The following is a 72,089-nucleotide window of genomic DNA, read 5'->3' as shown; positions in this document are numbered from 1 at the left end:
ATATCCTAGGTAAAAATATAATTATTTTAAGGATTAGTAAAGATATAATGTGTTAGTTAAAAGACACTTAGCATTCGGGATAGTCTAGCAATTATTAACTTCATCAGTTTTGCGAAAAGATTTGATCTTGGGTTTGGATAGACAATAATAATGTTCAGTTTTAGGAAAGTTTTGATATGGACGTTTGTGTCTACTGTTAGACATTACTTGGCCACATTGGCAAAAGATTCTTGTTTTGGTTTTTTGACATTTTTCAGTTAGTTTTAAATTTTCACCCCTGCAGAACTATATAAGTTGTATCCAGTCCCTTGGTTACTTATGTAATCAGCGCTACAGAATTAGATAAGTTGTAATGTTGGATCATATTATATCATCCCTAAGTATGTTTGTCATGCTCTTTGAAAAACACGTCTCGACTCCCTATTCCTCGACCAATATATGCAAAGTTACATTCTATCCAATCACACCAAAACGGCTCAACATTCAATTCTCTTGACAAGTTTTTAATTTAATCAAAACATTAAAAGCTCTATATATATTGACTATATATCATTGGACTTTTGATATAAATAATATCAAAATAAAGCTCATTTGAAAGCTTGAACATTCCTTTGGTTTTCGATAAAAAGGTTTATGATTTCTCGAATGACAATGGTTGTTTATTTTCCGTATTTTAGAAAGGTCTAAGAAATTGGAGAAGTCAATATATACATATACATTTGGCATGTAATAATCTCTCTCATTTACAAAACACATAGTGAACATTAACATAAAAAAAAAACTTATACAAATGTCGGCATTCTAGATTAAACATAAAAAAAAACTTATACAAATGGGCATTGGAAAGGGATGAGAATTCCCGCTTTTTTCATGGTCTCATCAATAATAGGAGGAAAAGCAATTCTATACCAGGTTTGATGAATGGAGATGAGTGGGTTACGAAGCCAAAACTTGTGAAAAAACAGATTTTTGAATTTTACAGGGAACGATTCCGTGAAGATTGGAAAGTTAGGCCAAGTCTTGACTGCCAGTTTGACAAGAGACTTTCTGATCAAGAGGCGGCTGATTTGATTTCCCCGTTCACCAAAGAAGAGATTAAGAGAACAGTTTTTTCATGCAGCGAAGACAAATCCCCGGGCCCAGACGGACTTACATTCGAATTTATTAAGAAGTTCTGGTCCAGGTTTGAGGATGATTTTTTTCTAATCCTTCGGGATTTCCATGACAGGGGCACGATAAATAGAGGTTGCGGGTCGGATTTTATCACACTGATCCCAAAGGTCAGGGACCCAAGCCAATTAAACGATTACAGGCCCATCACGCTTATCGGGGTCATTAGTAAGGTTATCTCAAAAGTTCTTGCAAATAGAATCAGATTCGTGTTGGGCTCTCTTATATGCTGCAATCAGACGGCGTTTCTGGAGGATAGACTCATCTCTGACGGACCTCTCATCCTTAATGAGGTCATTTCTTGGATCAGAAAAAACAAAAAGAAAGCGTTTATCTTCAAGGTGGACTTCAATAAAGCGTATGATAACGTTAATTGGTGTTTTTTAATCAATATTTTGTCACAGTTGGGGTTCCCTCGCAAATGGTGTGATTGGATTTATGCTGTGTTAGCCTCTGCAAGATCGGTCGTTCTGGTGAACGCGTCCCCTACCTTCGAATTCCAGTGCTCTAAAGGAATGAGGCAGGGGGATCCTATCTCACCGTTTCTGTTTATTGTTGTGATGGAGGCGTTGTCTGCAATGCTGAGAAAGGCTAGTTGCAACGGGTCGCTTAAATGGATCTCTTTACCTAACAATGGCCCGGTTATCTCTCACCTTCTTTACGCCGATGATTATGCCTTCTTGGGGGAGTGGTCAGTCGAGAATCTGAATATGGTAGCTAGGATCCTTCGGGTATTTCATATTTTTATTCCATTCATACACTTTGGTATTCGAATTGGCAGTAACATGAATAGAGTTGCAAATTGGGACTTTTTATTTGATATTTTTAAGAAGAGATTATTGAGTTGGAAGGCTTTTTGCCTTTCGATTAGGGGGCGGGTTACTCTTATCAAGTCGGTCCTTGAAAGCCTCCCTACCTACTATTTATCTCTTTTCAAGGCTCCATTAAAAGTTATTGAAGGTTTGGAAGGAATTATAAGGCGTTTTCTTTGGGGAGGGAACGAAAATTCAAAGAAAATTCATTGGGTGGCGTGGGATAGGGTTACTTCACCGATAGATAAGGGAGGCCTAGGGTTGTGTAAATTACATGATGCGAATATTGCATTATTAGCAAAGTGGTTTTGGCGATATCGAAAGGAACCGGATGGCTTGTGGAGACGAACCATTAAGGCGATTCACGAATCTAAAAGATGCTGGGCTGCAATCCCCTTCAATAAAAACGTCACTGGAGTTTGGTACAATATTGTTAGATCGATCTCGAAGGTGAAAGTGGCTGATGTGAGCCTCGGAAATCTTTTCAGAGGAGTATGTGGTGATGGCTCACAAATCAGGTTCTGGCTCGACCCTTGATTACGCGATGCTCCTCTTAAAGAGGAATTCCCTGTTTTGTTTAAAAAGGAGAAAGAAAAAAAATGTTTAGTTAAGGATAAGTATTGTTTTGACATTGGCGAATTTGTATTATTTGATAATAAGGAAGGGGGCGGGCTACTGAGTGGTGAAAACGAGGAACGTATCAGTCTGACTACATTATTAGAGGGGTGTCGGCTAAATGATAACAGGGATCGTTGGGAATGGACTGGTGGGTCAAAAAACGGGTTCAATGTGAAGGCAGTCAAGTGAGAGGAGATAGAGATTACAGGGATCGGTTTATTGTCAACTGGTCCAAGTGGGTTCCGATTAAGTGTAACATTTTAATGTGGAGGTTAGCTATGGACCGATTACCTACGCTTATGGCTCTCAAACAAAGGAACTGTTATTTCGATGCGGGCATGTGCAGCCTTTGTGACCAGCAAGAGGAAACTAATGAGCATCTATTTTGCTCATGCATAGTGTCGACACAGATTTGGCAAAGAATAAATAATTGGTGTAAAATCCCTCCCATCTATCTGTTTTTCAGTCAAGGACCTGTTTAATTTTTACCATCCTGGGAGTATGGGAAGGACGGAGAAAGAAACCATTAAGTGCATTGTCTTTGTAGCGTGTTGGTGTATTTGGAAGGCACGAAACGATAGGAGATTTAACAACGGCGGGGCCAATACGGAAAAGATTTTTCAAGATATACGTTCTTTAGGCTTCCTTTGGTATAGAAATAGGAAAAAACATTGTACAATTAGTTGGGAAAGCTGGTGTAGTTTCGTTTTGTAATAATGGTTGTATAGTTTGCCAAGCCACTTTGTTGGTGGTTTGGCTGTGTTAATAAAAGTTAAATTTTAAAAAAAAAAAGATGCCGTAATATTATTTCGTCAAAATAAATTTGAAATCCTAATTAATTAATATTAGTATTTTACTAACTATGAATTTCCGTGCAATTGATACATCCATCAATCACATAGTTTAGACGGCCGTATACTAAGCTACGAGTATATGCTAAAATCAACCAATGTTAACAGTTAAATATGCTACTGGGATTGCCTCGGCGTTAGGTTGGATTTCTGACACAAGTTTGCAATGAAACTGTATTAAATCAAATATTCAAATTTAGATAAAACGTACTTAAGTACAAAAGGTAATTAGTTTTTTTTTTTATTTTAAAAGTAATTAGCTTTTCTTCTAAATAGCACGATACTCACGCAATGCAGTGGTGATTGTGATGGCAAGGGTGTGGTGGTGGGGCGATTGTTGGTGGTGGAGGCGACGTCGAGTGGTGTTAGATAATTGATGTAAAGGTAATTGATGTAAAAGATTAATGGAGATATTTTAGATAAATGACTGATATTGTAATTTAATCATTAATGTTATTTTAGATAATACTTTCATAACTTTTAAATAGATGATTGTTTTATTTATTAAATATTATAAAAGTATAAATAAAGTGTATATGAGAATTAGGATTAAGAAATAAGAGTACTTTAGGTATAAAAAGTGTTAACTTTCATAAAATGGAAGAGGTCAATATGTTTTATAATGGGTTATAGATCTATTTTGAATAAAATATTTATAAAAAAAATACACTTATACTAGAAGACTTATTTGTGTAAATCTAGTTCCATAGCAGATAGCTCAATAGTATAAGATATCTCACACAATTAAATGTTCTGTAATTAGGCAGTTTAATTGAAGATTTTTTTCTCCTACAAAGTATTGGGGGTGAAAGGGCTATTTAATGCGGACTCGGTTAAAACAGCGTAAGCTAAATCTTTTCGTATGAGAAAAAATCCACATCTTTCCAAAAAAATATAATCTAACTAAAAAAAAGTAAATAAATATAAATATCGTCTTTAATGAGTTATATCTCTCAAACCGTTTATGATGATGTATAAAAAAAATATTAAAATTTAGACATCATTACTTTTACTCTAGAGGGGTTGTAACTATGTTTTAGTTAAGGTATAAAATGACATTTGGCTTTACAGATAGTAATTTCTATGAAATCTACCTAATCTAAGTTTTGTATATTTATCTAAACTGAAAAAAATATGTAATGTGATTTGGATATATTGTTTTTAAAGTATAACAAAATAAATCTAACATAAGCATATTTCATACACATTCAATTTTTAATTAAAATGATACAGTTTTTCATTCATACCGGCCATAAAAATAAAGGAATACATAATAAACAATTACTAAATCGATGTACAAGTCATGCTGGACGACCTTCAACTCATTAAAACGTATCATCATTAAAATACATGTTGAATATTCGAAGTAGAGAAGGTTGAAACAACATGAGGACAAAGTCTAAACAGTAGAAAATTTGAAAAAAATAAAAAATGGTGATTGATTTACAACACCAATTGAATCATCAACAGGAATCACTTACTTTTATAACATCAGACGACCCCTCTTTGACCACATTGTGATAACTTGGCATATGGACTTCAATTTACTATTTAGTGTATTTATTAAGCCCATTAACTTGGTGTTTTTATATATAGTTTGTACTTATTTGGATTTTAAACAGTGGACCATGCTAAATGTGTATGAAGTCTTTACTATGAGTACCTGAATCGAGTTTGTTAAACTAATAACAACTTTTTAAAGAAAATATATGAGATTTCTTCGGTGTCTCATTATTTATAAGAGCCAAGATATGTTTTGTTTGTAATATAACATCATTGTTTTGTATGATTTATTCAAAGAAGTATTTACATCATCAACATTTCTCATATTTATGTATATCGGATAATTAATTTTTTATTTTAATAAATATAAGTGTGGAAGGTTCAGTATCGTATAAACTTTTATAATTTTACTATTCTGTTTAAACATAATATTTAAAAAATTTTGATTGAAATTACCAATATATCTCTGCACCTTAAATATAATCAATAGTTTTTATATACATCAGAGTGAAATTTTCTCTTAAAGTCAACTTATTTGATTACCAACTTATTTTGTTTTTTTTTTATAAGTTTTAATTTCAATTATGAAAATTACATATAATCAGTTGACAGCCGTTCAAATGTTTAACCCATTTAAACCTCAATTCTTTATATATACTTAGATTATTCATAACCATTCATCTATTTTTTTCCGTCACAGTGTAAATTACTACAATACAATGTGACAAGAAAATTACAATAAACTTTTTCTTGTGACATTGTATTTCATTTTCACTTACAAATGTTAACAAACTATTGTTGTAATTCCTTTATATATACATTGTAAATTACAATACAATATGACACATTTTTTGTTCTTTACAACACTGGAAATTTCTTATCAGATGGTATCATGGACATGACAATATGTTTGTACAAGTAACAAAAAAGACACATAACTCCAATGCATGGTAGCTACATAGGTAGTAGGTCTATTCTACAAAAGCTTGGACAATATGTGGTACAGTACAATCAAGACCTGCACAGTCACGAGGGGGGCAAGAAAAGTGAAAGAAAGAAAGAAAGATTGATGGATGAGTAGTAGTAGTAGTAGTGGTGTAATGTATCCAAACACACACGAGAAGGATATTGTGGGTTAAAATATGCCATAAATGGATACTTAATTCAATAAACAAAATATAAAAAAAAGTAGGCATTCAGTGTTTTTCAAACTATTGTTCTGCCATCCTATAAACCTAGCTAGCTAGCTCTACCCAACAAGTACTAACCCAGTCAAATACGTAAACTACTCTTCAGAATATATTTAATGATTCTAAATCAGAAACATATATATATATATATATTGTATTTTTTATATAGTATGGACATGTCCAAACATGAATGAAGACATTGTGTGATGATTGTTTAAGTAGTTTTCCATTAAATAACAACATTAACTAATTAATAAACTCTTTAAATGACACTAATTAGTAGATAAAGTCGTGTATATATATATATGTATTTTGCATTTGTTAAGAACCATTATTTTAGTCCAACAAATTATTCTCATGCTCTTTACAAGCCCAATCTATAGAGATAAATTGTTGAGGTAGCTCATCATAAAGGATTGTTTATGTATTTAGTTAGAGTTATTGAGTGAGATATGGGTTGATACCAAATGTGTACGTGTAATTTATTTCACTGACAAAAGATTGGGTATAAGTTGAATTCATAAAATTAGAAACCTCCAAATGTTTAATGCTCTCGGGAAATGCAAGAACTGTTTCATGTCACTCAGCTCCATGGGTGGTCTATGAATTTTGGTGTATTTGTTCAATATTGGCAAAGTGTGTTTCCCAGATTCAAGCCCAAGTTGTCAAGTTTTGTACGTGTATAACTTTTTTATTTTATTTTTTTGTTGAAAGATTCTTGTGTATAACTTAATTTGATTTTCTTATTGGAGCAGCTTCAATGTGAATGTCAAATTCTTTCTCAAAACACACCGTTTTTTTTTGTGTATCCTATGTTTGAAAATGAAAAAACTAAATAAATACATATATGAATGATGTTGTACTAGCTATTAATGAACACCAAAGTTTTTATGAGTTATGACTTTAGCTAGTCAAGCAATGTATTATTTTTTTACCCATGTGTAACATTGACACACACCTGAACATTATGGTTTAGCTATTCTTGTGTTTGTTATGAGAGTTTGGTATGATATGTATAATTAACCACACAAGAACATTAGTACTACTTCCATCTAAAACCAAGGCTTTATAAACCTACTCAAACCTACTTTGGAATCTTTCATGAAAAATAACCTCACCTCCTCCCCGGCCCACATCGGACTAGCTTGTTGTATTCACAGACACACCAAAACCTACTAATTAAGAATCTTTCATTGAGAAATAACTTGTTATATTCACACTGGTTATTTTGCATGAAATTTATTGGAGATTTAATTTGGGAGCTTGAGTTAATTTATGGCGCGCGTTTATAAGCAAAAAATCATACGTTTGTTTTTGGCGCATAGAAGTTTCACAAGTTTTCAGAAATAACCTCTAAATCTAAAGTTGAGTGATCTTTTATTCCTTATAATACTACTTACCAGGCATAAAGACGGGTCAAAACCCAGTCCGACTCGTGCAAACCCAAAACCCGACAATGTGACCTGGCCCATTACCCCATCGGACGGGGTGGAGCGGTTCGGATTCTAACGGGTTCGGTTCTTGTGTTTAAGGGACATTTGTTCCTCACGTGTCAAAACTTGAATCGGCCAACCCGTGACCCGACAGTGCAATAAAATCGAACCCTTTACCCTATCGGGCGGGTCTTTCGGACAGCATTCGAGCAGACCTGAGACGTATCTCGAGTTATCAGCTCATATGCCCATCCCTAGTAGATAGAGCTTTTTGAAAACTATATATTACATATATACCTATATATATGATTTAACATTTTAAATTTTAAATTTTTTTGTTTTAATGTCATTTTCCAGTTATAAGCTCCGATTCCTAAGGCTGGGAGAGGCTTCACTACCCATCCCCTCCACTCCCCGCCCACTCCCTAAATGCACGGAGTGCTTCTCCCCCCCACCCCCACTATTTTATTTTATTCATTTTCTATTTATTTTTAACCAAGTAAAAAATAAAAACTAGTTAATATTATTTAATAAATTCATTACATTACATTAATAAAATAAAACAAACACCTTACATGTCATATTACTAAACCTAAAACTCGGAATAATCCGAGTCCACAGTACTGTTGTCATCGTTACGATGAATGTATCGATAGGCTTCAGGGGAACCGATTGCGTCCCCAGGTTGACGAGATTCGTATTCCTCTTCCGGGTCAAAATAATAATCAACATGTTGTCCACCACCGACATTGTCTTGCGGGAATAACGCGTGGTCAGGTGTGACTTTCAAAGTGTTAGAGGCAGCGTTAAGCTGACAAATGACTTGGTTTAGCCAGTCGATTTTTTGTTGAAGATATAAAACATACTCAGCTTCGCCAGTGTTTCGTGCCACAAGAGATTGAATTCGGTTGATTTCGACTTGGTAAGTCACCTTTTCGTCGATTAGATCTCGAAGGATGGTGTTCACTTCAGAACGGTGTTTGTCGTCGTTGAGCATATGGGCTTGCATCGTCATCTTAATCTGCCTTAGGTTCATGTTTGCCATTTGTGTATATTGAAAGATTTTGGAGAAAATATTGTTTGTTGGTGTCATTGATACTGGGGAAAAAAAAGAAGAAAAGAAGAACAAATAAAGGGGAAGAGAAAAAGACGAAAAGAAATAGAGGGGAAAAGTGATCGTTTAATGTGGGCCCCACCGCAATTTTTTAAAAAATAAAATAAAAGCATGTACATTCGGATTTGGATCGAGAGGTAGGTTGGGGCAGTGGTCTCCATGCCGGTCACCACCCAACCGGTACCGGTACCACGGGGCGGTGTTCCCCCCGGTACCGGTGTGGTGCATATCCCACTCCGTCCACCCTAATGACTTGACAAATGGTTATATGTGATAGCTTCTGTTTGCAACTTTAAATAAAGACTCTCACTACCAACACCAATCTTGGGCACATATATTTCTCTTTCTCTAGAAATAGACGAAGCCTTAAAGGGGTTTTGGCAGGCTGTTGTAATTGTTTGCGCGCTACTAGTGGAAATTCGAGTCCCGTTGGGTTAACTAGGCCTATAACTTTACATAATTTCTACGTGAATCAAGATCTACACCAAGTTCCAGTTAATCTTACACAAACATATCCATGGTACGAAAATGTAAAGTCAGAACAAGAGGTAAATTTGGAGGAAAAGAAAAAAACCGGTAAATATATAGTAATATTTTCGTAATATTCTTTAGTTATCAACAACGATGTATGTTTTATACAGTTATACAATATGCAACATAATATGTATGTTTGTTGTATATATCTAAAAAAGGTGTTCAATTACATATGCAACACGATGTATGTTTTATACAGTTATACAATACAGTCATACAATATGTACACAATATACTATATATTTGTTGTATATGACAAGAAAATGTTAGCGAATATGAGTCCCTACTTACATGGGTATTATGGTAATTCAAATGAGGGGTAAACAGTAACTTAAGAGTGATGGAAGTTATGTAACTGTACATGAGATAGTGAAAGAGAGAGGGCCTGTTTGACTGCTGACTCCTTGACTGGTGTTTGTCAGTATACTACTGCTGCAGGGCTGGCTTGCTGGCATCTGTGCTCTTCTGTACGTTGATCATGATTTAAATTTTCTTAGGTTACGTGTGTGTGAAAAAGAGAAAGGACAAAGCTTATGTTTGTTCAGTCATTGGTGGAGAAAAGTGTTTGGGGTTACATTTGTGTTTGGATTCTTCACTAGTTTTTTGGAATTGGACAATTTTGGGTTCTGTCTTGTGTGTGTGCACGTGTGTGTACGTTTAAATGTATAATTGACACTCATGACCCATTTTTCAAGTGATGAACTAAACCAAAATCTTAAGAAGATACCATCTTTAGTTAAAATAAGATACAAAAATAACAGAATTATTACAGATGTGTTTTACTTTCATTAAAACTACTCTAAATGTTTTAGTGACCAAGTGACATAATAATCTTTAGTTTCATCTTGTATAAGGTTCGAGCGATGACCAAGCAGGGACGACAGAATTAGCATGTTATTTAGGTTAAAACGTTACCAGTTCTAGTTTTAAACACGGTTTTTGGTCATGTTTGTGTGACCAAATAATGTTATAGTGTTACTTTGGGAGAATTCTTTTGCTTGTGCACATGTGTAGACGCCCATAACCCCTATTTTCAAGTGAACTAAATTTCACAAAAGAACTTAGAAAAGATACCAACTTTGGTAATTGAATTTTGATATTCAAAACTCAAAAGTAAAGTAAAGCAAAGCATAAGTTAATACAGTATATATTATTTTATGCATATTGCAGTACACTACTACCATCATTTTGACTCTTGTTTAGTTAAATTAAAACTTATCCCCGTGAATGTCATGAATTCATGATCTTCTTTTTTATATTTTTATTTACTTTATGCCATATGCCCATCTATAGCTATATATACAGTGTAAACTACTGTTAAAATCCCTCAACTCCAACTATTTTGTCTCTAACTACTGATGCAGTTCGTAAGCTAGCCTTATTTGGGTGGTATGGGTGTGTTAATTAATGACATGAGTAGTGTTCCTAATTAAAATTCACTATATGTATATCTGGTCAAAGATTTTGGGTAGTGTGTCTGGCAATGTACCATTGATTATTTAATGTACGTATGATCGAGTTTTAGTTTGATTTTGTTTTAAAAAATAATTTTTGCTTAGTTTAAGGGACAATTAAATAAAAACAATCTTAAAATAAGAAAATGGTGAAAACACCTAAAAACTACATTTTGATACATTAAAAGTTCATAAAACATATAGTGTATAACTAATTATCATTATTTAAGTGTTTAACAACACATTGGTCTGTCAAAATCGAGAAAAATCATCTTTTTTATTTTGTACATCCATCTTGGATGCATATTCATCGAATGATGCACCCAACAAAAAACATGATTTTTTCAATTTTGACGGATCGATGTGTTGTTAAACACTTAAATAATGATAATTGATTATGCACTATATGTTAGTTATATGGACTTTTAACGCATCAAAATGATGTTTTTAAGTATTTTCACCGTTCTTATTTTAAAAGTGTTATTACCGGAGTATTACCCGTAACTATATATGTTGGAGTACGTCTGTATTTTTTTTTTTTTTTTTTAAATCAATTAAAACAAGTTGGTTCAGCACTTAATTGGAGGCTACGTCTGCAAAAAAGAAGATCGATCACTTAATGAAAATGTCACTAAAATAAGAAGATCTCACTTAATGAAAGTGTCACTAAATTACAGTATTACAAATATATACTTTTTATACTAAATGTTCATTAGCATTTTATATAAGTTTGTGTAAAATCTAAAGTTAATTTTTTAAATACTTTTCCTATCCGCAAAAGAAAAAAAAAAACAGTAGAAATATATACTCTAAAAAACACATTGAAATTTTGACATACTTATGTTATCATATACTCATAAATTTTGCCATTGTTCAAAGAAAAAAATAACATTCTACATGTGTCCGGATTTCCAAAAGAGAAAAGAGTTATAGATCGAGCCTCAAGGCATTTTCATTCGTACTCAATATTTGTTATAGCATGTAATTAAAGGCATTTAAAAATGTAAGTACATTTAGGTAGACCTTTTTAAAAGGCGCCTGGTAACCCGATCACCTTTTTGGTAACCCGACCAGACTTTTTGCAGCGACCTAGAGAGGGGGCCTGCTTTTATTCTGCCATATTTACCATTATAGACATAGGGGTCCGCATTTTTTCCACTTTTTGCAGCGAGAGTCGCTGCAAAAAGTGATAGTGATCTGATTACTAAAAAAGGCTGGTTGGGATATGGGGGTGTTTTAAAAAACTGTCATCAACACGTATAATTGGCAGTGTCATAATGATCACGCAGGAACACTATCATTATATAGTTTTATTAGAAAGAGTACTTTTGACCTTCAATTCATGTATGAGGTCAAGCAGTGATCGAACACACGTCATGCTAGAAGTATCTAAACATGTTAAAATTGGTCAACAAAATGAACCGGAATTTAATTAATTTGTCATTAGATTTTTGACTGTACATTTATGCAAAAAGCCAATCTATCTGATCCAAACCATAGTTAATCAGGCCATATGGACCTATGGACTATGGAGTCTACGTAAAATCATGGGAATCCAGTTGACTTCGATGGTCATATGCAAGAGTTACAAAGTTATTATTTGTGAAATTTTCTCATAAAAACATTAACCAAAGCAACTTAATGCTATTTTTAGAAAACCAACGACAAAAATAATAACTACTAAAGCTTCAAGACCTTATAGACATGTAAATTGCTTGAATGTGTGCATTTCTCATGCTTTTAATTGTGATTTGTCTTGGTACTTTGGTAGTCCTAGGATATTGTGCTAGATGCATCTGGAGAAAAAAAAATACTCGTATGTCAACAATTACAGACAACATGTATACTTAGGCCGCTCCTTATAGTTCTTCTACTGTGCGTCTGGAGTGCTTCCAACGCAGCCAAGGAAGAAGACGCAAGTGGCACCATGCGCGTCTAGGTCGGCGTCTGGTGCTTACTTTTAATATTAGACACACGTTTTGTTAAGGAAAGTGGGGCCCGAAAAGATGATGTGAGTGGAAGAAGTGGAGGTTATAAGGAGGGAGTGTTTTTGGTGTGTCTAAAAGAGAGGGAAACTGATGAATAGTGGAAGACGTGGGGTACAAGAAGGTAACTCAATAGATAAATAGATCTTAACATACACCTATTTGAATCATATGTTAGTATGTTACTAACAATTGGTTAAATAGAAGACTAAACATGGCAATGAGGTTAATAGTCTGGTCTAATTTGATTTTATTGTCCTCGTTTTCAAGTCAACTCTCGTCCTGAATATGTGGGCTTAAAGTAGTTCGGCCTTAAGTAGGTTAGAAAAATATTATAAAAAATGTAGGCCCAGGATTTCCACTTGTTCCGCAATTGGGCTCTCTAAAGTTGACATAGGGATGATAAATCATATCCTGAGGCCCAGGTTAAAATTTTATTAGATGCTTCAACTTAACAACAGAAATAACAAACAAGCGCAGGCCCAGAAATTTGAATTTTTACTTTTGAGTTGTGGCTCAATATGGACTCGGAAAAATGGACGTATAAAAATACTGTAGTAGATAAAGCTATAAGTAGGCCTTGTGCTTCGCTAAAACCATTACATATAGGGGCTGATAATACTCTGGGGCCCGAGCTACTAAAGATGGATTTGAGACTGCTGGTTGTTTAAAAGAAATCGTTAACTTTTGAATGATCTGTTTATTTTATTTTCGAACAAATTTAAGTATATTTATCTTGGAAAATATAGTGTTACATTCTGGTTATACAATAAGAAAGAAATTATAGCTTGCATGTAAAATCAAGATTACCTTAAGATTATGTTTAATCATCATGCGTTTACATAAATATTGTATAACGCTAGATCAGGGCCAATAAACATCATCAATTGATTTTCAGCTATTATAGTGCCATTGAATCCCAACTCCCAAGTGAGTTTGAGTACAAACTCAAAACTCTTGAATGTGAATAACGAACTTATGAACACTTCCTCGTTGATGTTCTGAAATAGACATTATTCCATGACAGTTCATATATGAGTAATAATGTACCAATATATTTTGGCAAACCACTAAATTCTTCTAATCAGACAATAAAAACTAACTAAAAACCAACTTTTTGTTTACCTTACAAAAGAAAGTGACTACAATGACACCATAAATTCGATATGAAGCCAGTCATTACGCATTCCACATGCTAATAAATAACTATTGTAAGATAAGATATTATAACATTCACACCAACGCAAGAAAAGATAATAAATTACTAGTCATCTTCCATTACCAACATTAAAAACCATAAATATACAACTTAATTAGTACCTCCAATTTAAAAACCATTACACCTTCAACTACTAATACTAGCGGGTGGTTAATTCCACCACTGCCCTTTTGATATTATGAATTGAAAAAGGGAAAAAAAAAAAAAAAAGAGCTGCTCTTATATCAGAGGGTACCCTAAAAACCCAAAATGAACTTTTGAAATTAAGTCCTAATGGTCATAAAATAGTGTAGCAGTAACAAAATATAAGTACTGCTACATAACAATATATATATAGATATAAGTTATATATGTAATAAATAGTGTCAATTTTCTAGCTAGTGAAATTGGGCACCACTAAAGGTTTGACCAAAAGACCATCTAGCAGGGGCAACATTGTAAGACACCACAGTCCTGCCATCACTAGTTGTGACTTTAAAAGACAAGGATTGTCCATTGAGATAAGAATTGGATTGCCAATTCTGACCCCAGTTTCTTGACATTTGTTGCCAACCAGTCCTTGAACCTTTGATAGCCACAGAGTGCACATCACCAGCACCTCCCACATTTGTGATCAATACAAGGTTAAAGTATGAATGTCCATTGATTTGGAACCTTATTCCACCCCTTCTTCTACATGGTACCCTATACAAACACACAAAAAACACAAAAATGTCACAACAGAATTTACTCAAAATTCCCCTTAACACGAGTTAGAAGTTAAAATGCACCAATTTCCCCTTTGAGTGGAAAGTAATTTTTTTGATTATTTTACCACATGAAACAATTTTTACAGCACATTGTAGAAAACAGTCATTCATGTTGTGATAAGTATGTTAGATATAGTTAAAAGACCATAATACGGAGTACTTTTTAGAAACAGTTAAATTACACTAAGGCCCTGTAACAAAATAAAGTTACCAAAATACTCCTGAAAAATAGTGGTGCCAAAGGAGAATCAAAGTTACTAAAAAAAACTAAGTAAATGACCAAAGTACCCCTGAGGGAAGTGGAGTGGAGTGATTTATAGTACCTTCTATAAGCAACAGGGACAATTCCAGCTTTGTATTGGGCAATATGTTGGAATACAGGCTGAGAGAGATCAAAGTGATGATTTGGAGGGTTGCACCATCCACCATCACTATTAGGTGGACAAAAGTTAGTAGCAGTCACCAAAATGGTGGCTGGCAAACACCACTTTCCATCATTAACACACCTAATCTCAAAGCAAGAACCACAACTTAATCCATTGTTGAACAGAGCTGTACTCAATGCTGCTGTGTTTGTTCCATAACCTTGACTATACAAGTTCCCATATCCACATGCCCCACCTGTTCAAATATTTTTTTCAACAATTTAATTTAGTCAATTTTTTTATTATTAAATTTTATTTAGTCAATCTTTTTAACATGTTTTATTTAGTCAAAGTATAAAAAGAAATGTGATATGTACATGAGAATATTGAACCATAAATAAACAAGTAAGATATTTCATAGTGTACACGATATATAATATTGTGTATGGCTAATTGTTGTTGTATACATATACAGAGTAATACTATCTTTTATGGAAAAAAAAATAATAATGTATAGTATACCCATTGTTCCTGAGGCATCACCACCACCATAAAAGGTGGCATGAGCATTAATCCAGCCACCTCCACCATAGGCATGAATAGGGGAAAGAAGTGCAAGAAAAGCAATAAGAAAAATAGGGAAAAGAGACATGTTGTTTTCTTGATTGTTTGAAGCTAGTGAAATGGTGAATGAAGAGAATGTTCAAGGGGTGTATAAATAAAGAGAATTTAGGGGAGGGGGGGGGGGGGGGGGGGGGCTGGGGGCACAGTGAACCGTCAAAAACTAATAACTGACATAGGCTAAAGCTGTTGTTGTTGGGGACCAAAAGACAATGTTGGTTTTCTCATATTAAATGAGATTTTGGACCATTTTTAGGTTGGGTTTATACTTCAAAATGGGAAAATAATAATATTACTCTATAATTGTAATATAACTTCTATCGACATAACCTTCCGTAGTAATATCGAAAGGTAGAGCATTGCCGAGTAACGTTGAAGGAGGGACGAAGGTTATCCGGCCACATGGAGCCGAAACCGACGATCACAAGAATTGGTTTGGTTATGGGGTGGCAGTTAGGGTGGACTAATTCATCTTGAAAGGAATTCGTGCCGACAGGATAAAAGTTTATTTTTTTATAAACTTATTTGGGTACTAGAGTAGTATTTGGTATAGTTTTTAGGTGTTTGAAGGGTTCATTTTTTGAAATTTTTTTGTTAAAAAAGTGGTGTAGTTGTGATGTATAAAGATTAAAAATCCACTCATTTTAATATTAATTGTATTAAAGTCAATAGTTTATCATAAAATTTGACACTTCTTGTTAGATGAATGTATAAAGATTAATTTGCTGGGTAAAAATGGATCGACTGATTTAATTAGTTGGTTAACATTAAAATTAAATTGATTTTGTAACAAATGTTTATATTGTTGGTATGAAGTTTTTAAGGAATTTTTTACTTATTATACTAATACGTAAGATTTAAGATTGCATATTCATAAAATTATAAATGGTTTTTTTTTCCTCTTCGGACAAGAATTACAAGAGAATTTAAAAAGCAGGTGCAATATATAAAAGAAATATTGTAAATGCGAAAAATAGTCCCAGAAGAATTAAAAGCGAGTTGTGGTTAAGTCATGTATGGAGGGAAAGATCTTTGGGGCGAATCTTGAGTGGGTACCACTAACTACTATTCCCACATGCAACTAACCACCAACGTTTGTTTCCTTTACACATTCTTTATTTTACTTTTCTACCTATATATTCAATTTTTTTCTAACGCGCGATGATAATTTTATTAGGAAAATAAAAGGTCTAAAGCAAATTACGTAAGAGCCAAAAGAATAAAACAATTACAATTCAAAATTTTTATCTATTTTTCAAGGCTTTAATTTCGATAAATCTGTATATAATTATACGAACTCGATCATGAATAATAACATTTATGATCATGTATAGACTAATGTTAAAACTCACTTTAACAATTTATTATATAATTGGGAGGTATTGAGTTCCATTTTGCTTATAAACATGACATATATTGTAAGTATTTTTAACCATGTGATGGAAGACTCGAGTAGCTCGTAGGGATCGTGTGGCTCGCTCATTAAACAATTAAATGATATTTCAAACGAATCAAGACATAACAAGAAGTTTCAAGCTTGTTCATTTGACTACTCGAGTTCAATAACTCTAGCTGAGCTGTCTAGGAAGGAAAGTCGTTAGCTTTAATTCATAAGGCCTAAAACACAGGTTTTTATGGCTCTGACTAAAGCTTGACTCAAGCTCAAAAGAGTTAATATCAAAGTCTATTTAGACTAAATCACAAAGATATCAAACTAGGTGTAGAAATTGTCCTAGACAGTTTTCAAGTTTCAACATTGTTAATTTGGCCCTTTAAAAATAACATATTAAACCTGAAAAATTTTAACACATGTAATGATATCTATCAATCAAGTTAATTTAATCACACTAGAAAGTCCAACACATGTACAAACTGTAAAACTCACATTTTAAATTTACCATTTAAGTAAAAATTTGAGTTTATGTCCCTCAATATTAACGTATGTAATGATAACAAATGTTAATAATTAATATACTAGCAGGATACCAGCACAATGCAGCGTTGTTCGTGGCGGCGACGGTGTGGTGATGAGGTACGATTGTTGGCGGTAGAATTGGCGTCGAGTGGTATAGATAATTGATGTAAAAGGTTAATAGAGATATTTTAAAAGATAAATGAACGATAGTGTACTGTAATCATCAAGATTATTTTAGGCATTTTCCCCCTGTAATTTTCAACATTTTTTATCTATCTTATAACTAAAAAAGAAGGCTGGGGATACACTTGGCACTACTTAGAGCCATTTTTGTGCCTAAAACTCTCTTCTAATTACTCTAGCTCTCTTTTCTCTCCTTGATTTTTTTTTCTTTTTTCTTTTTTAAATAGATAACTATATGTAAAATTCTATCATAAATATTCTTCTATCAAAATAATTTTTTTAAAACTTTAAATATATATGTTATCCTTAAAACTCTCTCAAAAAGTTATTATTCATATAACCTAAATTTTTATTAATCATTCTTTATCATTTCTTTCATTTTTATCTTTAAAAAAAACCATGGTAATATAGCTTTTCAACAAAAGAGACTAACATAACAATTTAATATCAAATAATAAACAAAATGAACAAAATACCAAGAATTAAATTAAAGTGATATAAAAAAACTGTATGTTTTTTTTGTTGAGAAACTATATTACCATGTTTTTTTTTTAAAGATAGAAAAGAGAGCAATGATAGAGAATCATTAATAAAAATTTAGGTTGTATATATAATAACTTCTTGAGTTAGTTTTTAAGGATAGTATATATCTTTTAAAAAAAAATATTTATGATAAAATTTTAAATATAATTATCTATTTTATAAATAAATAGAACAAAATTATAGAAAAAATGAGAAACCTAAAGAAATTAAAAGGGAGTTCTAAACCCAAAAAGGGCTCTTAGGAATGTTAAGTGTATCTCTAACATCCTCTTTTAGTTATAAGATAGATTGTAGGTTGATCATAACTTATTTTTATACAAAAAAGTTTTATTCTTTTAAATTTATTTTGCTCATTTTGCTCATTAATTTAATTTGCTCACTATTTAGTATTTACATCCAATTTTAAAAAATTTAGAATATGACATATAATGTTATTTTTTGTTAGATGAAAAGAAGACAATGTTGGTTCATGTTAAAAATTTGAACCCAATACATGTTAATTGTAACACATGTTATCATTTTGATATTTATCTTTGATATATATATATATATATATTACCCTTATTTTGAGAACCCATTTTTTTGTAAGAACCGTGAGAACTCCTAAATTTTATATTGAATCACATGTTTTTTTTGTTCATTCACATGTAAAACGTTATAAAAATATATGTTGCAGAGGAATTTTTTTTATAAAACCTTATATATAGTCGGTTGTCATATGTGAACAAATTTATTCACAAGTTCATAAAAGACTATTTTGAAGATTTATTCAAAAAGTTTATTCTACAACATACGTTTTTATATCATTTCACATGTGAATGAACAAAAAAAACAGGTGAACATATATATAATTTAAGAGTTCTCATTATTTTTTTAAAAAATGGTTCTTAAAATATAATATACATATGCAATAATAATCATTAAACTGTAATTAATACTTACTCAGAAGTGATGCGCCGCACACATTATGGTCGCACTTTTGATACCAGGTATAGGATTGTCTTTGTAAAGCATGTGCGATTCGTAGCCGTTTATGTGGACTTCGATGGAATTCAAAGATAGGCTTAGCAATAAAGTTACTACATGTAATCGACTCATGCAATACTTTTTATGTTTTACCCGATTAAGTTTCTTCAATTTAATTACAATTTATGATATCCAATCTTTATGACTGATCAAACATTATTTCTTAAATTTGCGTCTCAAACATTTTTCTATTTTCATTAGAAAATAGAGATCAAGTATAAAAGGGAAGAATAAGTGTGAAAACCAATTACAGGAGACCGAGAAGAGTAAAGAGTACGGTACGACCATCACATGGCTCTCGCCTCAACCTACGAATCCTACATATCAATTACAGTATTACTTTAAGGCTATCTTTTCATCTAAATTCAACAAATACCATCATACAACTTTTATAATGAATACTATAAAACAAAATGAAAATTGTTTGAAATATATACTATTTTCTTACCCGTAACAAAAAAATAATGTGGAGTGAATGTTCGCAAAATATGTTTTATGTAGTGAAAATGATGACAAAAATTTAGAAAAAAAGTCATATATAATTATCATTCATGTTACATCATTTTTCTTATCATTAATTCATGATTAGTGGAAAAAATTAGCTAGCCCGTAATTCTCGGAATCAATATCTTCGTAAGATTAAGCAAATGATATGGAATTAAAAAAAGAATTGCTATAACAAATAAGAAAGTGGCAGCTAGCCTTTTCCGTGGCCACTAATTACCAAAACAATACTAAATCCGTTCTAATTTAATGAATGATGGATTGAGGGGTGATGCATAAGATAAGTCTGTTTATATCAAAATAAGTCATATGTCTTGCAAGTAATCTGGTGACAACCTTTAACTTTGTTAATAGAGATCTTGGACCGTAGTGGTGGTACTAAAGGAGGGCAATATGAGCCAATGTTTCTCTGAAAATTTAAATTTTTGTCATGTATTTTATTTTATTTTTTAAAATTTTTAAAATTTTTCTATAGATTTTTAACATTTTAACCTTTTTTAAATTTATTTTTTATGAAATTTTAAGTTTTGCCTCTCTATGTGATTTTTTCTTGATACCGGGTCGGTTGGACCGGTTAAAGTTGACCATATATAGGGGCTGCAGTTGTCGAGTCAGGCAATATTTTCGACATAGTTAATGGCCATGAACTATGAAGCCACCGTCATCGACGTCAGCAGCTGCTATGGTGCTCATTTTAACTACCGATATATTACATAATTTCCCTTATAATTCTTTGAAGCAAAACATAACTTTGGGAATTCTTTGGTAATTGAACATTTGAAAGTGATGGATGAGCCGTTAATACCGCCGGTAACGTAGCAATCGCACATGCATATACATGTATAACTCCAAAAAACAATCCGTGTACCAACAAAATACCAAAACAGTTAAAATCTGGGCAGTTTTCAATGTGGGTCTCCTTTCATTTCAAGTTTTTTCGTTTTTTTTTTTGTTTGCTTGTAAGATAATAAATTCAACACGTATTTGTGCATATATGTTTGTTTTCACATAAACTTAGCTAAAATCGGGTTTTGTATTTTAAGTTTTCAATAAGTTAGCTATCCATCTTTTTTACTTTCTTTACTTTGCTATTTGATAGGTATAATCGTTTTAATAGCCAATGGGTTTAAATGTGAAAAACATACGGGCATTTCTGCAAAGTAGCTTTCTTTATACAGTGAATCTGAACCGTTCATTTGAGCCTGGCAACGGTCAGGATGGGTTCATATTCTTTTGGTTGGGCAAATCAATGCTTTCTTCTTTTGACTGCTACGGTGTGTCTGTACTAGGATGCTGTCTCACCTAAAAGTCAAATACTACATATTTCATTCTCTATTTGACCATACTAAATTAATTAAATTATCATACAAAGATGACTACCACTCAGGATAAATTACTTTATACATATGTTATTATAACTGTTATTACACTATATTATTGTACATATAGTATCAAAATTGAAATAAGAGTTAAAACTAATCTAATTGGTTGCTCATGAAACAATGGAAGATTAGTTAGATATTGTTGAAATCTGTAATCAGACGGGAGAGGAATCAAGGGAGAAACAAATAAACAAATGTGGATAATGAAATCAACCTAACTCGTATGGCTAAAACCAACCTAATTATAATATAATGACATGTGAAAGAATCAAAAGATATGATTAGAAAACAGATGTAATGAAATCCATGTGTTAAATTTAAAATTTTAGGCTGATTTTTAAACATATAAAATAAGAGATTAATCATTTTCTACATATTAATATATGGTATTTGTGAAAATTTGTAGATCATGTACTTTATGCTTTTAGACAATATACGGTATTTGTGAAAACATTATGTTAGAAATATAATTTCTAGTAGTTGATTTGTATATTTATAATGTTTTGTACTTATTTGTAATTCTCATAAGTATGGAAGGGGGACTAGTGTAAATTGTATAGAAAGTATATAAAGCCCCCTCCATAGCTTTGAATTGTAACTTTGATCACATTCCATGCTATCCAATCTTTCCATACTCTTACTTTTCTCTCTCGGCACATACACACACTAACACACACATAACCTCCATTAACACACACTAAAACACATAATAAAGCTCAATTACATACATTACATATTAAGATCATGCATTTTATAAGTTATTAATGACAATAATTAGTACTTTAATTTTAATTTTTTTTCATTTGTAAACAAATAAAGTTACTAAAATAGATGCCTTTTGATAAATTCTTTCGATAAATAAAAGAAATAAATAGTTTCTAAACTAGATTTTAGCCCGTGTATATCCACAGAATATAAAAGTGATCATCTTTTGTTAATTTATGAATGAGAAGAATAAATTTAAACTTTGTAAAAGGTTTTATTAATCATCTTTGTCTATAAAAATATCGGGTATTATAAAGACTTAAACATCATTGATGGTATAAAATATTAAGTTCAGTGCTTTTGATTTTCAAATTGATCAAACTTTTCATTAAGTATAAGTTTTGCTGTTATATGATTTACAGTATCATTTATGTATATTATTCGTTAACTTAAGCATATTAACGATTTGAATACTTATAAAGAAGCTATGAGTTAAATTAAAATATAACAATAAAAATTAGCATAAAATTAAAAAGGCAAAGGTTAATGCTTTTTGCCAAAATAAAAACTTAGTGTAAAAAAATTGTGTGTGTTTTAAATTTTATAAAAAAAAAAAAAGGTAAAGTAGCAGAAATCTAAAACTAATATATTTTTATTTATTAAATTAGAGCATCAAGTTCACAAATTTAAATAAAACATACCTTTGTAAATCACCATCGAAGAGTTCTTTTTACCTTTGTAAAAAAATATAATAAAATATGTTTTATAAAAAAGACTTTACCCATGTTTTGGATGAAGTTGATAAAAGATTTGATATTGTATTTATCTATATATGTGTCCTCGACAATTTTTATTAAAAAAATAGCTTACTCATATTTTAGATGAAGTTAATGATAGGTTAAATATTGTATTTATCCACATATGTATTCTCGATTTTTCTTAAATAATTTATTATATATTAATTAAATAAGGTTTTGTTAAATTTAAATAATGACATCAACAAAAATCAATTAGATGAAATTGAACGGTTTGATTGGTTAATAAGTCATTAGGTCAATTCTCTTTTATTAATATATATAAAGATAAGCTTTTTATATACACAACAAAAAAAATATATCTATACTATATTAATAAACGAACTACCCTCTCACATTTCAACTCTCTACCTTTAAAATACCCAAAATATCCTTAATTTTCAACACATTTCTAACCCACAAACTAAATTTACCCAATATATTTCTAAAATATCTTACACCCATATTTATCCAAACTATCTATCTCCATTATTAATCAATTTAAATATTTTCACCTAATATCTCTATAATATTTTTAATAAAGTTATTTACAAAAGATACATTCTTTAACCATAAAAAATTACACTACCATTTACGTTAATTACTTTTATATTAATAACTACATCGTTACCACCACCGCCACTATTACCACCCGTTGCCGCCACCGCTGCATTGCGCGGGTACCCATCTTGTTTCAAAAAATCCATAAAAGTGCATAAACTTTTTTAAGACTCATTTACAAATATTAACACTAAGGGAAAAAAAATGAGTGGTGAAAATCGTTCAATGACCAAATTCGTGAGTTACTTCGTGTTATTTTTTAAGCATGTTGCGCCCAAAATAGTAAGATATAAATTGGGGTATATGTTTCCACTTTCAACCATAAAAACTTAAAAAGTGTCAATTTTGATCTTTAAGTAGCTCTACATATAGAATGGTTTTCTATGGGTGCAAACATCCGATGCTTTGGACCTACTAAGCACATGCCATGTTACTTCAGTTCACTCACTTGAAATAAATGTAACTAAATATTTATTTATTTAAGGAAAAATTTATAAAAAAAATAATATTTTATCTAAAATTTATAATAAGAGAACCTATTTAAGTTTCGTCTATTAAAAGAATTGCATTTCTAAATTTTTTTTCAATAAAGGTAATAATGTTAGTTTTAATCGATACTGATCTGTTAAATGCTATGTCAGCAAGCCACGTCATTTAAAAAACCCACATGGACATTTCTAAATTTTTTTTCAATAAAGGTAATAATGTTAGTTTTAATCAATACTGATCCGTTAAATGCTATGTCAGCAAGCCACGTCATTTAAAAAACCCACATGGATATCTGATGTGGCATTGTTTAAGGGTATACTGGTCCTTTTACCTTATATCTTCTTCCCCTCAATCACTCCCAATATCTATTAATACATCCATCTGTAGATAAATCTATATCCATTTACGATTTGGTTAAAAAAAAAACTCATAAGATTTAGAGAGCCGTTGAGAGGTCTCTTCGGCTTCTCTTTGAGATCGAGAGTAGATCTGAGATGGAGACTACTCTCTTTTCGGTTTGGCTAAGTCTTGCAGTCGAGAATTTTTACAAGGGTTAAAGCCCTAAGCTGGAGGTCCTTCAGAAACAGACTCTCTATCTTCGTGTAGAGGTAAGACTCTCTATCTCCATGAATTTTTTCATTTAATATATACTACATTCCTTTTTCGTTACAATATCAATAAAATAACAATATATTAAATAAAATAGTCAACTTTTTATTTGTTTCCAAATAAATAATTGCTAGCACTTTTTTTCAATATATAAGTTTGTTAATTACTAACCTATAAATACGTCTATATCAATATGTGTTTTGTACGAAGTATCTAAGTCAGTATATCAAGTTTATTTCACAAAATTGTTATTGCTAAATGTATGTATGTATTCTAATATTTTATTTTTTCACTCATTAATGTAGTGGATCTAATATTAAGAAAATTTTGAATATTAGATTTTTAAATAGTTTCAATTAATTTTATATAATGTTTTATTTAAATGTTGCTTATTAGAAATTTTATTGATTAAAGACTAAAAGTTTTGAAAATACAATTCAAGAACCGTGCATCGCACGGGGCAAAAATCCTATATATATATATACCAATAAACTAAAACAAGATTGAGATATTCTTGAAACGACATTTGACATAATCCTTCGTTGACACGTGTCTTTTTAATTTATTTGTTTTATTGAATTAACTTTTTAATTATATATAGATTCAATTTCTTTTTTAGACTTATAATTAAATTCTAACTTTTGACTTATTAGTATTAGATTGAGTGGTATCCGTCACCAATTAAACTGAAGGCACACAGGGGAAGAATTAAATGGCAAGCGATCGACTCTTAGTAATGACCTAATCATTTGAAAATTAACTAAAAGAATTCCACGACATCAAAAATCTTACGAGAAATCATGATACTTATTTAATGTAGTGCCGGTTATATAATTCCCTCAACACTTTTTTTCTTAAAAATCGTAGTTGATGGTATTACAATATATGTTTTATGAAAAGTTATTATATATAAAAATAAATTTGTATCTACCGTATATCATGCACGGGTATTAAAACTAGTATATATATATATATGATTAGTGGAAATTTGTAAGATATTCTATAGAGTAATATTTATATTTATCCATATAACTAAATTTCTAATGATTATAAATACAGATATAGATGTTTATTGATTTTGGGGAAATGATATAAGGTAAAAGGACCAATATACCCTTATGCAATGCCACATCAGATGTCCATGTGGGCTTTTTAAATGACGTGGCATGTCGACATGATATACTTAACGGGTGACTAACGATGAAAATTAACGACATTACCTTTATTGAGAAGTTTTTAGAAATAAAATTCTTTTAATAGACGAAATCTAAATAGATTTCCCTTATTATGAATTTTGAGTAAAAAAATTTTTTTTTTTTATGGATTTTCCCCATTATTTAAAACAGATAAAATAAAACCATTACGATACCATGTCCAACATATAACATTTTATCTTCTAAAAATAGAAATTTAATCATCCTCCGTATAATTTGTGTTACATTCGTGTAAGTACAATATATCCGGTTTCTTAATTATGAAAAACAAAGTTGTATATTTCCCATTTTAAATTTCAAATATGTTTAACGTATATGCACTTTGTTTTTGTTTTTTGTTTTTTTATCTCTTGAAAATAAGCTACTAACGTTATGGCTTCAAATCCTCCACCAACACTGACATTTTAAGGTACATTTACCACTGTGTATCACATTATTTTTTACTCTCTTCGTCCTATATCAAAGTATATTAATTTTTATTTACCGGTTTCTCTAAGTGTATTATAATATCTAAAACAACGAGAATAATAATTATATAAAGTAATAACATGTTCATGTAGAAGACATTTTAGAAATAATATAAATTCACGAGTTAGCTAAGTCAAACATGTGAAGTACCAAAGCGTGAAAAAGTAGAACGTATGGTAGAAACTACACGTAGAAAGGATATGATAGTGGTTAAAAGTGTCTTCATATGCTAGTCCTGGACTCCTGGCCTCATCTCACATGGCCGATGTTCTAACTTTTGGTTGATCGTCTGATACTTTGATGTAACTATATATATATAAAAAGATTAAAAAATAGAAGATATATATATATATGTAAAATCTGATTTCCACCTACTTCTTGAAATCAAATATATAAGGAAATTCCAATGAAATTATAATATATATATATATATACTAAGATTTTTTTACCCGCACGATGTGCAACTGCTTTAATGAAACGCTTAATATGTGAACAAATGAGTTAAACTTGCTTAAAAAAACATTTAATGAAAACGCTTAATATGTGAACAAATGAGTTAATGGAATGGATCAATAATGATCGTAAAGAAAACATATGGACGCACAATCTATTTAGTTTCATTTAATTAAATTAGCAATAACGTATTCATTATCCAATCATTAAACTAATTGTTATGTACACTTGTTTTGAACTAACTCTTCGTCTGCCATCATAATATTTTTCTCATCATCACAATGAAAAATTGTATTAAAAAACAAAAGAAAAAAAAGATTATATTAACCATATCATAAAATTCAAAAAAAGATAAAAGAATTAAACCAAAAATTGTACATAATATTCATGGTGGTATGAACGAAAGAATTAACATAACTCTTTTAGAAAGTTATGATGTTATACAAAGCTCTTAACTCATATAAGATGAATATAACTTAGTGGTGATAAAAAAAACTTATAAACTTTAAATATTGCCACTATTGATTAATGCGATGAGAGTTCTAACTAACCAACGGCCTGAGCAAACTTTCATATAATCCCCATAAAAAAACAAAAGGAACCTCATATAAATGTTGAATAAAAAAGATAATGAAATATCATTAGGTATAGACGTGATTTTTTAAACTAAAGAGAAGATATCATTGTCACACCCACCTTAGGCGGAATCGTAGGATATGACGAAAAGATATAGCAATAGCACATGAAATTTGTAATAGAGTTATACTAAATGAAATCCAAATAAATGTAATTCCCACAAGTGGGATAAGTCTAGGCAACACGCCTCAAATAGCAAAAGATGTAACAAATAGAAAATAGAGTTCAATGATTAAATGCAACTAGGAGTCCATGAAGGATCTCTTTATTAGTCTTACTAAAGTCCTTATGCTCAATCTCCTAAAGCATTGTTATTACCTGAAAATGAATGTTAACTATTAAATGCAACTTACATGAATTTTTACTTAATTTATTTCGCTCGTTAACTATTTTTAAAAATTCCATAATCACATACTAGTCAGAAAATTCACTGTTTGCGCGCAGAAAAGTTTTATAAAAGTTAAGGGCCTTCGAAGCTTAAAAAAAAATCCAAATTTTTACTGTACACTCTTAACATTTTAAAAATGTTTCTGAAAAAAAATAATTTTCCATTTCATAAAATCGACCAAGATATGACTATTTGAATTCGACCTAAATCTGTTCAGAAAACTCAGCTTTGCGCAGTTTTGTTATAAAATTCGTTTGACAACCTTAAACTTCATATTTTGACACGAAACCACTTCCACCAGAAAGTAGACTTCCTGAACTTAATTTTAGACACCAAAATCGTGACTTAACCATCTTCCATGACCAAGATACGACCTTTCAAAGTTAATAAACCGAATGTGTTCAGATTCTGAAATAACTCAACTTACTGTTATAAAGACTATTACAACTAAATATTTATAGATAAACTTTCAAATCTTTCCAACACCTATTTACATCTGTTATTATGATTTCTATGCTTTCATAATTGGATTTCTTTAGTTACATTAATTATTATGCTACATTAAATACTTAAACTTTTAACATTAATATGACTTATACTTCAAACTTTTGACTTAACCTTAAAAAAAACACCTTTCATTCATTATTATAAATTTTGCCATAATATATATATTCATCAACATAGGTTACTTATAAATAAAGATTAATAAATAAAAAGATATGCTTATATATATATATTATATGAAAAGAGAAGATAAGTGATTTACCCCAAGATTGATGATTTCCTTTTTAGATACCTTGAAAAAGAATAGAATATAATCTTTAAGAATTTTATTATTAATTGTAATTTAAATCAAGATTCATAAGAATTAAAATTAAGCTTACCAAAAAAATTATAGCTTTGATTTTCAGAGTTTCCCTCTTTTTTTTCTCTCTGGGTGGACGCAAGAAAAGAGAAGAAGGGGAAAAATAGTTTTAATTTTTTTGTTTAGGTATTTACTTATATTTATTATAAGGATAAGTGTTTTAGAGTTTGAATGTAATTAGGATATATTAATATATAATTTAACAAGAGTTCTAATAGAAATACACTTCTCTTTTCTTTCTTTTTTTTTTCTTTTGGTCGTCCCCCTCTCCCCCTAAATGTTATACTCCACCATTTTTGATGTATAATTTTATTATTATTTCTATTTTACTACTTGTATTGATTATAAAAGTTACTTTGATAATTATTGATTTTATTCACCAAAATTCTACACTTGTTATACTATACAGACACATTGACTAGTCAAGAAATTTGGAATTTAAGTTAGAGGCTATAATAAAGTACCGATTTTGGTGACGGATGTCACAGTCTCCCCCACTTGAGAAAATTTCGTCTCGAAATTTAGTTAGAATTACTGTTGAAATCTATCATTGGATAATTTGTGATGTTTGTTTTTCATCTCAAGCTGTTTCGCGGTCCAGTTCAGTACCACCTCCATTGTATTGTTAGTATGCATACAAAGTGTACTATAGTTAACCTACCACACTACCAACACACTGATAACGTAATAGATACATACCATAACCATACACTATACATATTCACAATAATATATATATATATATATTTCTTTTGATCCCCTTGCTCTTAAGGTGTTCATTGAAGGTTCCGTTGAAGATAAACAACTTGAATTTTATAATGTCTTAGGTCGTACATCTTTTAATTCCAAATCAAAACTGTTTCTCTACGCAAATATAACTTATGGTATTTGAATCTTATATTCTCATCCAATGATAAGTTCAAAGTTTCGTCAACAAGGCATTTCTTAGTATTCGACACGTGAAATGTATCATAACCAATGCGTAACTCATGATGAAATATTGTATTATATACTAACCGGACGACTCATTTAATAATTTTTGAAAGAAATCGGAAACTTATGTTATCTTGCCCTTTTACTAATCGTGTGAAAATTTCCTAAAGCGACACTCCAAGTAGCACTAATTGTTGACACAACCTTCTAACGGGTTTTTTTTCTTTTGTTTTCGTAATAGCTCTTTTTGAGGATCATGCATAGCCTTATGTATGTCATTCCATTGGGAAGATTATTATGGTAGTTTCTTGTACAATCTCAAGTCTAACCAATTTACTCTTCTAAAAATTTATAAATTTTTCAATCTTAATTATTAAGTAGAAATAGCTTATGGTAGTCTTTGTGTCTCTCACTACTTGTATAAGGTCTACGCAAGGTGTCTTTAGTATGTCGAGATAACCTCGACTCTATCAAATTGATGACTAGATATGACTTAACGAATTCCGTTGACTGAATCTTCTAAGAGAGTCACAACACATCAAACCTTCTTGCCTTAATATTGTTGCATACACGATAACTATAGACATTTATCTAAAGTTCACCAACTGACTTTTAAGAAAACATTGAATGTTTCATTCAAGTTTGTGTCACAATTATGTTAAAGTCCACAACACATATAATATAGTTAATGGTTTTATTTTTTTTATTTTATTATTTTTTTTTTTTGGTTAGATTTTTATTTACATAGCTAGCATTGATATATTTTGTGTTTTAACCAATTCAATCTTTTTTTTTAAGACCACTATTAACCGTTCACCATTTCCATTAATACTTTTTACTGTCACGCCAACTCCATTTTCTCACCATCTTCCCCTTTTTCTTTTCTTCCTTAACCATTCCCTTCAAATTTAATACTCCACTATACTCATAATATCACCAATCAAAATATTATAAAGCAAGGTAGTAACAATGAATAAGGTCTACAAAACCATAGCTGAATATAATCATTATCTTTTCATCACCTTAACTCATTTCGCATCCACCCCATAATTGTTCACCAACTTCACCCTCTTATTTCACCTTCCTTATTTCACCTACCCTTAAAAATGGCCCTCATATTATTATTATTATCTTTTTCCCTAAGTGTTCAACGTATCTTAATTTAAGACCTCAATACTAGGGATTTTATTGTTATGGACAACCCGACTAATCAACTGTAATACATTATTTGGTAATAGTATTAATATATAACAACCTCTTTAGTTAAACTTAATGTAGTTGTAGGAGGATTCACTTAATAAGATTGTGAATGACTTGAATAAATAAATTGAGGTAATATAAAAATTTTCTCCCACTTACGGGGCATCATTCAAACGTCCATCATATAATTTTGCTTTGTAGTAAAAATGAAGTGCTATTATTATATTGACTATATGTTTCTTTGGTATGTTTTGGGTTAATGTGGGATTATACATTCATGCGTGGAATTATTGGACTTCATTTGAGTTTACTTGATGATGTTCTTGGCCTTTAAGTTGTTTCTGATTATGTGCCTTATATTTGTTATATATGTCTTGCTAGCTACACTAGCTTGCTAAATAGGATTGTTATGATTACTATAAATGAGTATAAATTTTCGTATATGAAAATAATTATTTAGCAATATGTATAAGATAGTGAGCTAAAACTTATTATTATAATAAAAATAAGATGAACAAATGAGTTTAGAAAAATAAATGTACAAATAAGGATTAATAGATATAGAGTTAAAAATATATCATCTAAAATTTTCAACATAGTGAGAGAGATATGAATTCATCTCGTGCTAGCCCAACAATGTTTTATTATATAATTATTAGAAAGATACTCTAGACACTTTCTTTATGTGACAGTTGAACACTTGCTCAAAAATTGGTTTAGCTTTCCAAAATGCTTACGAAGTGTTACATTCACTTTCTACATTACTTTGTCGAGTCAAGGATAACCTACCACGATGGTCTCTCAAATAGAGCATGAAAATCTATGTGTGGTGTTTGATAGATTAGTAAGCTAGATTATTTATTTATTTATTTATTTTTTGAGGCTTATTTTGGGATCTATATTACCACATAATGATGATAATATAAGATTTTAAGATGGTGATAATATAAATAGGTTACAAAATGATATAATACTTGAATTTAATAATTAAATGAGATGATTAAAGAAACCGATAAAATAACTAAATAGGAAAAATAATTATGAGATATGTGATAGGTATAATTTTTGGATTATGTGATATTTGTATTATTATTTATACATACACAAATATATATATTTGCGCGCGCATGACTAATTATATATGTTGAAGTGGTGCTTTTTTTTCCGCATTATCTAACATTTATTATAAGGATTTTGATTAAGGATTTTTCGCATATACTAGAAATAGTCTTTTAAAGTGAAATGGTTGTAGTTGTAATTGAAACGAGTTTCTATTTTTAAGGTATATCTTGAGACTATAATCTAGACTGGTTAGCGATGGTATGGGAGAGGAGCTACTATACATTTAACTATACAGATCTAAAACCACTATGTCCCTAGACAAAGGGATTCCCCAAGATTAGCATGCATTGCAAATTACAATAACGTGTGCACCCGTGATTGTAATTTACTTTGCATGGTCACCCTAGTTCTTCCCATTCTCGAATATGTATACTTTCTTGTGTGGAGTGTTATCTACGCTAAGAACACCAGGTCATTAAGTCACTACATGTTTATAATGTGTCACTATAGAAAGCAGAAGAAAAAGTTTATAAGTTGTACTCAAGAGGACGATAGAGACTTATATATGCTCCACTTCTAGTTTCCTAATGTCGTGTTATGTGATGTGTTTACCTTCAATATCCAACATCACTATTTATAACCAGAAGTTTAAACAACTAAGGTGATTATAGGTCTAAATATTATCAATTCTCAAAACTACCACAACCCCCATAGAAGTACTGTCAAACAAGCTAAATCTAATAATGCAGGATTTACTAGTGATCATAGGTTCATAGTGAACGTATTAGTATTATATGAGTAACATAAACATATACAAGCACCTAGTTCACATAACAAAACACATATTGGTCACAAATAAGTGAAACAACTCATGAATGATTAGACATATATATAATGCACACATAGTCCCTATTATGCATGCTATTTGTGAGAACTTAGGTTATAGTCTAGGTCAAACCACCTAATTCTCTATAACCAAGGCTCTGATACCATTCTGTCACACCCCACCTTAGGCGGAATCGTAGGATATGACGAAAAGATATAGCAATAGCACATGGAATTTGTAATAGAGTTATACTAATTGAAATCCAAACAAATGTAATTCCCACAAGCGGTATAAGTCTAGGCAACACGCCTCAAATAGCAAAAGATGTAACAAATAGAAAATCGAGTTCAATGATTAAATGCAACTAGGAGTCCATGAAGGATCTCTTTATTAGTCTTCCTAAAGTCCTTATGCTCAATCTCCTTAAGCATTGTTATTACCTGAAAATGAATGCTCGAAAATGTCAACATAATGTTGGTGAGTTCGTAGGTTTATAGGAATACAAATGAATTTGTTGTGCATGATAAATGAGGTTTGGACAATAGTGTAAATATAAACATGTAGTAGCATGTATGCATACCAAATACCGATCAATGCCATCATAGTTTTCCAACAACACAAACTCATCACTGCTTGCCAACAACACAATCACATCACTACTTGCCAACATCTCAATCACACACTGTAATACCAACAACTACTAGCTGGAGTATATAGTTGGTCGATAGATTTCAAATAGTCTTCAATAGATATCAACAGACATCTATTGCATCATAGAATCAACACAAACAAGCTAGCATACACATTTCATAATTACACGTATTTGTCCAAGAAAACAAACAAGTTTTGGCACAACTAGTAAAGAAATGAAAAGTGTTTTGAGCATCATTTTCCCTCTCCCCCTAAATGTTATACTCCACCATTTTTGATGTATAATTTTATTATTATTTCTATTTTACTACTTGTATTGATTATAAAAATTACTTTGATAATTATTGATTTTATTCACCAAAATTCTACACTTGTTATATTATATAGGCACATTGACTAGTCAAGAAATTTGGAATTTAAGTTAGAGGCTATAATAAAGTATCGGTTTTGGTGACGGATGTCACAATCATTTTATCTAATGGGAAGATCTTAGATTCTTACAATATATATATATATTAACATATATAGTTCATTTGTTTTCTAAATATATAGTTTATTTAAAGAAAAATATGAAGTTGACACATAAGATAAAATCTTATGTGGCAATTTTTCAAATTAGTTTTAGATTGCAAGAGGGCTTTAAAATGCTTGGTTAACTATTGTTTTATAAGAGTTATAGATATGCAAAAGTTAAATTATAAACTCCTTATTTTAAGGACCATTAGGCATATTTCTCATTTCTCAATCATTCATTTTTCACCATCTCCGACCACCACCACCACCATCATCACCACTATCATCTCCGACCACCACTATGATCCCTCGGCGCCGGCGACCACCGTCACCACGACTTACACATGTGTAAGTACAACTTGTGTAAGTTGTACACATGTGTATGTTACACATGTGTAAGCTATACAACCACCATCACCACCACCACCACCATGATCCTCTGGCGACGGCGACAACCGCTACCACAATTTACACATGTGTACGTTACGTGTCCTTAATAGTTCCTAATTTAAGGAGTCCCTAATCTAACCCACCTATATATATATATATACACACACACACACACTAAGATGTGGATCATTTGCTCGCAACAGGGGATCTAGCTCACGTTGTCTTAACCGGGTCCGCGCTAGAGAGGCCTCTCACCCACAATACCTAGTAGGAAGAGAAACCCCCAACTAAACCGCCGGAAAGTACGACATTTAATTAGGGTAAAACTCTGCCCCCTCTGCAAGACTCAAACATGCTTCACTTGAGGACTTTATTTGAAATTCCTTTAAATGTCTTTTCCATGTTTCGAACTCAAGACCTCCAGCATGTAAAGTCGGTGCTCAACCATTGAGTTATAAAAGAAGTACTTCAATATAATTATATAATTAAAAAAAAAGCAATATATACCATCTATAACCATTTGCAATAATATATGTTATACTATATTGTATAATATGTGTATTTTTATGTATGATTAAAATGTATTGTATACTAAATTAACTGTATATTTTTACGGGAAATGATAACTCTTTCTAAAAATTAACCTAATAGTCCTCGTAAGTCCTACAACCTTAAAACATGATAAGTGTAAATTACTTATTCTCTCTTTTAATTTCATCATTTGATCTTGCCAAGTGTCATAATCTAATAGCTAGGAGGATTATTAGGTTAATTTTTAAAAAAGATACATCATATTCTATTTTTATTATATACTTAGTGTATTTAGTTTATTACTAGATATTAGACCCGTGTCCAACATTAGACACGGGATTTACGATATTATCAATATTAGATCATACATTTAAGTCATAAAAGCTTATAATTTTGAAAAAAATACGGTTTTAAGTGTTATATTTTGCAAGTTATAGTACAATAATCATAGGTTCGTCACTGTCATTATTAGCCTAGACATATTAATGAAATTGTTTGCCGTAGTCATTACACAAGGCACATGCTATATATAATAATTTATCCATTATAGAATATTTGGAAACCAGACGTACTCATAATGTGATATTATTATGAAAGATAATTAAGAATAAAAATATAAACATATTTGTGATCTTGTACTTGACATTTAGGTATATGGATTTAATCATGATGCACGTCCATAACACGCATAGGTTTATTATCAATCACTTGTTCTATGATAATATGATAACAATTAGGATTATTTTTATATTCATTGATAACAGTTAGGACTCTTGATTTGAGTGACAACTGTAACTTTAAACATTAAAATGCAAAACTAATATACGAAAAAGGAGAAAATTATGTACCTTTTTGATTGAGAGATAGAATGAATTTTGAATGGAGTTTATATTGATTTGGATTTAGGATTTAAGTAACCCTCTATTGTAAATCGTGTTTGGTTCTATGATCGCCCCATATCCTGTGATTCCTATTGTGTTTAAGACAATGATGTTATATATCGTTATCTGTTATTATGTTTGGGATATATATCTAAAGCTAACATTGTATTTATATCTAATATTAAACTAAATATTAATATTTATAATTATAAAAATCTAATCTAATATTTGTTATTAAGTCATTAGGTTTTGAAATAATTTTTTATATAAAATATTTGATATGTTAAAAAAAATTTATTTAATTAAATGATTATAAATTTTAAAAAATTCTCTCAAGTTGACGGCTAAAAATAAATATAAATTAAGTATTCGGGGCTAAAAAGTGTAAATTATTGATGGAAAACAAAAAAGTGTAAATAATGAGACTTTTTTTACAAATTAATATAAATATTAATATAATAATATATTTGGATAATGATTATTAAGATTTTTAATTTGTAGTTTATCTAAATGATGACATCATTAAAAGTCAATTTGATGAAATCCGATGTGATTGGTTAATAAATTATTAGTTCAACTGTCTTATAGTATATATAAAGATAAAGAATCTAGATTGTGGTTCTTATGCCTAAGATTGACATTCTTTTTTTAAATTAACAAAAAAATAACTTATTTAATAGTTATATTTATCTAGAGTTATAACTTAATTAATAATTATGTTTATCTATATTGTATTTATCTAGAGACATATTTGTTTTGTCGACAACATAAGCTGATTTTAATAAATTGAATTAAGTCACATGTTTATTTGATCATTTAGAAAATCGAAAGTTTTAATTAATCAATTGAAGTTTGGTCAATTATCTTTTAGTATATATATAAAAATAAAGATCTGGTTCTTCTAAGTATTGTTTATTTAAATTTAACTATAAATAGTTTTGCTTGTTTTATTTAACATTTGATAAAAATTATATTAATGTAAATAAAATTAAAACCCAATATAAATTTTCCATCAAATATTATATAACACAAACAAAAATATTCACGTTTAAAGTTAACTTTAAAAAAAAAAAAAAAATCTAAATATGGCATGTAAATTGAGATGAAAGGAATATATATTATTAATCAACAAACTGACGACACAATAGGTTTTAAATACTTATGTTCATGCGCAGTCTTTAACACCTCAAGTGTGCTCGTGGTGTGGAGTGCTTCATAACCATTTATTTTTTTAATGTACTTTTGCCAAACTAACCGATTAGCAATTCGGGACCTCCCATTCTTATTAATCAAGTCTGTATAAATTTTTTATTATGTTTCAGATGGTAGTGTATACTTGCATATGTCTGTGAAAGTAGCATGACACTTTCTTTTTGGATGTTGCAATATGGGTTGTAGGTCGTCTTGACAATAACGAGTAGCTTTTTTTTAAAAGGTGAATTTCGCTTGTAACCCCGTTTCACGATTTAATAGCGGGAGATCAATCAGGTTGCGCTAGAGAGCTTTCTCGAAGTAGGAATTGCCTATTTCAAATACCCGATGGAGAAAAACCTTACTAGTCCATCCGAAGACACAACGATTAATATGAGTAAATTCTGCTCCTCAGACTTGAATCTGTGAATACCCAAATCAAGCCTCATAGAAAGACTTCCTAAATGTCTGTTGTATTTGTGATTTATAGAAATCTAGCCAGGTTATACTTTTTATTAGAAAAAAAAAAAATTTTATATATATATATATATATATTAAATAGTAGACCATAAATGAGTGAAACATGAATCTTTAAATCCTACTAAAAACTAACATATCATGATAATTGAGAATTACCATTTCTCCACAAGGAGTTGATGTCCAAATTAACTTATGATAGATATATTGTATGAATGCCAATGACATGAGGTAGAGAGCACTATCGATCCTCAACTATATATCCACTAAACAAGTTGTACTGTTTGAAAATTTGTATGGTGTGACAGCTCAAAAATTAAAAACAAATGGATAACAGCATGTTGTGAGTGATAGTTAGGTTTTTCTAGGTTTACAAACTCACATGGTTGGTCCAATATGTTACTTTCATTCTATTTATTTTGTCTCCACTGTTTTGTCAATGGGAGAATGCATCACCATTGTCTCCTTTTTATTTTTTATTTTAAAAAGTCAAGTTATTTTTGTTAGGAAAATGTTGAATAAAGTCATTAGATCTTTACTTAATGTGCATAAAAAATTGACCTTTTTATATCAAAAGCCCAGTAACTGAATTTTTTGATAAGTGTATAACTATTTAATGCATTTTAACGAAAACCTTTATATTTTTTTTAGCAAACCCTCTATTTCAAGCACAGACGAAGATAGTTGAATCGTCTAAGTCATATGGTGTAACGTAGATTTTTCTCAAACATATATATTTTTTAGAGATGGAGAGAAAGGTAGAAGTTTACAACTTACAAGCAGCAAATGATAAGCAGAAATTACTTGCACCAAACCTAGAAAGAGTACACTTATGTTCATTAGTGAAAGCAACCTTCCAAAAGCTACTGAAATACCAACAATATATGCTAATTTATTACTATCTCCATCTCATAGTAAAAATCATATTTTGACTTGTCAGATCTTCTCTTTTCAACTTTGATCGTAAAAGTTTTTGTTTGTATTATATAAGCTATTCAAGGTAGCATATGTGTTATATGTACACTAACATTTTATTTCAGTACTAACACTTGTTACTTACTGGAAATAGGAAAAGATAGGAATGAAACAATTGGGTCCATACCTCACATGGAGTACGTGCATTAGAAAGCTGAAAACATAGTGCACTCATCTATCATATATATAGGCATAAATGCTCTTTTTTGACTAAATTTGTTTACTAAAGTAACAAAGTCGAGAAAAAATCATAATCGATATTTGATGGCTTCCATTATATTCAAAACGCTTTGTCTAAAATTTTTAATTGATATTTGATTTATTAATGAGATACAAAAGAAAGAAATCCTATATATACTCAAATTAGTACTTTTAAATAATTTTATAGTACTAGCTAGTTTATGTTAGTAAGTAAGTGAGTGAAAACTATATATAGCTAGCAAAACTCAATTAAAAATGATACCGGATAAGTATGCAATTAACTTTGAACGAAAACATTTCTCAATTAAGGGAATACTGACCACAAGTTTCTTCATTTTGTTTACAAGTCATGTCATGTATGTAAGATCGTACATTTTCTATATATTTACATCATAGAACTATGATCACAAAACTAATACAAGTAAAATGATAAACCAGATATATATTAATCGATATGTAAGTCCTTAATATTCATATATACAAAACAACATTCTGTTTACACATTGGAACACTGTACTTTGGAACACTGTTTACACATTGGAACACTGTGTACTTTGGAAAATGACAAATGTTAAAAATAAGGATAAGATTAACAAAGAAAATTAATGAAATCTACATGTTACCATGTTATGGTTTTAGAAGAATTATAAGACTAGTTTTTAGAATGATATATTCGTTCCCTATCTGTTATGGTAAAATAAATAGTACTCATGGATTATAAGCTCTTGGTTTAGTAGTCTTTTTTTTAACAACAATTTTTATATGTATGTAACGATTATCATTATCTGATATAAAGAGTAACTATAGTTTTTACTATAAGTGATTTTTATCTTTTATCTTTAACCTCTTTTGGTTCCAAAAAATTTCAAGACTAATGGGCCTTTTGGTCTTTTGGATAATAAATGGTGCGGGTCTTGTCTTGTGGACAGTGGACACGATTTTGGCATATCACATATGATAACGACCATTTGTTTTCAATCACATGTATATAGAGAGGTTATTGTAACAAAAATTAAATGAACACTTCTGGTCTACTAGTATTTATGAAGGAGACATTACAACAAAATTAGCAGAAAAGAAGCAACCTTTTTATTTACTTTATCATACCAACTAGAGACATTTGGTTGCTGCATCAAAATGTCATTGAATTTGATGTCGGGTTCATTTGGGGTTCAGTCTTTATATACTTGTAAAATGAAAACTTGTTATTTTTGTGAATTCAACGGTACAACGTAAGGGTAGAGGTGTTATGAAAAGACGAGCGTGTGTATACGAAGTGTCGAAGACAGAGATTATCCCTTGCAACATGTATTCGTTTGCTACAAAACCGCTACATAAAATAGATACTGATGTTACAAAACATTTCTCAGTTTCATAGTTTGTTGATGTTCTTTTCGTCAATTCTCCCCTCTGACAATATATTTTGTTTCCAAATAGTTAGTTGTATAGAACATGCAGTTCCGCAAAATAACCATTTATACAGGTTGTTCCCTTACGCGTTAGTCATTCAGTGTATTCCATCTTCCAAAACTTGTAACCACGCAGCTCAAATCTATTTTAATCCTATGTAGTATACATGTCTATTGTAGTTATGCTTGTGAGGCTCATGATGAGATACAAAAGATAAAACTCATCTTAAAATTGGTCATCTCAAACTTTATTAGGATCTAGAATTAAAAGTTTGCTTCAAACATTCTATCAAATGAATGTTTCAAGTTATATAAACAATCAAATTAAACTTCTTTTATTTTAACCAAGCTTGTATATGCATTATGTTTATGTAACTCGTCGAACTATACTAGCTTTGGCTTGGGTCACAGACTCACTGGGTTAAGTTTGAGCTCATATGCACTATGCAACCCTAGCCCACCACATTAACCATCAGATATAAACGTCATAAAGATCACAGCTACAAAAGATCATGACAATGGAAACACAACCAACACAAGCCAATCATTTGAACATAGATCCAACCCAACACTTTACTTTCAAATGTCAGCAATTAGATTGATATTTTACAAACCATTTTGGATGATATACATCCTACAATACAAAAATCTTTCTACCGCTGTTAATAAGTTGAAGTCACATTTCCCACACTCCTGACATCAATCAATTACCAGTTTTGTGGTTGCAGTATCTACACAATTTACAAATTTATTGGTTTTTTGCCTGAGCCAGATGCTGTCTTTGAAGACCCAAGGGATCCCGTGTCACCCAACCCAATACGTAGTTGTGATGAATAAGACTCACTTTTCTTACTTGAGTTACCCTTTGAGGACAGGCTCTTTTTAGCTCGATTCCTGTTAAGTAGCAACATGGTGTTTCTTGCAGGTGCAGTTAGAGCGCCTTCAACACAATTGCCTGCCTGGGTACACCCCCAGGGTCTAGACGGCCCATCTTCACGGAAAGGTCTTAGTCTAGGAAAACTGTTCCTCAACTTTGAAAGACCCCGTGGATCAGGAGATGTTTCTTCATCAGCTTTGGCACATATAGGACAGGGCGGTTCGTTTTTTCGCACTTTTGGTGTTGTTTGGTCTAAGCATTCAGCATGGAAAACATGGCGGCATGAAAGAACTCCAGTGACTGGCATGTCACCACTTCTAACTATCCTACGTGAACTCCAGGGTGATCTTTGGGAGAGAAATCTTTCACATAAACCACATTTGTAAAAATGGGATTGGTTAACCGACGGGTGGCTAAGTGAATCAGGTTCAATTGATTCAGAAACATCAGTCAAATCAACATCACAACTAGCAGTACTAAACCGTTGTCTGTCTCTTTGGGGCTCATCAAAATCTGCAATTACGGGCCCATCTTGTTCAGTTGGACAAGTCAAAGGATGAACCGGTTTCGACATGAAGCAACGACGGGTTGCGAGGTTACGATATGAGGACTGTGATTTAACCATTGCTTCATAATCACTACTGTCTGAACGGGATGAGATTGAACCTCTGCTATCTAGCGGGGCTGAAACTGAAATTCCCTGAAAACAACACTCGTTAGACCAAAACCCAGAAAAATGTAAATTACTATATCAGAGTCAATAAGGTACCTCTATAGTTGGTGAAAAGGATGAAGGCCCTACAACTGCAAACATAATTTGTAACAGAGAAGATATCAGACCATGCAATGATACATAATATGAGGCACTTTAATAATCTAGCATGGCAGTCTAGGCCAGACCTAGACCTAGAAATACAGTGAAAAGAATATAAATAACAGGGTCATCATCACAAAGTTGTATAGCTATTTGACAAAAGTCCTCGTGAAAAACCAATGACCACCACATGCAATAATAAGAAAACTAGGGGTGAGTACGGTTCGGTTTGGGTCGGTTTTTGACTAAAGCCAAAACCAAACCGTTATAATTCGGTTTTTAAAAACTAAAACCATTGGTTTTCGGTTTTTTCGGTTTTGGTTTTTTTGGTTTGAGTTTATTTCGGTTCGGTTTTTCGGTTTTAGTCGGTTTTTAACCACTTGTGGTTTGGGTCAAATTGAACTTGAAATGTTTATAAGTTTATACCCTATAATTACACCATAATTAGTTTCAACAAGTTTTCAAAACAATATTAGCAACAATAACACCACAACAATGACAACAAATCCATAAAAATAAGTTGTACAAACTTCAAACGAATTTTATATATAACTATTTATATCTTTTACGCGTTGTTTAATTATACATTTATTAAACTAAATCAATCTTATTGCGTATTTTCACTTAAACATATAAATGATATTATTATATACACTAAAAAATGCGAATATATTAACATATTTACAAATTAATAATAAAATGATATAAATATAAAATAAAGTAAAGAATATATATTTTTGGTTCGGTTCAGTTTTTATGTTTCGGCTTTTCATTAGAAACCAAAACCGAACCATAACTTTCGGTTTTTAGAAAACCAAAACCAATGGTTTTCGGTTTTTTCGGTTCGGATTTTTCGGTTTTTATGGTTTTTTCGGTTTTCGGTTCGGTTTTTGCTCACCCCTAAAGAAAACAACTAAAGGGTTTATATATATTGAATGTTTCTGTTATAATTTCAGTCACTGAAAACTCTGCAGTATGCAAATAAGATGTCAATACCAGAATGCACAAGAATATGCATATGAAATTGCATACATAAATAACGGTACATAAAGAACTGAGACTAGTCGAAAACAGTGTGAAGAATAACATAAACACTAGAGTAAAAATGAATCTTGGGGGGTTGGGGGGTTGGAGTAAATGATTGGGTCAGCCAGGTTGTGCAACGGGTCAGAAAACAGAGTGGTTTTGGATACATATAAAAATGGGTTGACCCAGAACAGATTTCATCTAAGAACTACATAATTGGTCAGCGTTTCAACAAAATGTAACTTGGATAAAATGATTTACAGGGTTTTAAGTGTTAGATAGGCAGTTTAAGTTGAAATGGCAACTTCAAAAAAATAAAAATAAAAATTGAAAGTTGGCAGAAAAGCAGGAACATGTTTAAACTTCCCATTTTCATAAGTTGGATGTATGCTTTCAGCTCATAGTTAATGTTGGTAAAAATTTAAATTCAGATACAACGCTACATAATTACTAGAAATGGAATTCTTATAAATAACATGGCATAAAACAATTGTAATTTCAATCAAAAAAGACTCAAAAACCAAACTTCATACCAGTTAAACATACATCACCCAGATGTTCATTGCAACTAGCGTTTAAACAAAACGCCTAAATATATAGACATTGCAAGATGATAGTTCATTGCAAATAGCTGCATCCAGACAGCACCAAGAAATAAGTACTATATGCTCTAGATTCGTGGAAAACCCAATGAGTAAGAATTTTGATAAACATTTAAACAAAACAGATAGATAAACAATGATCCGTACAGGCTTGTTTATCATCTTATTTTAGTTTAGTATCCTCTATAGAATTCAATGGATCTAAACATGTGGCAGAACATGAAACTAGAAATCAAGATTAAACTAATAAATAGACAAGTTAATAAAGATGTTGATAAGTTACCAATCTATATCCTGTCCATCACAGAATAACACACGAACAATTAAAAATTACCTCCCCGGAATGAATTTTCAAATTCATCAATACTGATTTCTTGTATGGTTGGAGGGGTCCACTGCTGAGTTGGGGAAAATTCAGATGGGCTACTAACATACAGTCCAGCTCCATCAGAAGCAGAATGTCGATGATTTGGTCGACAAGCTGCTCTTAACCAACTCCTACTTCCTCTACTGTTTGAAGATGTGGAAGACCCATACAACTGGCTACCCTCCTGCGAACCAAATGATTGCCCTTCAGAGTGGTACCGGATATCCCATCTTGGTGGAGGGGGTGAAAAACTTGTGTTGGTTCTCCAGTAAGGCTCGTGTGGACCCATAGACCAGTCACGACTAGCTGCATTAGACGCATGTGGCCTTGCAGCCACACAACAGAATGACCCCGTCTTAGCTATCTTTTGAAATACTAAGAGATTATTCTCGGCCTTCCAACTATCTCACCGAAATGAACCATACAAAGCTAAGACTTTTCAAAGCAAGGACCGCAACTCATCTCTCCTAATCTAATATTATCAAACATGCATCTACTTCTCGAAACACAACACAGGGAAAGTTAATATGTAGCCCTGGATTAAACAAAGCATACAATTAGTTATTTTAACATCTGGATGATCCTGAAAATTTAAAGAAATACTACAACTTGAGCTCATACAATCAAATTTCAAATAATATAGTCAACTATACACAAAGAAAAAAATATACTACAATAAAATCTACTTTTTTGGAAAGTCACAAACTTTTACACTCCTAAGTCCTAACCACCTATTATCTACATCAACTGTCTGAGGTAAGACTAGAATCAACAAACAACGGGTATGGGCGACACCTGATATCGCTGCGTCCAAAAGTCTATGGTTAATAGTACACACCCAATACCACAAGTGAGCTATACACAAAATAAAAACACTAAAATGAAACTTTAACCAACAATTTAAGGGAGAAGTTAAATCATATGATTGAACTTCTAACCAAAGAAATGATATTCACCATACTCAAAAGCAACCATTCATCATAGTCATATTCAAGTTATATTCATTTCAACATAAAGTTTAAAACTTTAATCATATTTTAGTCTTCCAAATTAAAATCTTTGAAGCCCATAATAGATTAGCATATTCTTAGAAGCTTAAATGGAAGTAAAAGGGGTAATTTGGGAGTGCCCTTTTTTGTGTTTTATCTTTTTATTTCTTTCTTTTTAAGCCGACAATCAATAACAAACACTCTATCAGAAACTGCTTATACTATAGAGTATAGAGAATTAAAAATAGCAGTACTTGTTTTTCTGAAAATATATATATATATATAGAAGAAGATGGAGGTGAAGTGTATGTACTTACAGCAATGATGAGATGGGGTTTGAATAAGAGTGAGTGAGATGCCAATGGTGATGAAAGAAATGGGAATGTTGTTGGTAATGGATTGTTGACACAGAAAAGAAAAAAAAGCCCTAATTTAATTCCTTTTAAAATAAAGAAAAAAAATGGCTACTGTTGTCTCAGTTTTCCGCTTTCTCCATATCTAACCTTTCTCACTTTCATTTTCCAATTTATTTTGTCTTCACGTTTTGATTTAAAAAAAAAACACATAACTGTCATTCAACTATTCAAAAGTTCATCAATAATGATTGAAATGTAATTGTTTCAAGTTCTTTTGGTTACTTATAAGTTTCAGGTTCGAATTTTTATTCAGCCAACTTTGAAATATTCGTAGTCTTTATATGAGAACTTAACTTGAGTATACTCAGGTTCAAGTCTAAGGAGACAGAGTTTGCCCGTAATAATCGTCGTACTTTTGGACGAATTTGTAGGGAGTTTTCCCTCATTAGGTATTTGAATTATGCATTTTTACTTCAATGGAGCTCTCTAACGCGGACCCGATTAAGACAACGTATACTGCACCTCTCACTATCGAATTGCAATATGAAGTGTAAAGTGAAATTCACCTGTAAATAAAGAAAAAAGAAAAACTATTTAAGAGTTCAAAGTTCAAACTAACTTGTTGATGTGTAATTTTCTAGTCTTAAATTTATAAACACGAGTCACCTAACTACTTACTACTATACACTTGCGGGCAGTGGACCCATTCGTATGCAATATAGTTGGCTTGGTAAATTCAAGGTCCAACACAAGGACTATTATTACAGAAATTGTTTAAATAATGCAATTCAAAGTAAATGGGGGGTTGTGACCGTATTGTCAAGTTGCTTTTGAAAATTAGTTAGCAAGAATGAAATCAAGTTAGTAATTCCAAAAAATTAATCGAAAAAGAGTTTTTTTTAAACAAAAAGATGAAAAGTCATATACCTCGAATCCACTCGACAGCATTTCGGGTTGCACATAATTAAGCTCAAATCCAATTCAGTTGACAACGATAATCGTGACCAAATAAAGACACAAACTAGTACCACCAACGTTCGTAAAATCATTTAAATCAACAAATTAATCAGTTCCTTTGTAGAAGCCGGTACCATCAATGCTTAAAACAATTTCCCTAACCAACTAGTTTATTTGATTATCAAATTAACAATTATATCTATGTGAAGACAACGTGGTACCACCAACCGTTAATCAACACGTTGACAAAATGATTCCTTTTATTAAAATGACATTCACTGTCATACCATGAACTAGCGACAACTTATTAGAGATAAACAATTGAAATCATATATATATATATATTCAACTACTACCACTAACGAAGAACATATATATAACCAATATCACAAAAATAATTAGTAAAGAATCAAATCATCAAGATCTCGACACAACGATAATTGAAATCAACTTTGAATTAATAAATAGTGCAACCGTCACATAATGTCTTATTTCATCTCGGTAGATGATAAAGTGATTAGCTACTCATGGTAATTAAAAGACAATCAATAGTGAAAGAAATCATATTGCACCAATCGAACAAATCAATCCTTGGAATGCTAAAAATCATAAACGATGGTGAAATAAAACTCCAATTCAATCTGTGGCCTTCAAAGATGTTTGATTTGGGGAAACGTACCTTGAAAAACCCTAAAATGGATTAGAGAGGCCAGGATACTTCTACAAAGAGATTAAGAGGACTATTTATATGTATTCGGGAACTAACGACCGTTAGTGAGATGTAACGACCGTTACTCGGCCCATCAGATTTCTAACGCCCATGAGCTTCTTTTCTTGCAACATCAGTCCTACAGGTACTAACGGCCATTACTTTCTCTAATGGCAGTTACAGTGGCTAATTGATCATGGTCATGACAACCCCTAACGGCAGTTAAGTCTTGTAACGGGTGTTAAGCTCACATCATCACAATTTCTTCATTTTAACTCCTTTTGTTTCACTATATCTTTCACCCGGTTCATCCACGAACTTCACATCATCCTTTCTAAAGTCGTTTTTGATCGTTTTCATCCGTTCAACGTGCTAAGGACGTGAAACCACTCACACATACCATAAAGCATCGAAAATACACGTAAATTCCTTATAATTAAGCATAAAACGACCTTAAATCATATGGGAAATATGGTGTTTTTTTTTTTTGAAAATTATATGTCATTCACAACAATACTACTCCACAATTACGGAGTAGTCCAATAGTACAAGAAGAGAGGATCAGTTTACATTAAAGCCGGACCAATCCTCCCATGAAATAGACCTGTTTTTTAATCTACCTCTATACCACAAGAATCCTATCGTTTTAATGTCTACGAACACCTTCTCGCTACAAAAACTAATCTTTTGGAAGACCTTTTCGTATCTTGCTTTCCAAATACACCAACTTGTAACAAAAATGATACCCTTAAAATTATGTCTTTTCTTTTTTCCCATGCCAACCTTTTTGTACAGTTCTATTACCTCACGAACAGATGAGAAAGAAATTGAGCCCAACTTACACCATGTAGCAATCTGATTCCATACAGCCAACGAGTACTTGCAAGAGCAAATCAAATGATCAATGGTTTCCTCACAGGCCTCACAAAGCCCACATAGGGACATTCCAAAAATACAATTACGTGCCTGAAGTGCTTTATACGTGGGAACTCAATCTATGGCTGCCCTCCAAATGAAAATGTTACATTTTTTGTGACTCCTTTGGCCCATTTGAAGACATACCTGTCACCGTAGTCTTTGTCGTTTTGAAGAAACTCATTGACGCTTTTGACCGAGAAACCGTTGTGATATTAGGACACATCACTTGTTATTTTCAATTGTTTTTTTTAATTTTAAAAATAGATATCATTATTAACGTAACTAAAATAATTTCATTTTGCAACATAAATCTTCAATTTTAACTCTTTTATAAATAGCCTTGTCACATAACGATTTGGATAGAAAAACTGATAAATAATTAAGGGTTAATTACTAAAATAAACATATAAAAGAGGGCATTTTATAAATTAGACTCCTATTTGAAAACCTACAAATTTAAACACTATACCCGTGTTTCAGATTATAAAGTCCACGGATTTCACATAGCTAATCAGAACCCACCATCTGTCCTAGCCATCTTCCCTACATGCAGCAGCAGTTCATCCCTAATATCCAATCTCTTTTCTTTTCTCATTCACCCCAAACACAACACAATATGAAAAAGGCACCTCTTTTGAATATTTCCAATGAAAAAAAAAAACTGAATCTATACTTTCTTTTTTTCTTTCATCCATCAAACCACTTCCTTCATCAGTGACTTAAAGAACACCATTTGTAGTAAACATGGACAATCTCATTTTTGAACTTTTCATCCAAAATCTAGATTACATAATGCCTCGATTTATTAATAGGTGTAGAAAACATGGTGATGAAAAAGATTACATAATCTAGAAGATTTGGCTATTGAACGGAAGGTATAAGAGGATGTAGATGGAAAGTTTTGAAATGGAGTTGTAGAAGAGGTGTAATAAGTACTTTGGTTTTCTCTATAACAGTTTGCACCTAATCTTAAGCTAACAACTTTTCATAATCGATCATTCGATATAATCACTCTTTCAAGACGCAATAAAATGATAATTGCGAGTTCAAAGACACACTGAATGACGAAACGATATAACGAGTTCCACGTTACACCATAACCTGTATATTATTTTTCAAATTAAATTGCATTGATCAATAGGTAGCATCAACACAATAAAGAGACTGTAAAAGTATCAACCTTTATCTTTGAAAAAATATGAGGGGTATAGTTTAAGGTGGTGGGTATTCATCGTCATAAACCATCAAGGAGTTTTTTTTGTAACAACCAAGATACGACCTCCCTTCTTATGTTATCATTATGGAAAATGATTTTGTTGTTGTCGTCGTTGTTTTTTAATTGACTGTAAAAAGATTGGTTAAGTTGTTATTAGAGTTCATTCCTAGAAAAAATTAAAGAGAGAAAAGATAGGTGGCTGTTAGGATAGAGCAGATGTAGGTGAGGTGGGGAATAGGCCAGGTGGTGGCTTCTGATTGGTTAAAGAGAGTCCGTGGGTTTTATACATATGAAACACGGGTATAGTGTTTAAATTTGTAAGTTTTCAAAAGTGGGTTTATTTTGTAAAATAGGCTTCCATTTTTGTTTATTATAGTAATTTTCCCAATAATTAATACTTAAGGTCACCTCCAATTATGTGGGTAGGACTCAAACCACATTGTAACACCCCAACAAGGCGGAATCATGAGGGTTACACCAATAGCACAGCACGACATGAAAGTTATGTAGAGCAAAACTAAATGCATAAATAGGATTCAATAATCCATACAAAACATCCAAAAATACCAATATCGGTTCATACATGAACATAACCCTTAATCGGGATAATGAATCACGGATCCATGAAAAGGTCCAAGTCCAAACTAGCATGCAATGAAACTTCCAATACATCTTTAATCCACATGCTTACCTGAAAAGTGTACTAAAATGCGTCAACATAAAGTTGGTGAGTTCGTAAGGACAAGTATTAGAAACATGTGTCGGGATAACAACCGTTTAACCTTGATACGAACATAACTAGATCATTAAATGATCATATAACCTTGAAACCTTGATTTGGATCGATAAACGATCACACAACCTTGAAACCTTGATTGGGTCATTAAATGATCTCATAATTGGGATCGTTAAACGATCACCAAGCCTTGAAACCTTGATTGGATCATTTAATGAACCACATAACCTTGATACGAACGCATAACAATCATATAACCTTGATTTACAATTCAGTCGAACACATAACCTTGATAACATAGCCAAACATTCATACAACCTTGATTTACAAAGAAAACAAACACATAACCTTGATAAACTAGCCAAACGATCATACAACCTTGATTCACAAAGCAAACGAACACATAACCTTGATAAACTAGCCAAACGATCATACAACCTTGATACACAAGCAAACAAACACATAACCTTGATAACATAGCCAAACAATCATACAACCTTGATTCAAAAAGAAAACGAACACATAACCTTGATAGACTAGCCAAATGATCATACAACCTTGATTCACAACTAAATGAACACAAAACAATCATACATCCTTGATTAGACCGATAAACGATCCCATAACCATGATCTGATCAATAATTGATCATTTAACCTTGATACGAACTTATAACGATCAAACCACTGCTGAAACACCATGTACCTACACTTCGTACGACTCTGCATTTAAAGAACCTTTGATGCTTATATATAGGGTCACCCGCAGCCTTCCCACCACATCTCCAATTCTTTAAATGCATCATCGTCTTCCATGTATGTACAACTATCCTAATCTCAACAAACATTCATAACCACAAGCATAATCAAACGAGCACCAAGTCTATACTTCAATCGAACAATCAATCAATCTATCAATCAACAAACAAACAAGGATGTACACTTTTCAGCCCGAATCTCAATTGAGTAGGGAAGGTTACGAAACTCACCTTGGCCTCTAGAAGTCGCTAGAAAGAGAATAAGCGGGTGAACGGGGAGCACAGCTACACAAACCTATTACGTCAACATTATAGCATCACAATGTATCCCAAACGATAAGGTCTAACTAGTTATACGATGCCACAATCCCCTAAGGTACATTAGAAGTGATTCTAGAATGTTTGGATACAAAAGGAAAAGTTTCGGTCAAATACGTTTCAACGAATTAGCACCAATAATCGATATGAAAATCAAAGTGTTTAGATTTGAGTTTAAACAATATTGTTGACCTTAGAATGGTGTTATAAGACTCCCCTTGAAGTTACAAGTCGATTGAATATAGAACAAAACGGGAAGTGAAAAAGTATCCGGTAGATCAGTGGAGCACGACTCTTGTGCAGAGCAAAGGCCGTGCTAAGCCTCTCAGAGGCCGTGCTCAGCCACTCAGAGGCCGTGCTAAGTCTGACGGGCATAAACCCTAATTTTCAACAAAAAACTCGTTTTAACCTCAAAATCGACTAGGAGAAACTTCAAGACTCGTTTTGGGACATAATTACACTTAAACAAACATAACCCACTTCAAATCCACGACCCATAACATCATTTTCATGTCTAATTCGGTTTTGACCCAAATCATTTATCTTGAAACCCTAAATTTGATTCAACCCGTTTTTGACCCGAATTCGACCAAGAACTCGTAATATTCGACTAGGAAACATGTTTAAAGACATAAGATGGAGAAATTTAGTTAGGTTTTACTTACCAAAATGCCTCAAGACTTCAAATTCGGGTTTGGAGTTTTTGAAGAAGAATGAGCACCAAAAATACCCAAAATTCATACACCAAGATGATTATCATTATGATTATTGTTGGTTCTTGTTAATTTACTCACAACAATAGGAAATCCAAGAATTTGTTATGTATTTATGAAGAATTTTAGGTGATAGATAGAAAAAAGGAGGATGGAGAAGAGAAAGAGTTGAAGTTTGGTAAAGTGAAAATGAATGGATGATTGAGTGTGGGTGTTGATTGGGGGCCGGCCTAGAGAGTCCATTTTTGGGCTCCCGCTCCGCTAATTCTGACAAATAGCTAAACGTTAACCACTTAAACGCTAAAACGAACCCGTTGCCCCATTTAACTCAACGTTATGTCAAAACACGTCAAACCGTTCCATAATTCATATAAATTCACGAAACCATTCACATTTTACCACGTTTATTTACAAGTCAAATAAGGTCAAAAGTCACGAATGTTACACACATATTGTAAGAAATAAACCTCTTTACCACTAGACCTTTTAATGATGGTTAATATTGATTGTTTCCGTCTTTACGATTATTATTTGACTACTTTGAAATATTTATCTTTGTATGTTTGTAACATAAAATATTTCTTTTATTTTCGAATGTCCTTTAAATTCCAAATACGAAATAAGTTATATGCTGACAATTTTAAAAGTCAACTACAAAAGTGAAAACACACTACACAATTAAAAGACCAAAGAAAGATTGAATGCACTAGAAAAATCTATATTTTTTTTTATATGTATATGGAGATTCGAATAAAATAAAAACTCATATTTAAAAGACGTTATTGTTTTTTTTTTTTAGAACAACACTGTTATTATTAAAGGATTATGATCTGCGAATGTAATTAACTATGTCAAAATATTTATGTTATGTAAATAACTATAAGAACGTTTATGTAATGTAACAAACTACCTGTTTTCGTCTATAGTATGTATAGGATTACCAGTTGAACACGTAGTCGGTCACCATTATGACCTGAGAATGTAACTAACTATGCCAAAATGTTTATGTTATGTAACTAACTACAAAAACGTTTATGTAATGTAACAAACTACCTGTTTTCGTCTATAGTATGTAAATTACCGGTTACCATTGGAAAGTAACCGACTGTGCTTATAGAGATAGCAGATTCCAACGACACCAGCAGATTCTGACGACACCAACAGATTCCGGCGACACCAACAGATTCCAACCGGAAGTAGCAAAACGAATACCTATATCTATCCCTTTTTGTCTATATCTATTTTACTTTATATAATCTATATATTACAAAAATCTATATGCACAAAAATCAGGTGTAACACCCCAAATTTCGCAGTACTATTATATTACTAAAAGTAATATATCAAATGAATAAATGCTGAGTTATTTAAAAAGCCGCATAAATCAAATGTCGGGCCTAGTATTTTAAGCAACATTTACTAAAAGGACTAAAAATACAAGAAAGACGTAAAGTGGGTGGCTTATGTGAAACATGGAAATTAAATCCATGTATAAATTATCATTACACCATGATCATTTCAAAAGTAAAATTGAGAGAGTAAGTCGGCAGATTAAAAGAAGAGCGGCGACGAGTCAGCTGGAAAGGAAAAGAGAAGAAGAAAAAGAGGAAAAGCGGGTTTTGGGTCAAACCAAATATGCCAAATTATTCTTAGCCGATTATAGGCTTTGATTATCATCTTTTTAAGGTACTATTGCTTAGTTTACTAGTTTGATTAATAGTTATATAAAAATATATTAAGTCAAGAAAATGTGGTTGTTTGGGTCCATATAAATTTCTTAGTAGCTGGGCTCAGCTATGAAACATATATTAAATTTTGGTAAGATTTGGAGATAGTTTTTGTGTTACGTTATGTGACATAAAAAGTTTAAGAAAAATTATTATTTTATAAGATAATGATGAAATAATGATAAAGAAGTGAAAATAATTAGCCCGAAAAGTATTAGGTAAGAAAAAGTTAGAAAAGACAATACTATAAACGAAAACAGGTAGTTTGTTACATTATATAAATGTTTTTGTAGTTAGTTACATAATATAAACATTTTGGCATAGTTAGTAACATTCCCAGGTCATAATCCCATTCTATTATTAATATAAACTCTCTCGGCAAAGAACAGAAAGAAAAATCAAAGTCACATCAGATACGAGGGGCTAATTTGCCAAAGGGATCAATCTAATGTTTCCTTCTTGTTTTTAATCATCTTTTTTATTGTAATAAAATTAAATTATAAAGACAAAATTGAAAATAAAATATATATATAAACTTTATTGTCCTTAGATTACAGTTTAAAAAAAAGTTACCAAACTATTTTATAAATTAGGAGTGAGATTTAAAACAACATGATTATAGCAAATGATAGCAAACAGTATTAAATAAATTATAAATAGGAAAACTTTTCAATTGAAATACGAAGAGGATTTTGCGGCGCAATAGAATCTAGTTTGATTCGGTGACACCTTATCTTCAATTGAAAACCGTGATAACGGGAAATGGTATTGAACAAGAACGTGACTAGTTCGGTACCAAATTTTGGAGAAGTACGAGATGAGACCGATCCATGTCCATCTCTACTCGTATAGTACTATTTTTTATTTTTATTTTATATAGCCACGTGTAATAGTATATGAGTAGTAAATTTGGAAGACGGTGATAAAAACCCTAAGCTAGACTTTTTACACAAAATATAGAGATAGATAATTATTCCAATCTATCTATTCATAAACAAAATTTTTTTTTTTGTCAAACACATAATAATAATCTTAATAATAATTTACTGGATTCTTCTTCTTCAGCTCCAAAACCCAAAAGTAAGATTCACCATTCCTCATCATCAGTTCATCATATCATATATTCTCTACCCGATTCATATCATTCTTATTTCAATCTGTACACTTTAATTCGATTAATTCATCCATCCACACATCTCCTAATTACGATTTATCTTATTAATTAACACCAAGCTGTAATGTATTTACCTATCTTGTATCACATCTTTTGTATGTTTGGTATCACACGCATCACGTTTTAATTGATTTTTAACAATATTAAACTGTGTTATATGTATATATTATATATATGTCTGTGTGTGTGTGAGACTTGTTGTTGGTTCTAAGTACCCCTAATTGTTTTAATGTGTTACTAACAATGTTAGATGAGTTTTTCTTATTACACTTGATTAAAAGTAGTAATTGGTAAATGTAAAAAGAAGCATATGATAAATGTTAAAGGGCATTTGAGGTTGCCAATAAATAAAACGGAAGCATATGTTGATCATTTTTTAATCACATAATTTACGTCGGGGCTCTGTAAAGACTATTAAAGATATTCGTTGAAGAGTTTTTGTGCCAATGAATATTGGCGTTAGTCATAAGGTGAATTCTGGGAGGGGTTTAGCCTGCCTGCATCGGGCGAATTTGTGTCATTAACGAGAGTATATTGTAATGAAAATTTATGCAACTTTCCTTATAGGAACACGTTTTGTCTTGATAAAGATATGTATATATGTTGGTATTTGAAGTCTAAAAGTTGTCCGGCTTAATTCACTAGAGTAGTTGTTACGATTTCATTTCGTTGATCAATGCTCAACTTTATTCAAGTACTAGATATCGTTTCCTTTAGTTTCATTGTAATAAGTACTAACAATTTTACCCATTACTGGATAAGGCATGCATTGGCCAAAGCTATCTAGTTCATTTGATTTAGATACAATTTCCTTCCTTACAAAGCAAACTTTATGCAACTTATTTCCGAACTTATATTGAGACTGGGTACTTTGTTTTAGGACCTATCTACTTATGGCTGGCCAAAAAAATGACTTCGGGAAGAGATCCTATTATCAATCTGATCAGCATAGTGGTGGAGGAGGTAAGAGAAGAAATCCGGAAGAGGATAGAGATTCACATGCTATCGGGCCAGAAGATACTGTGTACCGTTATCTCTGCCCTCTTGGAAAGATTGGAAGTATCATTGGGCGAGGTGGGGATATCGTGAAGCAAATGAGAGAAGACACTCGCGCCAAGATTAGAATTAATGAAGCTGTGCCCGGATGCGACGAGCGTGTGGTCATGATTTATAGTTCGAGTGATGAAACTAATTGTTTTGGAGATAGCGATGAGTATGTTTCACCTGCACATGATGCTCTATTTATGGTTCACGATAGGATTATTGCTGAAGACACTCCACCTATTGATGATCAATATGATGAGCCTCACCAAGTTACAGTGAGACTTCTTGTGTCTGCTGATCAGATTGGATGTGTAATTGGAAAAGGAGGACAGGTTGTTCAAAACATACGTAATGATACCGGCGTTGAAATTCGAATTTTGACCAGCGAACACTTGCCAGCGTGTGCATTGAGTTCTGATGAGGTTCTGCAGGTTGTATAAAATTCTGAGCAATAACCACCTTATCACATCACTGTTAATTACTTGTGATATTTGAGTCACTGGTTTGCTTTGAAAAATATAATGCTCTATGATTTTATAGGTAAATGGTGATGCTGCTGCGGTTAGGAAAGGTTTGTTTCAAGTCGCACGTCGACTTCATGATAATCCATCACGTTCCCAACACCTACTTTTGTCAGCATCCAATCTTCATAGGCCTAGTGCTAGCTATGTGGCTGCACCATCTTTGATTGCGGCTCCATATGGAGATTGGTCAGCATCTGCAAAGGAATTCTCACTTCGTTTAGTTTGCCCAACTGAGAATATTGGTAGTGTGATCGGTAAAAGTGGTGTAATTATCAAGCAAATCAGGCAAGAAACTGGTGCAGCGATTAAAGTTGATAGTTCAGCAACCGAGGGAAACGATTGTCTCATAACTGTATCTGCAAAGGAGGTCTTTGATGAACCATCACCAACAATTGATGCAGCATTGCGGTTGCTACCACGATGCAGTGAAAAACTTGAAAGAGATTCTGGTGATTCAATTCTCACCACACGTTTATTAGTACCAAGCTCACGAACCGGGTTTTTGATAGGCAAAGGTGGTGCAGCTATTTCTGAAATGAGAAATTTAACAAGAGCAAGCATCCGTATACTAAGGGATAGAGATCTCCCAAGAGTTGCGGCCCGAGATGAAGAGATGGTTCAGGTATGTATGCATTGCAGTAATAATTTATCTATATCCACATTGTTTGTGTATGTATATCTTATAATATAACTCCGTTCTCTTGAAATAGAGAACGTAACCAAATCATAGAGAACTGACCTAGAAAACTAATTTAGTTGAAAATTCTGTTTTCGAGCCAATGTTAATGCTTCATATAAACCTAGTTGCCACCAATTATATATGTATGTATGTGTAGATAACTGGTACGTAATGTTTGCTAGATTACCGGGGACGTTAAAGTTGCAAGCAGTGCTCTGCTACAAGTAGCTATGCGGTTAAGAGCGTATGCATTTGAGATGGAAGGAGCTGTAGTCACACTACCTCCAGCTGATCCTTATGGTGGGTATGTCGGGCCCCAGGTAATATAACACTGTGATTAATTATACATATTCTTACTTTCTATTTTCAAGTATAATTGATCAGTAATTTGCTGTTTATAGATTGCTGGAAGTCCTTATGGAGCATATGGCGTGTACACCGGGCGTATAAAGCAATAATCACATCTTTTATACTGTGTAAACTGGGCTATAAGCTATGTGTTTTTCTTGAAACTGTGTAACTTGGACGGCATTTGTAATAGGAAATTCTTTGATTTCTATTTAAATTAGATTGCACTATTTTGTTACTGGGATCATATGATATATTGAAGAAATTAAAGAGAAATAAAAACCAGTGAAAACCTAGACCCAATACTTTCTTCAGCAGTTATCACAAGTAAACAAGAAATGTAGGTGGTTTATTATTGGCTGATAGTAAAACTCTCAAAGATACACAATAAGGTTTATGGCATCGTTGGCCAGAACTAAGGTTTCAAAAGTACATATAATGTTACACATCATAGGATCAAATCCTTGAAATGATGTGCTGTTTACATAGGCTCGTCTTGATCTTTTGAAGGATCTTTTTCGTCATTATCCATGTCCACATTACCACCATCCGCTGTAGATAAAGAAAGTAAACACCCCATATGTTAGAAGTTTCTTAATTTAAGGTTCGAACAGCTGGTGACAGAATTTTTAATTGCAAATTTGCAATGTTTAAGTATAGATATAGATAATTTTTAAAGTGGAAGCGGTTTTCGTCCGGGCTGAAAGAGGTTGGACAATACCTTCTCCTTCACCTGCAGGGGCATAAGCTGAGCGTCTTGCACGGGATTGCTGCTGTGTTGGCTGATGGACAAAGACGGTGAAAGAAAGTGAGTAGCAATGAGCGGATGTTCACAATTGATAGATATGCTATGATGTCTACTTGCCTTATGAGCGATAGAGTGCTTATATACACAACTAGTAAGGTGTTCAGGCAGCCTATATTTGAACTTATGCTTATTAAATATAAGTACCTTACGATTTATTTTAGATAAGTTAGGAAGTTGTTTTTTATATGTTTCGATGAGTTTATGTAATTTTATACATGGACCTTCAAATAAGCTAGGTAAATGGGGGTATAAAAATGGGCATAAATAAGCTATAAGCTTTTCCCAAATACCCAAAAATGAGCTTATCTTCCCTTCATAAGCAATTAAGCTAATGAGCCTGTCAAAAAAGCTAACCCAAACCGCTGCTGTTCAAAAAAAAAAAAAAGCTAACCCAAACACAATGTTCATTGTTCTATAAAGGTTTAATAAACACATTTGTAGATTCCGCATCCCGAAAGCAAAACCATTGGTACTGCTTAAGCCTTTTGATGGTATTATCAGTTTGATGACTGTCTAGATAAAACATCTAATACCTGCAATTTGGGGCGGAGTGCCTCTAATGGTCCTTTGGCTTTCTGTGATCCTTGCTGTTGCACAAAAGATAGCCAAATTAGCATCCGTATCTTAATCTTTGAACGCCATAAGATTCATTGGTTTTGTACTTATGTGGTATATCACAAAATTCTTCATTTATAGTGGTGTTCAAAAGAGTAGGTTATAACAGTACTACTCATCCCTAAAGCCTAAAGACACAAGACATCGATAAAACAAATTGAAGTAATTACCTTTCCTAGTGCCCAATCAGCAGAATCGAAGAAAGCCCGGTCATGGTCCTGTGCAAGATTGGCCAAAAAAGATGTCACAACTTTAACTAGACGCTTTCTTCTTACAATCATAAACAAACAAAAGCTGGAAGTTTTACCTTTGATATTAATGGGTTTTTCTTTGGTAACAAACCTCCATACTTTTTCTTGATCACAGCTTCCTGCACAACATATCAGAAAGAATAACATTGCCATCACTTAGGATCGTGCTATTATGGAATGTGTGACATACATGTTTGGCATGCGACACTTCTCATGCTTAGTTGTTTAGTATATTTATCCATTTAGGTACTGAAAGATTAAATCTGAAAACGGAAAACCTATTAGGAAATGTGAATGACTCAAATCTAAATTTTAGTATGTACCTCCTGCTCCTTTGAGGGCATTGGGTTTCCATCATTGGTTCCAGACATCTTGAATTTACTCAAAACCTATAAACAATGGCCGAGACCTGTACATAATGAAATCATATAGTATCTATTAACAATAAGAATATCACATAAGATAGTTTTATGCGATAAAGCATATGTATGAACACAAAACAAAAAGTAAACACAAGGGTTTAACGTGGTTATATCCAATAGGTGTGTAATCCACGGGCAAGAACTGAAGATATGTTACATGACGAGAATGCTATCTATAAAATCTATAGCCATATACAGATCCCAAGGGGGACTGGCCCTCGCCTACCCCGTCTACTTAGCCCTTTTTAAAATTCCACGTTTGATACGGGTCAGGCTATAATTCCATTCGTATCCATTCAAGTCATACTCTAACATATAGAATGCTTTATTCCAAAACATTGCTTCTTACTAAAATAACTAACTAACACTTAAATCCAAATTTGTCAACTGAGATACAAGAATGAATTCATAGGTTGCATTTTTAAGCTAAGCTTCTATAGCCTCCTAAAGAATGCATCAATCTACTAAAAACATGTAAGATCTACAACTTTAAGCAGCATATTCCTACACCCACATAAAATTATCACACCAAAGTTCCAAAGTTTAAATCTTTTAGTTGCCATTAATTCAAATTTCAAGATATGAAGTTCCCACTTCATTAACTGCAAGCATTAAACAAGTATACAACAACACAGACATAAATATGTATATAGATACAGATACAGTTTTAAGGAAAACCCAAGTAAATACTACTAGAAAAGTATTCTAATTCCATAAGTTAAGATTGAAGTCATAATTACAAATTAAGCCAAAAAATCTTGAAAATAAGTAGATTTAAAGATAAAAAAGATGACTTTCTGGTTTGACTTTTTGTTACCTGAGCTGTAATATGAAGGAAAGTGAGATCAAGATTTATTTTCTTGTTTTGTAGGGAGATCAAGATTTTGAAACAGGGATGTTATGATATGAAGACATAAAGAATTTTATTTCCAAGACAAGAAGTGAAGCATAAAATAAAAACATATTAAATATTTATTTATTAATATTATTAATTAAATATATATTGTTGTTGTCAGTCAAGATCAAGAGCCATTATTAAGCAAGCCCATTATAGTAGTGGGCTATGTGTCCATAACAAGTTTTGGTCCTTTTGGATAATAATGTGGCATCATATCATCTAGCAATCAAAGAATCGTACGTGTAGACGTGTGGTGATTTTTATACATGTAAGTAGTTAGTAGTTGTGAAAAAAGTAATGTTATTATATTTGAATAGTTTAGTGAAAGTTTACACCTAGTTGGTAATGGCCCGTGTTGATGGGCAAATAATCATGTCATTATTCCTTATCCTTATTTTTTAGCACTCACTGTAACGAAACGCGAAATTTATTTCACATGAAAAATTAACTCGTCACTTTAAAAAAGAAAAAACATTCTCCTAACTCCTAACCTGGTTATCTTCCAGGTCGGATATGGGTTGGCCATTTAATTGAACAAGTCGACCTACTGAAACCATTTGATATAAAATCAACCCGGTAAACCATATGATACACTTGTCAACCCATCTGACCTGAAATCTACAACTTTGACTAGATAACAATACGCTAATCTGCAAATCCTTTGACATCAAACCAATTCGTTTGACTAAAAACCAACTCTCAACTTACGGTTTAGGATCGAGTTATTCAACCAGATGAAGATATCAAATCCAATTCGATCGGCCAAATAATTTAAAACAAAATATATATATATATATAAATTCATCAATAGTCTTGAAAGATAAACAGACTAAACCAAATTAATTACCTACATATACGTTAACCCTATGTATGTAATATGTATCACAACGAAACTGTGATAATCATTCCAATTTATTATATAACTGGATGTAATTTCTATTTATTAAATAAAGTCCTAGGTTTGTTAGAATATGATTTGCTTATATGCTATATTAATCATTTAAAGATTAAGTTTTAGAAGGTTACGAGGTAGTTCTCGAATATCCAGCAAAAAGTTTACAAAATCGATACTTTAATGGAGTAGGAAGTTGGTACTCAAAGTTGAGCAGGTTTATTGGGGCACAGTGATCAAATCCGAAAATACCCATTGACAACTAACACACCATGTTTTATATGTATAATTGTATATAACATACCAACTCAACTATGTTTATGCTGTATAAATTGTCACATTTGTCTTCATTTTTTCTCAAACTAATCTTATTACCATCTAATCAAAACATTTCAAACAGCTGCATAGCCTTTCTGAAAGTAAAAGGACTAGAAAACCAAAAAATGTCGAAGGCTGTACGATTGGAAGAGGGCAATGCATCCAAGGTCCCTGTTCCTGCTGGTTCAAACAAAGGGATTTCGGTGATGGATCTAGTTTTGCGCCTTATTGGCATCGCTGGCACTTTAGGTGCTGCCATTGCAATGGGTACTAATGAACAAACTCTACCATTCTTCACTCGGTTTGTGCGTTTCAACGCAGAATACGATGATTTCACGTCTTTCAGGTTTGTTATTTTACCATATAAACTATTCCATGTTATTTTGGCAAACAAAAAAAAAAGAGAGAAAAAAACTTGTGCAACAAATGCTTAAAAATATTAACTTGTAGCCTTAGCTTCTTATAGTTAATACCGAATAACTTATTGTTTAAATTTATTTTCCTTTCTGTTTTAGATTATTTGTGGTTGTTAATGCGATAGTAACTGGATATCTCGTTCTCACGATCCCTTTATCAATTGTTCACATCATGAGGAGCGTGGCCAGAGGAAGCAGAATTCTTCTGATTATCTTTGACACGGTATATACTACGTATATAAAATAGTGATCATCATATAAAAGTTGAATCATTGTACCCTGCTGCAAAGGCCGAGAACAATGATTCAATGTCTGATATAATGTTTTGAAGTAATTTTATTTCGTTTATGTGTTTTTTGTAACTTTTAACAAAGATAAATAATACTAATCACTAGCTTGTTAACAATGAAATGAATGTTTTGAATTGAAGGTCATGTTGGCTCTACTTACTTCAGGGGCATCAGCTGCAGCGTCAATTGTGTATCTTGCCCACAACGGAAACTCCTCAACAAATTGGTTACCAGTGTGCCAACAATATGGGGACTTTTGTCAAGGTGCATCTGGCTCGCTCATCGGATCATTTGGAGCAATCGTCGTGTTGATACTAGTAATCTTGCTTGGTGCCATAGCATTATCTCGACATGCCAAACGTGTAGTAGTACTTTAATCTATATTCGAATCATTTGGGCGTGAGCTATATTTGTGTGTAATTTCACCTTGTATCTGTTTCTTTGGTTTATATTGTGTGGAAAATTTGACAGAAATGTAATGAAATTTAAATTTTCTCCTATTGTAATTTATGTTCAATTTTACCTTACAAAAAAACATATCAAACACATACATAATAAGCGTAATTAAAATCAATCGTATTTGACATTATATATAAACAAGTCGCTATGCTAATACCGCCACAAGATCATCAATTGATTTCAAGGTCTTCTCGTAGTATAAATACGATTCGTACACCTTTGGCGTCCGAACATAATAATCAAACTGCAACACACACAAAGAAACCACTATATTCGTTAATCATACTTCATCACTAATATGATCCAGAAGTGATTATATTTATTAGGTTTAAACCATTTCTTTTAATAGCTTTGTATATATCTTTTTATTAGAAGGATTGACATACGAACTTTGCAATGAAAGCTATAGTTTTGGAAGACATGATTTCAAGTCTTAATTAACAAGCAAGAGGTTTTATTATTAATTTGTCATGCCTACGGCCAGACGGGTACGTTGTCCGGATCATGACTCTATATATTATATTTGGCCTTGATTACGTCTGGCTAGGTTGGGCCAAATTTAGACATAGGATTATCCTAAACGGAGTTCGGACATAACATGTTTAATTGACCATTAAAAAGAAAAAATGTCTATCTATATAAGACAATTTAATTAGAAAAATGAAACAATAGAATTGAACACTTGGAAAGTAATATAAAATGGAGCAAGTAATTAAAAGATATGACGTACCTCGGACATGTTATCAACCAGCTCATTAGCAACTTTAACATAAGAACTTTTTTTAATATCGGGTACCAATGACATGGCATTCTTCAAATCTTGATTTAAATAAGCCGACTTTAATCTTATATAAAACAGCACATACCTCCATGACATTGTTTCCAACATGTTCCTAATACTATGTAACCCTTCTCTAGTCTGCCTAATTCGAGCCACTGCATCCTCAGCCGACAACCCTGGCTCGAAAAACCGCTCTTTTATAAACGACCTCGTGCCCCAATTTTCGGCTAATGCCACACCAGAGTTAAGGGTAGTGTTTAAACTTAGTAAAGAAATGGAGGTGGCTGCTAGGATGAATTTTCGGCGGTCGGTTTGGGTTTCTTCACCGGAAAATGTGGCTCGTATTGAGGGGATTGAACCGCGGTGACGGTGGCGGGAGGTGGTGATATGGGGGTGGAAGAGGGTGGTGCTAGGATTTGTGATGGTGGTCATGGTTTTAAGATATGGTGGGTGGGAGTTATAGATATGATTTGGAAATAACTATTGGTAATGCATGAGGACAGGGGATATTTTTTTATTGTTTTTGGGCCAAGTTTTTGTTGCTGCCTTGCCGTTAATCAAAACATGGACCTTTGCTTTTTGATGATATGGCGTACGTTATCTTCTATGTTATTTTTTTATAAAAAATATTTTATCCCCTTTGAAGTTTTTAATCTCTAACATAAAACTATATGGGTATTTAAAAATAAGGAAAAGAATCCGTGTGTATGTAACTTGTCTTCAGTTAATATTATAGGAAAGAAACTTTGTTTTGGTTTATTGTATGTAAGTTTGTCTCAAAACTGAACGAATGGTGTAAGAAATCGGCTGGATACTAACGTGACACCATCAAACATCTGATACGCGGCCCAATGATAGACCGTCACATCAGCATTTAGCAGATTATTTACGCGATTCGTTCAGTTTTAGTAAGTTACTTATATACAATAAACCAAAACAAAGTTTATTTTCTACAATAGCATAAGACAAGTTACAAACACACAAATTCTTTTCCCTTTAGAAATAAGAGTAAAAATACGTTTCAATAAAAGTAAGGTTTTGAATCTTGATACTTAACTTGGATGGTAAAAGAAAAACAAGCTCAATATTACGACTACTCTAAATAAAGTAAGGTTTTGAGTCTTCATACTACTCTGAGGGCGTGTTTGTTACAAACTTTTGGATGAGCTTTTTAGGAGTTTTAGTTTTTAATTTAAACTTAATTAAAACTCTTATATATATTTAAAAGCTTTGTTTAGTAACAAGTAGCTCTAACAAACAAACGTTCAAATTATGATTAGAGTTTTTAGTATATAAGGTTACACAAATACCCTCCTTGTATTACGGTATTAGAGTTTTTAGTATATAAGGTTACACAAATACCCTCCTTGTATTACGGTAGTATATATCTTGAACAGAATGGATTGAGAATGACTTAATATGAATAAATCAGATAAATAATGAAAACAAAATTGCTAACAATTGTTAGATGGCCACTTGATTTCGTCTCATCCACTTAAACTTTTTTTCTTTTTTCTTGAAGGGTACAGGGCCACTTAAAGTAGAATAATATACAGATTTTATACAATTTCTTTAACTTGAATGTTAGTAATTATTTGTGTACTGTTTTTTCTACATTCAAATAAATATCATACTGTAACTTAATAATTTATTATATTCTTATATATGATGACATTTTTACTTTATAATATTTTCTTTTTCTGTCATTTTATACTTTTAAATTACAGTTACAGCTATCTTGTCAAACATTTTTAAAAATAAAAGCTCATGCTTACAGCTTTGATTAAAAGCTACAGCTTACAGCTTTAACTAAAAGCTATAACTAGAAGCTACAGCTTACAGCCATAACTACTTCTGCCAAACATACCCTAGATATGTTTCTTTATCTATATTATCATCTCTTTAATTACGATACCACTTTAGATAATCATGATGATAGAATTAATAGCTATTTTTCAATTTTTCTTTTTGAATACACTTGCCCAAAAGTCGGTTATTGTAAAAAAAGTTTCCAAACCGAAAATTGGTTTCGGTCAACGCGATCAAGAACCGGTTTCTTCCAAACTGGAACCGTTTTTTGTCAAAAGGTTGACCGATTATTTTCGGTTTTTTCTCCAAAAACAGAAACTGATATGAACCGATTTAGGAAACCGAAAACCAGAACTGATTTGGTACTGATGGTTTTTCTAGAACTGAAACTGGTTTGGAAGAAACCGGTTTCCTTTCAATTCTGTTTTTGGTTTTTTGAAACCGGTGCTCCCAGAACCGGTTTTTTTTGGCATGTCTACTTGAGGGGATGTTAATGGTTTACAGACCAACCACTTCCCCGATGTCCTCTCTATAGGCTATAGCTAATTTTACAATCAAAACTGAAGGCCTGTTTGGATTATTTTGAACTGGACTATTGGCCAAGTTTTATCAAGGTAAGAAATGGTCCAAATATTCATCAAATTAAGATACGAATGTGGGCTTTGGGAAAGATACTAGTCCGTCTCTAACAGAACATTCGCAGCAACCACGACTCCACGAGTAATTTTTTGAAACTCCAGGAGTTAAATGCATAATAAATCATTATATTGTTCTTTTAACAAGACAATTGTCAACACTATTTGTCAATGTGAAAAACTATATAACTCACCATTTTACATGAAAATTATGTTGAATGGAAGACTAAATCCATGTTTTTTTTACTTAATAAACTTAATATTTAAAAACTTAATCATTTAGTCAAATTTCATATTTTTTTAATTAATAAACAAAAATAATCGTTAATTACCTATATTTTACTTAATACATACATACATTATTTATGCAATTTGACACTTAGTACTCTAAGCACTTAATGACTAAAACAAACATGCCCAAACGATAATTTAAAAGAATATATCATTAATTGTATTTCCATTAATCGTTAATTACCTATATTTTACTTAATACATACCGACATTATTTATGCAATTAGACACTTAGTACTCTAAGCATTTAATGACTAAAACAAACATGCCCAGACGATAATTTAAAAGAACATATCATTACTTGTATTTCCATTATTCACGATGAATGAATAAACTAAAAGAATCATTGCTTAAAGATGACAATGAGTCATTTAGCTTATGGTATTCGACTTTTCAAGTAAAGGATAACATCATAAAGCTTTTGATTGGAAACCCTATTTTCTAACGCCATAAGAATCAATTCCACTACAGCATTTCCATTTTTGTTTTTTCCTCTTGATATATTCAACTTTTAATATATCAGATTGACAAGACATACAAAACTTCATTATATGTTAAAAAAAAAAAAAAAGAAAGAAAGAAAGTACGTTTAATGTATTAATTAAAGAACGGGCATTACAGTAGCTAAAAGAATATATAGAAGTATAGAACCTTACAAATTTGAAAAAAGATTCGAACATACTAATATCTTGTTTGTCTTTCGTCAATGATAACAACCTTTTTAGGCCATACAGTGCACCAAAATTTATTGGAAAACGTTTCTAGCTAGGCCACCTAAAATCATTCCTTTTTCAAGTAAAGTAAATGTCGTAAAAAAAGTCTAAAATCTGGACTTACTAAAATAATATCATATATATTACAAACACTTTTCAAATACATTGGAACTACATTCTAATAGATGATCGAAATATGAAATCTGAAATTACATTTTTAACTAATTGATGAAATACTACTCAAATACATCGAAATTGAGTTTTGCACCACTATTTGATTGAAGTAGACTTCGCGGTTAAAGTGTGTATATGTTATTTCTTTTTTGGTTTTGTAACTTCTTGCTTCTAGCACGTATTTTATAAATAATACTTCTGTCATTCCAAAAAAAAAAAAAAGTACTTGACGGAGACGCCATCTTTGGCTTGAATTTTAACAGGCTTGAATCTGATTTTGTGAAATTTAGGTTGAACTTGATAAACCCATGAAAATCTTCAAAAAGATCAGTAGAAAACATACAAAGTTAGGATTAGACCCCGGCCGGCCTACCACAAAATATTGTACTTGTTTTCAAATATTCAAGACGAAAAGAGCCTTGATTTGAAGTTATTGCAATTTGACTACTGAAAATTATTGATGCAACAAATTTTGTTTCAATGATAAATGATTTCATTTCATTGCTATTGCTAGCTTTGATTTGACGGCTCATTAGTAACACTTCAGATATTTTTATAGTCCAACCAAAAAGAATTTTATCAAAAATAATAAGATAAAAAAAAATATGATATAGACTCTGTTTTTGTTATTCAAAATAAGTTTGTAACTCTTATGTACACGATTAATTTTAAGATTAGTTAATTACTTAAATGGTACCTAATTTTTGTACGATATTGTTGATTTGATACTTTTTTTTTTCCGAAATTACGCGGATCATACCTAACGTTTCCAAAACTCCACTCGAACCATACTGGAACCAAACACCGTTTGACGGCTGTTAAAAACCACCAATGTGACTTGCACATGAGAGGTAAAAATGTAATATCATGTTTTTTAATTACTTAAATGGTACCTAACGTTTGCACGATATTACTGATTTCATACCCAATGTTTAGTTATTAATTTTATTTTATTTTTATTTTTTTTAAAGGTGAATTTCGTTTGAAACTTCGTGTTGCAATAGGTCTAACATATGTTGTCTTTTTTTTTCTAACAACAACGTATGTTAGATTCATGTTGTTGAATCGCAACACAAAGCTTAAAGGAATGTCTTAAATACCTGTAAATACCGACCGGTATTTTTCGGTATTACCGTTACGGTATTTCCGATATTTTCAAAAATTATTTTTGGTTATTTGTGAAATTTAAAACTTATATTTTGTTATGAAATACCTATTTGGTATTCTTTTTGAGTGGATTATTAGTGCATTTTGACTATTTTCGTTAAATTGTAACAGGTTTTGAAGACTTTTTATAAAAAAATAAAACAAATTAAAAATAGTCGTACCGGCTGGTATTTTCGGTAATACCGATAATACCGGAAATTTTTCCACACCGGTACGACTAAAATACCGGTTTTTAAAACATTGACTTAAAGGGAAATTCACCTTTTAAAATAAAAAAATACAAATAAATAAAAATATTTAATAACTAAACATTGGATATGAAACCAGCAATATCGTGCAAACGTTAGGTACCATTTAAGTGATTAAGAAATGTGATATTACATCTTTACCCCTCATGTGCAAGTCACATGGGGGGGTTAACGGCCATCAAACGGCGTTTGGTTCTAGAATGGTCCGAGTGGAGTTTTGAAAACATTAGGTATGATCCGCGTAATTTCAAAAAGAAATGTATCAAACCAATAATATCACACAAACGTTAGGTACGATTTTTCTAGGCATTTAGTTAATAAGATATCTATTCAGTCAAACTTTGTACAACAACTACACTTTTCCAATAGTATGAAATGATGTGAACTCTTCGCAAATAAGACTTGATCCCCGTTAAAATTTGAGACTTCATACAATGCTTTTATAGGCTTTAATTGGGTCCTTACCAACCACACCAATATATGAATTTTTTTTTGTTGAAATAAAGTAAGCATATTAATATCATCAACTCCTCACTATAGACTATAGAGGCAATGTCAATTGGGAACATTACATTGCAAAATAAATTTACAAAAAACAATTTTTAAAACGATGAGTCCATATGAGCTGTAAATTCATTTGAGATGCCCAATGTCGGATGTCTAAAACCATGTATGGTAGTAGGGGCAGCTCTAAGAATTCAAATGTCGCGTCTGGGCCTTAAAAAAACGGCCCAAACTCTTAGCAATCCAATTATATAAGCAATTTTTTTTTTTATTGAGACGTTATAACAATAAAAATGTTATTTCTTACTTATGCATAACATATTATATCCCATATATCTATATCGATGTAATATAAGTATGTTGTATTTTTACAATATAATACACATAGAAAAATTTTAGAAAATTTGTGCCCCTCAAAATTGTGTCTCGGCCTGAGGTCTTGCTTGTCCCCTCCGGACGTCCCATGTATGGTAGTCAAACCCCATGGCAGGGAGGACCGGTTTGTAGGGACAAACAAGATCACTAATTTTGAATTAGATTTAATAATTGATAACCTTTTTTTGATAAAAAAAAAAAACACAAGTACTTGGCCATTTAGTTTATAGTTAAACGGCCAGAACTGAATCATATTGTCATTTTTCCGCCAACACGTGCTAGTAATTAACGATCCAGTAGAGTTGCGAGATCAACAATTTCAATAGCAGCCTTTAAAGATATTTAAACGAAGCTAGTATAGCATTCACCAAATTAGAAAGGGGGTCCATTCCCTTTTTGTATGTAATTAGTTAATTTGTCATTTTATCAAACGATCAAAACAAACACGAAACATGCAACGAATGGTTGAAAGTAGTCTCAGATGTTTTACTTAATATTTTGAACATGTGGACCGATAAAAATGTGCACGCGTGAAAGGAGATGATAAGACTGGTAAAAAAAAAACAATAACAAAGGAGAATACATTGTACGTATTATCGAATCGAAGCCAAATTGAAGTTGTACTTGTGCAGTAATTGACGTATTAATTCTAAGTCTGTTTCATGTATTATAGTAACGTTATAATATAATATAGTTTTTCTATTGAATGACACAGCTAATTAGCCTTACATAATACATATTAGTCTAATGAAGGAAACTTTTTCTTTAAAAATCGAACATATCTGATAAAAGTATTAAACGATTGATATACTATACTTATAAATAAATATTTTAATTATCTTATTTTGACTTTTAAAGTCTTTTTCTATAACTTTGGACCATATTTATATTTTGTTGTGTTATATAATATTTGATATAAAGTATACGAATGGATAGAGTTTTCAATCTATTAAGTTCCATCAAGTATTATAATACTTACATAAATATTTACGGTCAAAATTAAAAGAAAAATACTTTAAAAGTGACAATTAAAATGGGACGGATATTATTAAAAAAAAAAAAAGCAGCAAAACATAGAGATTTTGACTCGAAGAATCTCGATTCGGGAGCTATATATGGCTCGTGATCAACCACAAAATTTCACTCTTTCTGTAGACGTACTCACCTTCCATTCCGAATATACGAGTATTAAAATCAATATCGTAGCCAACATGGACTTGAGGACAACAAATTTAAATGAAGGAATAGGGATTTATATATATATATGTGGGTAATCTGGAACTATATAGTGCTAAAGTCCAAAGTATATAACTTTGCAAACGCCAGAGGTGGCTAATGTTAAGGATTATCGATCACCTAGTTTTCTTCATTGGTACATATCACCTAAACCAAGTATTATATTCGGCCCAAAGCATGACAAAACACCACATAGATTCTTATCTTATGTAGTACGAGTAAACAATATGGAAAATGATTTACGCTCTTAAAAAATTAGCCTAAAATTCTTCATAATAGCTTTAGATGGTGACATGTGGATATCACATATTCTCTTTCTTAATCTCAACCTCTGATTTTTCACATGTCACAATCTTATTAATTAGAAGGATTAGGCTAATAACTTAAAAGAATTGATCAATATTACCTTTAATGATTCCATCTTTTAATCAAAGTCAATAATATTAACTGATTACCTGTAAATCTGTAATATATATATATATATATATATATATATATATATATATATATATATATATATATAGTTATGAAACTTTTACATTCAAAGTTGTGGAAACTTATGAAAAAGCCAAATATTGTTACAAAATCAGAAAGTATTAAAAGAACCTTTAAAAACATATCTATACAAAATATATATCCACAATGGAAAACAATAATATTTCCATTCCAATTAAAAAACTACTGATATATAAAGAGATTTCTCCCCTATTTTTACCTTCCATATATGTCCTATTTTACAATTATCACTATACTTTATCTTCTTTTTTTTTTTTTTCTGCCCCATTTGTCTCCAAATTCAGAATTATCCTTCTATGTCAATTTCATTCCATAAAAACATCATTGAAACTCAAGCATTGGATTATAAAAACTTGTCTGTTGGTTCAAGTAATTGCCATTTTGATGGTTGTCTTCAAACTTGACGTAATGTGGTCCTCTTAGTCTCGTTTCATCGAATAAACTTGACGATTGTGGCATTATCCCGTTGTTGTTGTTGTTGTTGTTGTTGTCATAGTTTTCATTGTGGTCGTCTAGAAGATGAGAAATCGATCCTAAAGATTCAAACTCCCATAAATGAGCAAGTGAAAATGTCCTAGGAATTTTCATTGTTTGCAACTCCATAACATTATTATTAGTAATATTATTGTCATGACTAGACACATTTTGGGCATTTGTATCTTCTTCTATTTGTTCCAAAGGTTTTTCGGGACTTTTTTTCTTGTAAATTCGACATAAGACCCAATCGTCTAGCTGAAAAAAAAGAAATAAAAAAAAATACATTAATATAAGTACTCTAGCTAGCTCATTGTTTAATTTCCTAATCAAATTGATGATAAAAAAATAATCATAAATAATGAAAGTTGACTTACCCTCATAGAACCAATTTTCTTAGTATTAGGTAGTGACCTTGATTCGTTTAATCGATATTCATGCATAATCCAATCCGTTTTAACACCCTTTGGAGGTCTACCTTTGTAAAACACCAAAGCTTTCTTTACACCAACATATTTTGATGCACTATATATTGCTTTATCCGTCCCCGTTGCCTTCCAATATCCCGAAACGGCTGCTCTATTGGGTCGAATCCCATTTGGGTATTTTCGGTCACGAGGTGTAAAGAAATACCATTCTTTTTCTCCAAATTCCGTTTTTTCTACATGTCACAAGTTCAAAACAATATTAACTTGTAGATATAAACATATGTAACAAAATATAAAACATTAAATATCAAAAGTACTAACCAGGCAACTCCCAAGGATCAAACTTATAAATATCAACCTCGGGGATTATGGAAACAGGACAGGGTTTAGCCAAGGCTTGATTTCGTAAGTAAAACATAATTAGTTCTTCGTCCGTAGGATGAAACCGAAAACCGGGAGGGAGATTAGAATTGTCCCTTCCAACCATGTTAACCAAGTCGATCTTATTTAAATAAAAGTCTACGTTATTAATCTGTTAGGCAAGAAGTAATTTAAAAAATAAAAAAAAAAAAGAGTTAGATATGATAAGACAATTAGCTTTAGGATCGAATTTACAAATTAAGAGAGGGGGTAAGAGAAGTGCGAGTGTTTGAAATGTTTGCAAGGAGAGCGGATGAGAATTTATTTGAAGGGATTTTTTGTCCACTTGTGAAGATTACATCATTTTTTATTGGGTTTTATTGACTTTTGACTTTTTGTTTGCTTGCCAATGGGGACTTGGCGTGTGCCCATACTTGCTAGATTAGGTAACACACAGTCACACACACACACAAGTATATATTTTAATCGAAATTAATCAAATCCATACTCTCATGGGAATATTCTTTTTTTTTCTTTTTCTCTTTTCTTATTTGTGGTGCTTTAA

The 72,089-nt window shown here is 31.8% G+C and overlaps 7 protein-coding genes across 7 annotated transcripts; 2 read left to right on the top strand and 5 right to left on the bottom strand.

Annotated features, from left to right (window-relative positions):
* Nucleotides 1-13,916: 13,916 nt before the first annotated feature.
* Nucleotides 13,917-15,697, bottom strand: LOC122585379 (expansin-A1). Its single transcript, XM_043757515.1, has 3 exons — nucleotides 15,520-15,697; nucleotides 14,956-15,253; nucleotides 13,917-14,567 (listed from the first exon to the last, which is right to left on the bottom strand). Exons 1-3 carry the CDS (start codon nucleotides 15,647-15,649, stop codon nucleotides 14,261-14,263), a joined length of 735 nt encoding a protein of 244 aa, XP_043613450.1. The 5' UTR covers nucleotides 15,650-15,697; the 3' UTR covers nucleotides 13,917-14,260.
* Nucleotides 15,698-40,140: 24,443 nt separating this feature from the next.
* On the bottom strand, nucleotides 40,141-44,717 carry LOC122605043. Its single transcript, XM_043777916.1, has 4 exons — nucleotides 44,586-44,717; nucleotides 43,247-43,814; nucleotides 41,240-41,274; nucleotides 40,141-41,170 (listed from the first exon to the last, which is right to left on the bottom strand). Exons 2-4 carry the CDS (start codon nucleotides 43,566-43,568, stop codon nucleotides 40,334-40,336), a joined length of 1,194 nt encoding a protein of 397 aa, XP_043633851.1. The 5' UTR covers nucleotides 43,569-43,814; nucleotides 44,586-44,717; the 3' UTR covers nucleotides 40,141-40,333.
* Nucleotides 44,718-53,647: 8,930 nt separating this feature from the next.
* LOC122601961 (KH domain-containing protein HEN4) lies at nucleotides 53,648-56,661 on the top strand. The gene is made up of 5 exons (XM_043774694.1): nucleotides 53,648-53,755; nucleotides 54,730-55,324; nucleotides 55,434-56,039; nucleotides 56,279-56,416; nucleotides 56,498-56,661. Exons 2-5 carry the CDS (start codon nucleotides 54,743-54,745, stop codon nucleotides 56,552-56,554), a joined length of 1,383 nt encoding a protein of 460 aa, XP_043630629.1. The 5' UTR covers nucleotides 53,648-53,755; nucleotides 54,730-54,742; the 3' UTR covers nucleotides 56,555-56,661.
* A 111-nt stretch (nucleotides 56,662-56,772) lies between these two features.
* On the bottom strand, nucleotides 56,773-59,493 carry LOC122601967. Its single transcript, XM_043774703.1, has 7 exons — nucleotides 59,358-59,493; nucleotides 58,442-58,527; nucleotides 58,175-58,237; nucleotides 58,038-58,085; nucleotides 57,786-57,839; nucleotides 57,166-57,226; nucleotides 56,773-56,996 (listed from the first exon to the last, which is right to left on the bottom strand). The coding sequence occupies exons 2-7, from the start codon at nucleotides 58,487-58,489 to the stop codon at nucleotides 56,926-56,928; spliced, it is 345 nt and encodes a 114-aa protein (XP_043630638.1). The 5' UTR covers nucleotides 58,490-58,527; nucleotides 59,358-59,493; the 3' UTR covers nucleotides 56,773-56,925.
* Nucleotides 59,494-60,761: 1,268 nt separating this feature from the next.
* Nucleotides 60,762-61,819, top strand: LOC122608648 (casparian strip membrane protein 1). The gene is made up of 3 exons (XM_043781743.1): nucleotides 60,762-60,994; nucleotides 61,164-61,287; nucleotides 61,495-61,819. The coding sequence occupies exons 1-3, from the start codon at nucleotides 60,774-60,776 to the stop codon at nucleotides 61,729-61,731; spliced, it is 582 nt and encodes a 193-aa protein (XP_043637678.1). The 5' UTR covers nucleotides 60,762-60,773; the 3' UTR covers nucleotides 61,732-61,819.
* Nucleotides 61,820-61,830: 11 nt separating this feature from the next.
* Nucleotides 61,831-63,122, bottom strand: LOC122608638 (photosynthetic NDH subunit of lumenal location 2, chloroplastic). The gene is made up of 2 exons (XM_043781733.1): nucleotides 62,544-63,122; nucleotides 61,831-62,057 (listed from the first exon to the last, which is right to left on the bottom strand). The coding sequence occupies exons 1-2, from the start codon at nucleotides 63,024-63,026 to the stop codon at nucleotides 61,959-61,961; spliced, it is 582 nt and encodes a 193-aa protein (XP_043637668.1). The 5' UTR covers nucleotides 63,027-63,122; the 3' UTR covers nucleotides 61,831-61,958.
* A 7,199-nt stretch (nucleotides 63,123-70,321) lies between these two features.
* Nucleotides 70,322-71,800, bottom strand: LOC122608037 (NAC domain-containing protein 2-like). Its single transcript, XM_043781122.1, has 3 exons — nucleotides 71,486-71,800; nucleotides 71,114-71,397; nucleotides 70,322-70,994 (listed from the first exon to the last, which is right to left on the bottom strand). The coding sequence occupies exons 1-3, from the start codon at nucleotides 71,649-71,651 to the stop codon at nucleotides 70,584-70,586; spliced, it is 861 nt and encodes a 286-aa protein (XP_043637057.1). The 5' UTR covers nucleotides 71,652-71,800; the 3' UTR covers nucleotides 70,322-70,583.
* Between the last annotated feature and the right edge of the window lie 289 nt (nucleotides 71,801-72,089).

The sequence above is a fragment of the Erigeron canadensis genome, chromosome 1 (genome assembly GCF_010389155.1).
Source record: "Erigeron canadensis isolate Cc75 chromosome 1, C_canadensis_v1, whole genome shotgun sequence".
NCBI classification, from domain to species: domain Eukaryota; kingdom Viridiplantae; phylum Streptophyta; class Magnoliopsida; order Asterales; family Asteraceae; genus Erigeron; species Erigeron canadensis.
The sequence above is the reverse complement of the archived record's forward strand: the minus strand, read 5'-3'. Positions and strand labels throughout refer to the sequence as shown.

Coding starts and splice junctions, on each gene's coding strand:
- LOC122585379 (XM_043757515.1), bottom strand. CDS start 15,649: ATGTCTCTTTTCCCTATTTTTCTTATTGCTTTTCTTGCACTTCTTTCC. Junction 15,254..15,519: donor TGATGCCTCAGGAACAATGG/GTATACTATACA, acceptor ATATTTGAACAG/GTGGGGCATGTGGATATGGG. Junction 14,568..14,955: donor GTCCCTGTTGCTTATAGAAG/GTACTATAAATC, acceptor GTGTTTGTATAG/GGTACCATGTAGAAGAAGGG.
- LOC122605043 (XM_043777916.1), bottom strand. CDS start 43,568: ATGGGTCCACACGAGCCTTACTGGAGAACCAACACAAGTTTTTCACCC. Junction 41,275..43,246: donor TGAAAATTCATTCCGGGGAG/GTAATTTTTAAT, acceptor TTATGTTTGCAG/TTGTAGGGCCTTCATCCTTT. Junction 41,171..41,239: donor CCTTTTCACCAACTATAGAG/GTACCTTATTGA, acceptor TGTTGTTTTCAG/GGAATTTCAGTTTCAGCCCC.
- LOC122601967 (XM_043774703.1), bottom strand. CDS start 58,489: ATGTCTGGAACCAATGATGGAAACCCAATGCCCTCAAAGGAGCAGGAG. Junction 57,227..57,785: donor CACTCCGCCCCAAATTGCAG/GTATTAGATGTT, acceptor TTTGTCCATCAG/CCAACACAGCAGCAATCCCG. Junction 56,997..57,165: donor CCCTGCAGGTGAAGGAGAAG/GTATTGTCCAAC, acceptor CTTTATCTACAG/CGGATGGTGGTAATGTGGAC.
- LOC122608037 (XM_043781122.1), bottom strand. CDS start 71,651: ATGGTTGGAAGGGACAATTCTAATCTCCCTCCCGGTTTTCGGTTTCAT. Junction 71,398..71,485: donor TGATCCTTGGGAGTTGCCTG/GTTAGTACTTTT, acceptor TGTGACATGTAG/AAAAAACGGAATTTGGAGAA. Junction 70,995..71,113: donor AGAAAATTGGTTCTATGAGG/GTAAGTCAACTT, acceptor CTTTTTTTTCAG/CTAGACGATTGGGTCTTATG.
- LOC122608638 (XM_043781733.1), bottom strand. CDS start 63,026: ATGACCACCATCACAAATCCTAGCACCACCCTCTTCCACCCCCATATC. Junction 62,058..62,543: donor TGGTTGATAACATGTCCGAG/GTACGTCATATC, acceptor TGTGTGTTGCAG/TTTGATTATTATGTTCGGAC.
- LOC122601961 (XM_043774694.1), top strand. CDS start 54,743: ATGGCTGGCCAAAAAAATGACTTCGGGAAGAGATCCTATTATCAATCT. Junction 55,325..55,433: donor GTTCTGATGAGGTTCTGCAG/GTTGTATAAAAT, acceptor ATGATTTTATAG/GTAAATGGTGATGCTGCTGC. Junction 56,417..56,497: donor GTGGGTATGTCGGGCCCCAG/GTAATATAACAC, acceptor TGCTGTTTATAG/ATTGCTGGAAGTCCTTATGG.
- LOC122608648 (XM_043781743.1), top strand. CDS start 60,774: ATGTCGAAGGCTGTACGATTGGAAGAGGGCAATGCATCCAAGGTCCCT. Junction 60,995..61,163: donor GATGATTTCACGTCTTTCAG/GTTTGTTATTTT, acceptor TTTCTGTTTTAG/ATTATTTGTGGTTGTTAATG. Junction 61,288..61,494: donor TTCTGATTATCTTTGACACG/GTATATACTACG, acceptor TTTGAATTGAAG/GTCATGTTGGCTCTACTTAC.